The sequence below is a fragment of the Halichoerus grypus genome, chromosome 6 (assembly GCF_964656455.1).
Source record: "Halichoerus grypus chromosome 6, mHalGry1.hap1.1, whole genome shotgun sequence".
Taxonomy (NCBI): Eukaryota; Metazoa; Chordata; class Mammalia; order Carnivora; family Phocidae; genus Halichoerus; species Halichoerus grypus.
In genome coordinates, this window is record NC_135717.1 from 39779040 (window position 1) to 39846944 (window position 67905).

Here is a 67905-nt window from a genome sequence, read left to right on the forward strand (position 1 = left end):
CTGCAGGCCCATGGCATCCAGCTCCCCAGTCCTTGTGACCTGGGGGTCCTCCTGACCCCCAACTTTGTCCTTCCAGAGATGATCTCCTGGGCCACTGGGTCTCCAGAACCTTCCAAAGTGTTGGGGCTGAGCTGGGGGGTGGGGCAGATGGTGGGGACTGAGGTGGCGGCTGACCTGGCAGTGGCCCTGCTAAACCCTGCCTCTCCCTATTGATCTGGGGGCCATTACTTGATGGCAAACCCCATTAGGTCCTCATGCACCATTAAAGAGTTTAAAAATAACAATTTATCATCCACGTCACTGGCGGGCCAAAGTTCAGGGCAGGATGCTATGCGTCTGGTTGTATAAAGGCGTCTGCCCCTTTGATATGGGGCAGGGATGTTGTAAATCGGGTCCCCCCCCCCGGGGGGTGGGGACTTTGTCTCCCCAGGCAGCCTGGCCCCTCCTCACCCCCACTTCATGGGCATCCAGCACGCCCAGAAAGCGGGGCATGCCTGGGGGCAGGGGAAGAGACAAGGGCTCCGGCTTGGCCTCCGCCCCCTCACCCCCAGTCCCCAGGCCTGGTGAGCAATTCTCCACCAAGATCCGGAGACCCGTCGTCATAGAAACAGACCGCATTCCCAGAGTAAACCAGGGCCATCTGTGTCCCTCTCTGGCCAGGGCTGGGAGTGGGTAGGGACAGGCGGCCTCTCCCCTCCAGATCTGTTAACAGGACAAATGGGGTCCGGTCCCTGCTTGCACGCCCACTGGTGCTAGCTTCCCATCAAGCGGGAATCAAATCCCATAGGCCCCCTGCTCTACCCTTTCCCCCTAACGCACCGCGTGGGGCCCGGGCCCCAGCTGGCCGGCAGACACCCCGGGCCGGAGCCCATCCCGGCTTCAGGACCAGTATGAGCCACAAGCCAAGGGACCCCAGGAGCCACCAGAAGCCGGACAAGGCAGGAAGGATCCTTCCCTGGAGCCTCCAGAGGGACCACGGCCCCGTGACACCTTGATGTAGAACTTGCGGCCTCCAGACTGGGAAAAAATAAATTTCTGTGTCAAGCCATCCTGTTCCTGCTCCTTTGTTATGACAGCCCTTGCAAGCTAACGTGTCTCCTTAAATAATGGTTATCGTGGTAATCTTGAACATGGACAGCTAATACTTTATGTAGAATGTGAATAAATGCGTCTTTAAGTCTTTCGCTGCTTTTATTAATTTGTAATATACAAAGGAAACTCTGTGGACTCAGGACAGCCCCACCCTCCCTCTGCACTTATTCCAAGCAGACAGGCCCTCCCAGCTGCCCCCCAGGCCTCCCCCTGGACCTCCGTGCCAGCCCTCGGGGCAGCAGGAGATGCTCCAGTGCTTGGCCGGGGTCTCAGTCTGTGACCGTGAGCTGGCCGCTCAGCTGGGCTGGGGTGGCCAGGGCTCTGCCAGCCCCGACGCACCTCACACCTGCTCACCTCCCCTGGCCTCTCTCACTCAGCCAGCCGTGGCTCCTCCAGGGCTCTGGCAATGGTCACAGCGTGGAGGAGGGACACTGGCTCAGCTCAGGGGGGGCCGTAGCCTCTGGCCCCATGAGTCTTGTAGGTCTGTCTGCCTGTCAGGCCCTTGTGCTCATGGGACCACTTGCTGTGGGAGACAGGTGTGGGGGGCCCTGGAGGCCCAGCTGAGGACAGCCCAGAGAGCTTCCTGGAGGAGGAGACCCCAGGTTGGAGGGGCTGGAGATAGTGACCTGGGCCCTCTGGGCCCGCGAGGTCAGCCTGACCAGAGGAGGAGGCCAGGGAGCTGCGGGAGGTGGAAGCAGGAGCCGGGGGTTGGGGGGAGCTCACCAGGAAGGAGCTTCCAGTAAATACGAGCAAATGGTGTCTGTGAGGACGAGGCGGCCGCTTCCTCACAGAGGCAGGGTCCTCAGAGGGCCTCACTCTCCTCCAGGAAAGCAGGACCGGCAATAATGTGAAGTGCATTAGCTCGGCTGGAGGGCTGAGCCCACCCCACCGGCTGGCCGGCCCTGACCACCTTCGTGCGGGCAGCATGGCGGCTGGTCGATGGCTCACCGTCGACTGTTCAGAGCTGCCCAGGGGCAGTGAGGGGGGGGAGTCCCTAATGGGGGGCTGCCCCCCACGTACCCCTCCCACAAAGACCCCAATCCTTAGGAACCGGCCGGCCCTGCAGGGGTCCCGGAGGGTGGACGTTAGCTGGGTCTGTGGTCAAGCCAAGGGGCTCCGATGGGCAGAGAGCAGGTCTGCAGTGGGCCCGTGGGGTCAGGGCCTGGCACCAGGACCCGGGAGCCCCCATGGCCCCTGCTCGCCCTCAGGGATGGTCCTGCAGAGGTCCTGGCGTGCGGAGGGCAGCGACAGAGCCCCTGCCTCTTGGGCCCTGTCCCTCTGGGGACCACGCTTGTGTCTGCACTGACCCTTGGAGCTCCTCCAGCAGCCGGGCCAGGCGGAGGTGGGGGGTTCCGTGGACTCCGAGACCCAGCAATCCAGGGGTCCCGGCCTCACCTTGGGCGGCCTGCCTGTGGGGGGCATCCACGCCCAGGAGCTACGTCTACAGCTGAGGCCACTGCAAACAGCAACACACAGTCAGGATTGGAGAAATGTGAACGGGAGATGACCTGGGGGCTGAGCTCCTCCTCTGACCTCTGTGCTCAGGACTCCGGGCAGGGGAGGGGCCGGCAGGGCAGGAGGGCCCAGGCTGGGGTGAACGGGGAGGCCTTGTGGGTGGATGGCCCCTGCCCTGATCTCCCAGCACTTGGCCCACTGCTCCTTCTCCTGGTGGAGACACCGTGACTCCCGGCGGCCCGGGTTCCACCTGCTACGTGGCTCCGCGCCGCATCCATCGCTCCCACGAGGACTGTCTGGGCTCAGTGCCCCTGTCCAGCCGATGTCCTCTGCATCTATTTCCAGGGCCTCTTCGGGCTAAGCGCTGGGCGGAGCCCGGCCCCCACGGTCCCGAGAGGAACTGGAGCTCGGGGCTGTTTGCTTGTCTCTGGGGCCACGGGCACATGGCCTGGGCTCCTAGTGTCGCCACAGGCCTGCCGACCCCTCTGATGCCCTTGGGATGCCCTTGGGCTGGCGGTTCTAGGGAACACCGTGTCCTCTTTCCTGCTGGCCGAGCGTTATCTTAGAGAGAAGGTCTATGAACAGAGCACCTCTTTGTCGGGACCTCCCGCAGGAAAGAGCCGATGCGCCCCTCCTGGGGCAGGCTCGCCCCGCCCACCTCAGCACTGCTAGCTCTCTGGGTGGAGATCCCTCGTGGTGGGGCGGTCCCAGGCACTGGAGACGGCTGGGCAGCACCCCTTCCCCCACCACTGTGACAGCCAAAATGCCCCCAGACATGGCTAAACGTCCCCTGGGGGCAACGTTGCGTCCGAGCAGAACCCTGCTGCAGACGGTCAGGCTCCCAACCCCACCCCTGCCAGGAGGAGGGCCTCCACGGGGGTCCCCACAGCCCCTGACCCTCGCAGGCTGTGGGAGGGCCATGAGACTTCTCCCTCGAGCTCCCTAACGGGCCCCTGGGACCTGGAACTGAGAGGTCAGTGGTGGGGGGACAGGAACCGCTGGGCTTCCCATAGCCCTGCAGCCCGCCAGGCCGAGGGCTAGACACTCTGTCGTGGACACCCCGGCCAGGACACCACGGCTCCTGGTTTGCAGATAAGGCACAGAGAGGCCAGGGGTTTGCTGGAAGTCCCACAGCACATGGGTAGGATGTGGGGCCCGCGGGGCGGCCTGACTTCAGTGCAGCTCTGTGCCCTTGACCGACCAGCACCGCAGGGACAGGATGAGAGGGAGGGGCGGTCGGGAGCAGGGAGAAGGGGAGAGAACACATTCCCCGCCATCCTCTGTGTCTGCCCTCCAAGTGACCCACCCGGCTCTTATCTGGTGCCCACACACCCCTAATCGGCTCCATTACCCACAAAAGCATTTGCAGATGATGTTTCTGGAGCCTCTTAGCATCAGAAGCGGCTCAGAGCAGGGCTGCTCCCTCCCGACAACCGCCCCCCCCCCAGGGCGGCCCAAGGTCGCTGGGGCCACAACTGGCCTGGGGCTGCTGGAGAGCTGGGGGTGGGGTGCAGAGCCTCCCCGACGGCCCCCCACACGGACGTCTGAGGGCACGCGGTCAGGGTCAACCAGGGAAGGTCCCAAAGCCCAGGGGCCCAGGGTTCCCTTGGGGACGCTGTGCATTGTGCCTTCTTGGCAGCCCTCTGCTGTTCCCTAGGGCTGGGTCCCTGGGGTCGGGGCGCATTCAGGCCACCCTCCCTGGGCCCTGGGCATTTCTTTCATTTCATTAGCTGGTCTGAGTTCGCCTGTCGCCTGCCTGGGGTCTGAGGGCTGGGAGATGCCCTGACCTGGCCAGGCCTTGGGTTGGCTGCTGGGGAGCGAAGTGAAATCCTGGCCTGCCCGTGACAGGGTCGTGCATGCGTCCACCCCAACAGGGCCCGGGGCCCCGCCCACCCATCATCCTCGCTCAGGCCCCTGGAGACGGGCAGCTGGGCCAGGTGGGGGGCTGGGGCGCCCCATCCCCTGCCCACCCACAGCCCCAGCACCGGCGGCCTCGCCACGTCAGTCTGTTCCTGGCCCTGCTTGGGCAGACGCAAAAGCTCTCCTAAATCCTGTATTTAATTTTGTTCTCTGGGAAATTGTAGGAGGTTTTGGAGATAAAGCTGAGCTGATAAATCAGGGATTTGGCTGTTCTTGCAGAAACTCTTGGATGAGGGGTGGGCAGTGGGCCCGGGTTCCCCAGGTCAGCCGGGCCCTGCACAGGTACCCCCGCATAGTGCATCACAGGGCCCCCACCAGCACGCTAGGTCAGCAGGCTCCCTGGGGGTGATAGGTGTGAAGGACACCAGGGTGATGATGGTACACACGGGGGCAGACCACAAGGGACACCCCCTAGGTGCTGTTAGAATGTGGGTCCATGCATCACAAGACGTTGGGGAGCTGAACCACATGGTGGAGCTTGCTGATGCTCTCAGCCAGCCCTGAACCCTCCTCCCAGAGTTGTGCCTCCGTAGATCCTTCCCCAAGGGTGTGGTGTCAGTCCCTGCCCTTGCGGACTGCTCTGCCTTGTGCCTTGGGTATGCCCCACTTAGCCAACACCAACCTTCTGGAACATTCTCCTTCAATCTCCCAAGCATGTTCTGGCCAGTGTGGTGTGGAGTAGGGTTATCACCTCCCTCATCTGGGACACGATACCTCTTCTAATGTGACTCAGAGAACATTGGGTTTGTTAGCCTTGAAACCCATGGTCTCAAAAACCCCCAGGGGTAGGGAAGTTTCCGTCTGGTTTCCTCATTACTGTTGGGTTTGCCCTGGGCATTTCTTTCATTTCATTAGCTGGTCTGAGTTCCTTTTATTCCCAGCGAAGGCTTATAAATGCCAGGGTGCTCCTGTGTGCTTCCCACTGAAGGCAGAGGAGGAGGAGATATGATAGTAGGAGAGGCAATCAGGGCAGACTTCCTGGAGGAGAGGTGAACTCGCAGGAAGTGGGGCCGAGGGCATTCCAGGGTGGGGCCGGGAGGGTACGATTGTGGGGAGGGTGGGTGTGAGAAGCCGGGATGACCTGGATCCTGGCTGGGCCTGAGTCAGTTGGGATGGGCTGGGTTTCCTTGTGCTAACAGAGGTTGGGCAGACGCAAAAGCTCTCCTAAATCCTAAATCACCTCGAGGGCTTCCCACAGCAAAGGTTTATTTCTTGTCTTGCTCCAGGTCCCCCGTGGGCTGTCACAGGCCCCATGATGTCCTCATTCAGGGACGTGGTGTGTCACAGGTCCCCTGGCAGGGGCAGGGCAGAGGGAGAATCAGGACCGGCTCTTGAATGCTGTGTCCACGAGGGGCTTGGGTCCCTTCCCCCATGTCACCCACCCAAGCGGGGACACAGCCTCACCTAGCTGTAGAAGGCCATTGGGGGTTCCCCTGTGCCTACGGCAGAGGATGTGGGGCCACTTGGGGTCTGGCTCCAGCTCCCCGAGCACCAGGCTGGGTCCTCGGCCCCAGTGGAGGGGACAGGTGCCCCCCATCAGGTGCGTGGAGCCTGGGGTCCATCCGGGAACTTGGGGCCCGCAGGTTCCCCCCACTGGGGTTGAGCTCTGGCCTTGGCCCCTGGGGTCAATGAGGACAAGAAGCCTCGCAGCCGCAGGAGACTCACTTTCTAGAAAGAAACCTGATGGAAAAATCTGCCTTGAAACTCCTGATGGGAACATTCTGCTAAAACTGACTTTGGAGGCCAGTGAAGTGACGTGCTGTAGGGGGACATGGCCAGTCTGTGGCCGGCCCGCTGCTCCTGGGGAGCTCTGGCCCACGCCGGCCCCGGGGCTGGCCCTCGGCCCCCTCTCCCCTCAGCTCCTGAGCAGCGGCAGCCCCCCAGCCCCCAGAAGGTGGGAATTAAACACAGGGAGGGTATTGCCCCCCACAGCTGCGCCCAGAGTGGCCCCGGCCTCAGAACCGGGAGAAGGTTCTGGAGTCTTCCAGTCCTCTGGTCCCTGCTGTCTGACCTTGGAGTGACTTCACAGCTCCGTGTCTGTTTCCTCATCTGTGCTTGGGGACCCAAAGCACCCCCAGAGTGAGCGTCCAACAGATGTAGGTAGGTGCCAAAGGAGGCTTGGAGTGGGGGGTTGGTTGGGCAAAGGCTGGGTGCCGGCAGGAGTGGGGAGCACAGCTCCAGGCCCCCACGGGCTCCATGATTAGTTCCACCTACCGACATTCTCAGGGGACGTTCGTTGGAGCCCGAGGATGGGAGCCCCAGGTCTCAGCCCCTGTGTGCCCTGCACAGGCCATGGTGGAGTGGGCTGAAGGGACAGAGCCCGCGGCCCCTCAGGTCCAGGAGACCAGGCCAGGCACTGAGTGTGGACAGGCTGCAGTGTGGGCACCCAGCCTCGTGGAGCCGGTGGGCCCAGTGCAGCTGCTCTCGGCCGCGTCTGCACGCAGGTGTGTTTAAGCAGAGCGAGGCAGGTATGCTGCACCTGAGGCTCGTCCCCTTCTCCCCCCAGCTGCTTGGACTCTCCCAGAAGCCAGTGGGCACGTGCTTCACAGGAACAAGGAACACGTGTGTGTGGGGCGGCTGCAGGGGCCCAAGTCCTGTGGACATCGGAAACACCTGGCAGGGATGGTGGCTGTTCTGTGAGCTGCTTGGAGTCCCCCGAACTGTCCCTGATGCCTCGGCCACTCCTCGGGGCCGGCAGATGGAGCACAGCTTGGGGGGCGTCCCTGGGACTCGCCTCTGACACAGACTGGAGGGAGCCCTCCCTTTCTTTGTGTGGCGTCCTTGGAGTGGGGAGCTCGCGCTCTCAGGCAGCACGGACGGCCTGTCCTGTTCCAGGATTTTCCACCACATCCTGACAAGTGGTGGCTTGAACTCCTCCAAGGACGAGGAGCTCACTCCCTGTGGGAAGCAGAGCCTGTACTCATCACGGGGTAATTAGAGCCCCAGGCGGCTCTGTGCTCCACGTCTGAGGGAACGCTGTTTTGTGTTCACGTCTCAGGCATCTTCCGTCTGTGTCTAGACCCCAGATGCCCCGGGGCCATGGAGCAGAGCCTTCCCGGTGGCTCTCCTGCCCAATTGTAGGTTATGCGGCCTCTTTCGTCTTTGTTCTGACTATAAATCCCACTGCTGTGTGGCTTGGAACTGTGATATTTCCCTTTCCTTTGAAAAATGTCCCCAATTTGCCATCATGCTCTAGGGCGGGTATGAAGGGACTGGGATGGCTCATGTCTCTCAAGGCCACCTGACAAAGTGCTTCTAGAAAGCTCACAGATCGGCCAGGCCACAGGACAGACATGTGCGGCTTCCCCCATAGCCCGCCCACACTGGGCGTCCAGTGCTCTACTTTCCCCTGGGTGACAGGGTGTGGGCGGCAGCGCCGGGTCATTCGGGCCCCTCACCACATCGCCACGTTTTCAAAGTCCTGGGCTTCGGGAGTCTTCAAGCGGTGAATGTACCCCAAAGAATTGAAAACGATTGTTCAAACAAACCCGTGTGCCCAAGGTCACAAGAGCTCTGTCCAAGACAGCCAGAAGGTTGTCCTTGGAGGACGCGCGGATAAACAGGCCGCAGCGCGCTCACGCAGGGGAATACGACTCGGCCGCGAGAAGGAGCGCAGCCCGACACCCGCTGCCCCGTGGACGTGCCTGGAGGTGGCAGGGGCCAAACCTCGTGTGATCGCATCTCTATGACACGGGCAGAACGGGCACATCCTGAGATGGGGCAGGGGTGACTGATGATGCGGACCGTTTCCATCCAGGGGGCTGAGAAAGTTCTGGAACCAGACACAGGGGGATCGGTCTGTGTGCCGCCGCGTCCACATGGACTAACCGGTCTGCCTGGCCCACACCTGGAGCCTCTCCCGGGCCGCCCGCGCCACGATGTCATCTGCCTCCATAGCTCGGGTCCACACTCTGCAGCTTCGCCGAGTCTTCTAAAAACCCCTTAACGTGGACGTATCCATGTTCTGAATATTGTATCCACGTTCTGGGAGCTGGTTCTGCAGGATGGAGGGCTGGGGGGTGACGAAGGGTGAGGGGGCACGATATCCAGCTCCTAGCCCCCCGCGGCCCCTCTCTGGGTGGACGCCCAGGACAGACCACAGACTGCGCTCGGGAGGACCTCTTGGGAACTGAGGCTGACCAAGAGCCTTCCAGTGGGAACGAGGTCAGGGGTCAGGCCACACCAGGAGCTGCACACACACGGTGTCACTCCATCCTCAAACACCCACAAGGGAGGGACCGCCTTTATCCCCAGCTCACACATGGGGAAACTGAGGCACAGTCCATGCAGCCTCCGGTGCTGCAGTCTAGATCTGCCGCCCACGCCACAGACTACCAAAGCCTCACTTGGCAGAGCCAGGCCACGGAGCAGGGGACATCCTGGGTGACTGGGCCATGATGTCTCAAGGCTGCCAGGGGCTTGGCCGAGCCCTCAGGGGGACACAGCTGCCCAGAGCGGAGGCCACACATAGTGCCAGCTTCAGGCTGGGAACCCGGTCAGTGAGTGGTGTCCCCAGGTGCAGGGTGGACAGGGGAGCATTCGTGGTCCTGAGTGCCCACCTTCTGCCCAGGGAGGGGAGCCCCCAGCCTCTGTCAGCCTCCCTCCTGCCAAGTGCAGGGACGGACATGGAGCCTGGACTGGCGGGCAGCCAGGGGCTGTCGGCTGCAGCCGCGCTCCCCTCCAGCATGTTGGCCCCCACCCGCATCTCCTCATCCCCTCCTGTCATGGGGAAGGGGACCTCCACAGCGGCCCGGGGCCTCCCCCTCTGGGCCTCCCTTCCCGGAGCCCAGGTCTCGGGCCCCGTCCACGCTCTGCTGGACCAGGAGGAGGGAGTGTGCTCTTCCTCCCTCCTGCCCAGGGTGGGGAGCAGTCTTCCCTCTTCCCCGGTGGCACCTGCTGGGACTGGGACATGGGATCCGCCAGGCTCAGGGCTTTCCGAGACCCTTCAGCTCCTCCGGTGATTAAAATGTTCCGCGGCTCCGGGAGACGGGCGGGGAAGCTCCAGGAGCCTGAACACTTCCTTGAGTTGTTGCGGCGGGTGGGAGAGCAGAGGGCGCACTGTGGTCTGAGGGGCCGGATGGCTGAGTCTGCTCCCCTGGCTCCCCTCACGGCTGTGTGACCTGGGCCCCTCGGGGTGGCTGGAGTCTGTGAAGCTGGGCAACCTCGGGGGGCACAAAGCAGGCCTGAGGCGGGCTGGGCTCCTCGCCAGGCCCACCCAGTCCTGGTGCCCACAGGGGGCCTGGGAGATGGGCGTGGCATGGATCACACTCATTCTGGACTGGCCACTGTGTGCAAGCCCCATCTGGGGCTGTGGTCACAGGCCTTCCATGAAGACTGGTGGAGTGCTGGTGTGCCTCCCCTGGGCTGCCCAGTGTCCGGGGCACTCTTCTGCAGAGCTGGGGTCAGGGGCTCTGCAGCCACCACCAGGCTGGCCCGAGGCCAGGTGCCCGCGGGATGCCTGCTGAGAGCCCGAGGTGAGACCAGGTGCCCGCAGGATGCCTGCTGGGAGCCCGAGATGAGGGGCCAGGTGCCCGCAGGATGCCTGCTGAGAGCCCGAGGTGAGGCCAGGTGCCCGCGGGATGCCTGCTGAGAGCCCGAGGTGAGGGGCCAGGTGCCCGCGGGATGCCTGCTGAGAGCCCGAGGTGAGGGGCCAGGGCAGTGTCTGGCCATCCTCCAGGCCCCGCCAGTCCCCCTCCCTGTGGGTGGCTTCCCAGAAATGCCAGGGCCTGCAACCTTTCTGTGTCGCTCCTCCTGCTGGGGTCCTGGAGCTGAGGCTGAGCAGGCAGACTGCCCCCTCCCGCTGTGCTGGCCGTGACTCAGTGTCCCTCTGTGCAAAGGGAGAGTAGCAGCCTGGGGTCATGTACAGGTACAGGCCCCAGGGAACTCTTGGGGGGCATCGTTACTCAGCCATCCCCTCCCCTGCCTCCCCCTGCCTCAGCTCACTCTAGGGATCAGGGCCCCTGGCTACAGGCCCAGGCCAGGCCACCCACAGGGGGGATTCATGAGAGGGACCAACCCCAGAGACAGAGGCACTTGAGGATGTGTCCTCCAGAGCGGCCCTGGGAGGAAGGGAGCTCCCTGTCCCTGGGAATGTGCAAGCACAGTCTGGAGGGAGTGTTGGGGGGCCTCAGAGCCTCCCTGACCCCACGGCAGGTCCCAAGCCACTGTCTGAACACGGCAGGGGAAAGAGCAGTGGGCGAGTACCTCAGTGTGTCCCGAGACTCAATTTTCTCGTCCCAAATGCAATTTGGAAACAAATCCAATAAGCCTGCATATCACTCAGCTGCTGCTTTGAACCCCAACACTGGCAATCGGTCTGACTGAGGATTCAAGCCCAGACACCCCGCAAGGCTGGGGGGTGGGAAGGGGCCGGGGGGTGCTGGTCACTCCCAGCACTGGGCGCCGGGCCAGCCGTTTATCCACAGCAGCCCCACGCAGCGGATGGCATAACCCACCTGCGCAGACGAAGAAGGTGCGGGACCACCTGCCCAGCCACGGGGTAGACAAGGACAGGGCCGGACTCCAACCCAGCCATCTTCTGTGGCATGTTCACCTCTGTCTCTGGACTGTGGGCGGGGAGGCAGGGGATCTGCACTGTCCGGGGTGGGGGGCCCAGTGCCCCTGACAGGCACCCAGGCAAGTCCTGTGGACCAGCCTTGCTGTGGGGCCCGGTCATCCCGGAGCACCTGCCTCGGGGGCCATGTCCGGTCACGTCCCCAGGGTCTCCCGAGCTTGGCTCTGGCCCCGTGTTCAGCAAGCTCCCTGGGTCAGCAGGTTCTTGGGGGACACACCCCAGGCAGCTCTGGCCTCGGGGAAAAGACGCTGTGTGGACAGGTGGGGCCAGTGGTCTCCCCTTTGGCCCCATCCTGAGTGGGCCCTGTGTGTCCAATGCCATCAGGAGACACAAAGCAGAGAGGCCCCCCTGACCTCTTGCCCTTGAGGACAGGCTCAGGTTCAGTCTCGGTTGGGGAAATCTGGGGCGACTGTCCCTGAGGCCCACATTTATGAAGCACCTACTCTGTGCCACGGGGTGGAGATGCTGGGCCCCATGGCCCCTGCCATCAGGGCACAGAGGTCAGGACCCCAGGAGGGGGCACAGCCAGGCTGAGGGTGGTGTATCTGAGGTCTGGGGCTGGTGTGGCCCAAGTTGGATGGGACAGTGGGGGGAATGGAGGGGCAGGGGCTGTGGGACAGGGGCCGTGCATATCCTGCAGGTGGACTGTTGGGGGGCTCCCATGGGGCTAGTGAGGGGTGGGGGGGAAAGGCCAGCAGGCCACGGGAGGCAGGGGAGAGGCGGCAGGCCGTGGAGGGAGGAGGCACCCCCGCCCAAGCACAGCCGCTGTCCCGCCCCCTCCCCGTAACATTTTTGCAGCCAATGCTGCCCTCTGCTGGTCATGTTGGGCACTGCCCCTGGCGTTTGCCTCGCTGACCAGGATGGGGCCAGGATGAGCTGTGCCCTGGGGACCAGGCATACTTCCTGCTCCTGCGGCCTCCGCCGTGAGCCTGGAGCTGCGTGGCCTTGTGAACACTGTTGGGATATGCGTCCACCTGTGTGGGGAAGACCTGGGTGTCTGGCTCCAAGGTGTCCCCCGGAGGCTGAATTCAATCAACTCCCCCTCAAAGCCAAGTCCACCCCCCTGCGTGTCCAGGGGAACTTCCCACTGGGACAAGTAGGACAGCAGGGGACAACGGGGCCTGGCTTCAGGCCACAGTCCCAGGTGCAATTCTGGGCAGATGCCACATGTGGGCCAGCATGGGTGGGGTGGGGGCCTGCCTGGCCCTTTAAGAGAGCTGCTAGGGGAGGGGGCCTGTTGCCCAGCAACAGGACGGCTTGTATGTACCTGTCGCCGGGAGACCAGAAGTGTCCTGCTGGGCACAGAGTGGCCCAGAGCTGCCCTGCTGACCTCCTTCGTCCCTCGTCCCTCGCAGGGGAGCGGGTTTGGCTGGCACCATGGCGCACACGGACGTGCTCTTGACCCAGCAGCTGGCCCCGCAGACGGTACCAGCCTGCGAGCTGCCCCGCAAGCTCTACGACGTGGCCCGGAACACGGGCGCCTACACGTCCTCGGGCCTGGCCACCGCTGGCTTCCGCTCGGCCAGGTACCTGGTGGACGAGTGGTTCCAGAACTGCTATGCCCGCTACCACCAAGCCTTCGCCGACCGCGACCGGTCAGAGGGGCAGCGCCACGAGAGCCGGCAGCTGGTGGCCGCGACGGAGGCCCTGGCACAGTGCACGCAGGAGGATTCCACCGGGAAGGTGGGCGCGCGCCTGCAGGACACGCACTGCTGGAAGTCGGAGCTGCAGCACGAGGTGAGTGAGCTGGGTGCCGAGACCGACCTGCTGCTGGCCCAGAAGCAGCGGCTGGAGCGCACCCTGGACGCCACCGCCGTGCCCTTCTCCATCACCACCGACAACCTGCAGTGCCGTGAGCGCCGCCAGCACCCCGACCTCGTCCGCGACCACGTGGAGATGGAGCTGCTGAAGGTGCGTGGCCCCTTCCGCCCCGAGAGCCGCAGGCCCGGCCGCCCTCCCCACTCTCCAGGGAGCGAGGCCTGCCCAGGGCCGAGGGCCGCGGGTTCACATGTGCCCCCATGACGCGGGCTGACACCGGGTGGGCGCACGCGGGCGCGGGGAGCCCGTGCCCCCCTGCACACACAGGAATACGCAGAACATGTAACCCTTGGCGCGTGCAGACACGTGTAGAGCGCACGCCCAGGTCCACACCCAGGCACAGAGACGCTGGCTCTGTTTGTAGGTTGGGGACCAACAAGGTGCTAGGGCAGGGGGGTCAGTGCTCAGGCCATCCAGGACGGAGGTGCCATCCCTGACCCCAGAAGGGTGCCCGGTCTGACCTTCCTGGAGCCCGGTCCTCACAGTGGACCCTGGGTGAGGCTCAGCTCCTTGCAAGGTGGGCCCCAGCTTGGACCTGCTGGTTTGGGGACACTATGGCCTGGGGGCAGGTCCTAGTGTAAGGGTTTGAGAAGGTATGGGGGCTGGAGCTGGACCTCACATCAGCTCACCCCAATCCCATGTCCAGGGCCCCTGCAGGGCCCCCACCCCCATTATGGCTTATCCTGGGGTAAGGGTGACAGAAGTCACACCTGGACATGTGTTGGGGACATTTGCCTGAGGATGGGACACTCAGAGGCCACTGAGGCAGCGAGGGGTCTGGCCAGGTCCATCTGCAAGCCCTGATGCCCCTCCACACACACCCCAAGGATGGGGAGGGGCCTGAGTTGAGTCCTGTGGGCGGCTGCCTGAGGTCTGGGAGGCAGGCAGGGCCAGGGTCCTGGGTCCCTTGGGTCCTGGCACCTGCTGGGAAGCCCCTCAGGTCACCCTAGGTCATTCAGATTAAGCCTGACTCTGAGCTCTTGAAGGCCTTGCACACCATTGCGCTCCCTTCCCTGATGCCTGTGGTGGAAATCCAGGCCCAGCCCAGTATTTAAGTGTGGATGGGTGAGGGTGGGATGGAGGCCATGGTCATACTACAAGGAGTCTTTCCCATTCCACGCTCAGTGCACCTGTCCTTGAGGCAGCCCCACAAGGATCAGGTAGTTGCCCAGGCCAGTCCCCTGCTCCAGGCACCTCTCAGAGCCTGGGGGGGAGGTGCTTACCTGTGAACTGCAGGGTGTGGGCATTCCTGGGAGATGCAGGGCGCCCCCTGCACACTCCAAGCTCAGCCCAGAACCTTGAGTCCCTCCCCTCTCCCAGGCCCCAACCCCCTCCTTGGTCCCCCACCACCTCACCCCCACACTCAGCTGCTCAACAACCTCCCAGGGCTCTGGCTGCAACGCCCCTGCCCTGAGCCAAGAAACTTACCCCCTCCCCCCACCCCTCCCAATGTGAAAACACCAATGGTCCAGGGACAGGGAGACAGAGCCAGAGGACAGACCCTGACATACGTGGGTTTAGAGCCAGACGGAGGCCAAAATCCAAATGGGGGGAGGGGGACTGTGCACAGAAAACAGAGCCATTGTAGTAGCAGAAAGACACACAGGGTCCCCCTTGAATGCTCAGTGGAGGAGAGAGGGCCTCTCTGAGCCCAAGGCCCCGAGGGGCAGGCCGGGAGGGCCCCTCGTTCCCAGGGTGTTGTTGGCCACCAGTGCTCGGGGCGGGGGGGCTGCAGGGATGGCCCCTAGAGCCCAGGGGCTGCTGGGTGGGTGCCAGGCAAGCGGGAGCTGCCTCTGGTGGCAGTCCCAGCAGCTGGTAGAAGCCCCCAGGATAAAACCCCACGCTCTGCTACACCAAACAGAATGTTCAAAAGCCCAGAACAAACCCAATGAGAAAGAGCTGGGCTCATCCCTCGTCTTCCAGGAAAGAGACGGGAGGTCAACAAGCTGGCTTTCCAGCCCGAGGTTTCCCAGCCAGGGGTCAGGTGTTGGCCTGGGCATTTAAGGGGCTGACCATGGGCCCACACCAGCCTGGCCATCCTCAGATCCTCACCAGGGAGTGGGGTCTTCTCCCCCAGGAGGCCGAGCTTATCCGGAACATTCAGGAGCTCCTAAAAAGGACCATAATGCAGGCCGTGAACCAGATCCGGTGGGTCTCAGTGGTCCCACACCCGCCCCTGTCTCCTCACCCCTTGGGCTGGCTCTGGGCAGGAAGTTGGGGTGAGCAGGTCGGAGTCTCAGAGAGGTGGGGGCTTGTCCCAGGTCTCAGCCAGGAGTACAGAACAGGTAGGGGCAACTGGTGGGGGTGCAGACTCCTGCATGGCCTGGGGGCCTGGGCGTCCAGAACCCAGGTCAGCTTTCCAGGGCAGGGAGCAGGTGCTCCTGGACGCTGTTGGCCAGGCAGAGCCTGGGAGGCCTGAGGACCCCCGTACTGGGCAGATGAGGTGGCCTGGTTCTCAGTGGAGAATGGGGGGGTGTGCTTGCTCCTGGGGGTGGCACCCAGTGCCCCACCCCAAATGCAGACCCCGCCCACCCCAGGCTGAACCGTGAGCACAAGGAAACGTGTGAGATGGACTGGTCTGACAAGGTGGAGGCCTACAGCATCGACCAGACCTGCGCCCTCTACCACAACCAGAGCACGGAGGTGCAGTTCTACCCGCACACTGCCAAGTTCGAGGAGAGGTGGGCCACCTCAGCCCCAGCCCCTCCCAGGGACCCTCCCCCAAACACCTGTCTCCACTCCGGCGCCCTCTGCTGGGGACCCTCCCCCAGGTCCCCGGCCCCTGATGCCCTCACACGGAAGGCCCTCGGTGCAGCTCTTCTGCTCCTAGGCTGGGCCGGCCAGCAGGACCCCGCAAGCGCCCAGCCCCGCACAGGTCACCAGGGGCTTGGGGACTGCGGAGGGAGGCAGGACCTGGGGGCTTACCTGCAGCTCCTCGAGCGGCTGACAGGGGGCGCGCAGCCACCACACAACGCCGCGCAACCTCGGGGGCGCTGGGGGCGCGAGGGGGGCACCGGGACGCAGGGTCCGGTGTGTGCGGGGGCCGCGGAGCCGCGCTGGGGGTGGTGATTTGTGCTGGAGCGCAGTGGTCTCGGGGAGCGGGGAGCGCGGGAGGGCCGGGTGGGCTGGAGCCGTTGGCGAGTGCCCCCACCGACCGCGGCGCCCGCCGGTCCCTGCCCGCAGCGCCTCCACGCCGGAGACGTGGGCCCGGTTCACCCAGGAAAACCTGTACCGCGCGGAGCGCGAGCGCCTGGCCTCGGTCAACCTGCGGGTACTCATCGACTGCATCCTGCGGGACACGGCCGAGGACCTGCGGCTGCAGTGCGACGCTGTGAACCTGGCCTTCGGGCGCCGCTGTGAGGAGTTGGAGGACGCGTGCCACAAGCTGAAGAACCACCTGCACAAGGTGAAGCCCCGCCCCCGCGCCCCGGCCACGCCCCCATCTGCCCGGGCCCCGCCCCCGCGCCCAGGTCACATCCACCCGCGCCGGTCCCGCGCCGGCCCCGCCCCCGCTTGCCCGGGCCCCGCCCCCGCGCCCCGCCCTGGCCCGGCCCCACCCAGGCCACGTCCGGTCCCCTGCCCAGGCCAGTCCCTGGAGCTGAGCATCTGTAACTACAGAGCGACCAAACTCCTTGTGGCCCAGCCCCGCCCCTGGCTTGGTCACACCCTGGCCTGGTCCCGGCCCCTCCTCTGTCCTGTCCATCCTGAGGGACCCCAGGCTCAAGGCAGGCACTCCTCCTTGGGCCCTCACTAAGCCAATGAAAAACCAGGTGACATTGGGAGTGGCTGTCAGGCATGAGAAAGAGGGAAGGTGGCAGGCGGTGGCCGGGCCTGGTAGGGCTCTGACCCTGGGCTCTCAGGGTGCCCTTTGCTGCCGCCACGTCTCTTCGGTTCTTCACCAGGGTAGGGGGCCTGGTGACCAGCAGGGTGGGGTGGAGCACTCAGGCCAGAGCTGTGGACATCAGGCTTTGCTGTCCCACCCCGACCCTCTGGGTGCCCTTGGCAGGGCCGAGGTGGCTGTACACATCTTCCTGCCTCCATACGTCCCCCCCAGTCCGTGGACAGGGCCGGCGAGGAGGAGGGGTGGGGTGGGGGTCACGCCGGCACCCCCAGGGACTGTCCTGTGTGCAGACACTGCGGGAGGTCACGGACCAGGAGCACAACATTGCAGCACTGAAGCAGGCCATTAAGGACAAGGAGGCACCTCTGAAGGTGGCCCAGACCCGTCTGTATCAGCGATCACACAGGCCCAACGTGGAGCTGTGCCGGGACGCCGCCCAGTTTAGGTGCCGCCGTGGCTGTGGTCCCTGGGGCGGTCCTGAGCGGGACAGCTCACCACCCACCCTCCGTGCCGGTCCCCACCCCCCGCCCCCCTGCCAGCCGGGCCTCCCTTGGCCTCTGGGCCCCATGAACACCCCGCTCCTCGCAGCCTGCAGGCCTGTCGCAGAGACACACAGGCTTGCACACGGAGCTGTCCCCACGGCCCACCCCCGCCCAGCACGACTAGACACAGATGTGCCTTTCGGGCACTAAGTGTCAGGGACAGCGTAGCTCTTCCTGCTTCACCCCGTGCTGCACAATCGTCCCTGAAAGGGATCTCGGGGTCTGAGAGGCTGAGCCGCTGAGGCCCCCGGCTGCCCTGCCCACACCACCTTGGGCATGCCATCCAGACCCCCGACAGCACGAGTGGCCCCGGCCCTGGCTCAAAGCCAAGGTGGGATCGTGTCCCTAGTGTTCCTGACTTACCGAGTACCAGCTGTCCTCGTCAGCAGAATACCCCTGCCCAGCATTCTTCCCTCCTGCCCTCAGCACACCCCGGGGACTGGGGCCTTGTGCAGGGCCAGGGGTCCGTCCAGCCGGCCTCCAGGCCCCAGGAATAAAGGGAACCGGGAGCCTCAGCGCACCCCTGGCATTGCATAGAATTGCTGCATGGTGTCACTGCACTCAGCCCTGCAGAGCCCTGCCCATGCGGGCTTTCCCCTCCAGCCAGGGGGCGGGGCAGGCCAGGAGAAGTCCCAGCTCAGGCCCAGCGCCGTGGCCCTGCGGGCACGCTACACACCCTCTCCCACATGCCGTAGGGCCTGTGTGGCATCCTGGCCCAGCCCACTCCACGTGGCTGGCAGGTTTCCCTTTGGGACTTTTGGGTCCTCTTACGGCCCAGCAGCTTGGCCTGGACCCCTCATCAGGGCTCCTGGGCCTTGCCTGTCCCAGCCTGGAGGCCCCAGCTCACACCTCCCTCCCCCCGCCCCACAGGTTGGTGAGCGAGGTGGAGGAGCTGAACGTGTCCCTTGCGGCACTGAAGGAGAAGCTTCTAGAAGCAGAGCAGTCTCTGCGCAACCTGGAGGACACGCGCATGAACCTGGAGAAGGACCTGGCCGTCAAGACCAACAGCCTCTTCATCGACCGCCAGAAGTGCATGACCCACCGTGCCCGCTACCCCACCATCCTCCAGCTGGCTGGCTACCAGTGACCGGGGCTGGCACCACGGCGCGTGCCCCTCCAATAAAGAGCATGTTAACTTTCTACTTGTCCATGTGGTTCTGGGTGGAGTCCAGATGCTGCAGCCTGGGCAGGTGGGCTTGATCTACAGACCCACCCGGCCAGGCTGGTGGGAGGTGGGGGCTCAGAGCCTTTGCCAGGGCCATCCTTGCTGCCTGGGCGGCCCCGGTTACCACCTGGAGAGGATTGTAAGGCCCCTGCGTTGCGCACCTTGGACCAGTGGCCTGGCCCCCCAGGAGCTCTGAGCCCGCGGAGGCTCAGACGGGGGCCCTCTGCCCTCCTGAGCCGCCTGCAGGATCCTGCAGAGGAAGTGTCCCCTCCTGCCGCCACAGAAGCCACAGCACTTGTCACTCCAGCAATGACCAGAGCCCCAGCTTTTTCCTCCATGTGCCCTGGACACTGTCCCTGTGCGACTGGCCGGCTCTGCCCCGAGGGACTGGGCCCAGGGTTGCGGGCATCCATGCAGTGCCCCAAAGCTCCTGCAGGGCGCCAGGCAGGGCCTGGGACAGTGAGTGGGCAGAAGACCCGTGGGGCCTCTCCCTGCCAGCTCCACCTGGCCCTGGGTGGGCACCCAGGGGGACAGATGCCTGGGGACCCTGAGCCGGGGGGGCCCTCCACTCCTAGCCACCTTGGTCACCTTGGGTAGCCAGTGTCCTGTCCAGCCTCTTCTTAACCAGTGGGTGAGTCGGGCTGAGGTACAGTGGATAGAGGGTTCCCAATGCCCACCTGGCCACGCACCATTCCTCGCCCTGTGTCCAAGGCTCCGTGTCAGGGCTCCGTGCAAGGAGGCCTCTGTCACTGTCCCCACCCCGCCCTCGACAGACAGCTCCCGGTCACTGTCTGCCCGCCCAGGGCAGCTCATCAACAGGACTCAGGGGAGCATCCGTCCCGCCGCTGGGAGCTGTTAACTCCCTCTGCGTGCGCTCGGGCCACTTGGCCCCATCGTAGCCAGGGCGGAGGCAGCGTCCCCTGTGCAGAGGGCCTTCTCGTCCAGGCCCCGCCCCCGGTGGCGGCGGCTGGGATCTGAGGGGCGAGGTGGCGGCTGAGCACAGCTCATTGTCTCGGGTGGGCTGGGGGCCCCGGGCTGGGAGGGCACAGCACAGCTCCCGGGGGCTGCACGCTCACTGTCTGTGGCTGTCTCATGGCTGCCTGTGAGCTGGAAAGTTTGTCCTCCTGTGGAGACAGACCACCAGGCCGTGGAGCTGAGGGACGGCTTCCCGGAATCCCGACCCCCACCGCCTGGCCAGGCTCATGGGAAAGGTGAGGGCACGATGCAGCCCGGGGGTCTCCAGCAGCCTTGGACACCTTGACCCTGCTGGGCTCACGGTGGCGCAGCTGTGGACCCGGGGCCCTGAGGCCACCGGGGTCCTGGGGAGAGGGAGCAGGGTCACGTCAGGCCACCAGAGCGGTAGGAGGGGTGCCGTCAACCCTGGGCCCGCACTTCAGTCTCTGTCTGGGGGTGGATCCCAGGACTCTGGGGGGTGGGCTGGGGCGGGGCAAGCGTGGTGGGGGTGGGGGGAGAGGAATGTTCAGGGGCTGCAGTGTCGCCCCCTCCCCGCTCCCCCTGCAAGCCCCCGATGCCCCAGAGCTGCCCCAGCACAGCTGGGTTACCCCTGGCTTCCTTGGGTTTCCCTGTCTGTGGAGCCCTCCAGCCTGGCCCCACGGTCACTCTCACAGTGAGTGAGTGAGCCCGCATGGTGCCGGGTTCCGGAGCCTGCGTCCAGGCCTCCCAGGACCCCCTGCATTGCCCCCTTTGGTGAAGTCTGTGGTAACAGGCACCTGGCCTACTCCCCGGACCCCCATCTAGGACTGCTGCTGCACTGGAGGCTTTGGGGCATCTGGTCCCACCTGCCCAGGCTCGAGTCAACGGTCAGTGTGGCCTTCCTGGGCTGCAGCGGGCTGGAGACAGGGAGGGAGCCCAACCCCCCTGCGGCTGACGCTGTGGCCCTCTGTGGGCCGCGACCCGTGGGGCCGTGACGCTCAGCCACGCTCCTGTTGTCACGGAGATGTGAGGCGGCGTGTCTAAGGAAGGCTATTTCTGTCCAGGTCCTCCCGCCACCTGCTGAGTCACCCTCAGCCCCTGCTGACCACCTGCACCCAAGCAAACACTCTGCAGCCAGGGGCCCACCCACCCAGACCGCAGGGACCCCAGGGCCCCTTCCAGCCCCTTCATCCCACACCTGCCCCTCTTGAGGAGGCACACCCCACATACAGGGCAAATTTAGCTCACTGTCCCCCCTCCCCCAGGGAAGTACAGTGACGGCCCATCTCCCGGGGTGGGGGCAGCTCTGCTTGCTGGTGTCAGGAGAGGTGCAGAGCAAGGGACATTGGGGGCCTGCAGCATGGCCAGAGTCTGCCAAGACCCCCAGTGGCTAGGCTCTTCCTGCTTCCGTCCACCACAGGGGACGCCCCCAGCCCCTCTGAGCCCATCGATGTCCATTTTACAGGTGGGTAAACTGAGGCTTGGACCCAGGGAGCAGCAGAGCTCGGGCCGCAGAGGCCATAGGGGTACTTCCAGAGAGGCCCCCCCGACCTGCCCTGGGCCCACCGGCCCCCCCAGGGACGCCGTGCTGGGAAGTAGGCGCTGCCTCATGCGCCCCCCCGAGTGGCTCTGGCGAAGCCGCCTGGTCTCAGAGCCAAGCCCGCACCCGGCACGCGCTGACAAGGTGTGGGGACATGTGGGGCTGGTGAGTCAGGGCACAGGGCCTCGGGCTTCACCCCTCCTCCATCGGTGCCCCCTGCAGACGGGGGGCGGTGAAGACAGCCGTGCCCAAAGGGGGGGACCGGGCTGTCTGCTGTGGTGTGAGCTGGGAGCTCCAGGGCTCGGCTCCAGCTGGTGCGGCCCTGCCCACGGCCCTCACACCTCGTGCCCCCTCAGCCTGGCCAGGGAAGCCCCCACAGGCGGGGCCGCTCCTGTCTCCCTCTCTTCCGTCCGGGACCCTCCCTGGTCATCAGTCCCCCAGGCCATGACTGCTGCCTCCCCCACAGGCTGCGGGCTTGGGTGGGGGGGATGCTTACCAGGGAATCACGTGTTCCCACATCCAGAGGCCAAGGCGCCGGGCCCGGTCCCTCGGCCCAGTGTCTAGCTGTGCAGACCCAGAGCAGGGACAAGGCCAGGCTCTGGTGTGGGCTCGGCTTTGGCTCGCAGTGGGTGCAGCCAGCCCCTTCCTGCACTCCTGGGGGGGAGGGGGGCACTCACAGGGTCCGCCCTTTATCTTCCGAAAGGCTGGGCTAAGGCCGAGGAACCCCCATGGGAGGTCACGGCACATCTGCCCTGCTGGACACCGGAACCCTGGGATGGCACAGAGGGAGGTGGGGGCAGACATTGGCCAGAGACGGGAGGGTGTCCCTGTCACCGGCTGGGCCTGGTGCAGGCATGGTGGCCCTGGTCTGTGCCCCCCCACGTTGGCCTCCAGCCCCTCACCAGACTCCGCCCAGTCTCAGCTCCGGCCTGCCTCCCTGCCAAGTGTCTGCACCCCAGACGGAGGACAATGGCCAGCCCAAAGAGCTGTCCCCCGACTCACCAGTCCCAGACACCCCAGGCCCCCCGACCCCCAGACCCATGCCATGGCACAGAGGCTGGCAGGAAGACCCTGGGGCCCCCATGGCAGGGCCGCGCAGCTCCTGCGGCAGGTGCGGGCGGAGGGCAGGCTGGGGGGCGGGAGGCAAAGCCCCGCGCGGTGCCGGCCCAGGAGCTCTGAAGCTGGCTCAAGGCTTGTTGGTCTTGGATGGTCCAGGGGAAGCCGTGGGCGCCTGGGGTGGGCATGAAAGGGCTCTTTCACGGGCCTTCAGGGCAGTGACCCCGGAGACAGCCAGGCAGGCAGCGGCGCCCGACTGCGTAATGGTAACAAGGGGTATGGGGGTGGGTAGGGGGTCCTCACAGGCACCCCGGGCAGGCTGAGCTTGGAGGGGGTCGTCTGTGCTCCCCTCCAGGCCTCAGAAGGAGGGAGGCTCCAGCCCAGACCATCTGCTGGGCAGGCCCAGGGGGCCACAATGCTGGAGACCCCAGGCACAGGCCTGCCTTTGGAGTGAGATCCCCCAGAGGGTCCTGTCAGGTCCCTCCACGGGAGGAATCCAAGGGTCCAGCGCAGCCAGGAGGGCAGGTCAGGGTCTGCTGGGCTCCGGGGGGTGAGGTGGTAAACAGAAGGGATCTCCCCTCCAGGAAAGCTCAGCCTGAGAGTGGGTCACACCCCCACCATGCAAGAGGAAGAAACGCATCCTGGGCTGCAGTCCCTGAGGGCTTCCTGGAGGAAGGTCCTGTGTCTTTTCTCAGCAGGGCTGCATGACAGGGAAGAGCAAGGACCCCGAACTCACACTCCTGCCCTTATAGGAGATCTGCCCTGGCTGAGCGTCCCGGATGCATCCAGGGGAAGCACGGATGGGCCAGGTGTCAGGCAGGGTCTCCTGGGGGAGGGGAGGCAGAAGCAGGAGGCCTAGGCCTGGTGGGGATTAAAGACCATTTTTTCCACCCTGGGGAGACTCCCAAGTTGCTTTCCCTCCTCTGGCAGCTCAGGGGGGTACCACCCTCTGCCCAGCTAGGCAGCTGGGGAGAAACTGCCTCGTGGAGGGCGCCACCCAATCTGGGCCCGGAGCCCAGCCTCCCGGCGCTGGGGCCCTGCCCTTCCCTGAAGCAGCCCAGCTGCCCCTCCCTGAGGGCTCCGCCGGCCACTGGTGGGTGGGGGCCTTGGGGAGCTGAATCAGAGCCCATCCCCCCATGACGGCTCCCCCTGAATCTGCCAGGTGCGGGGTCCCCAGCTGTGGGGGCTGCAGGCTGTTAGGGTACCTGCTACAGCCCTGAGCCAAGGCTGCAGGGAGGGGTGGGGAGGGGTGAGAAGGAGCCTGGAAACTCCGGCTGGGACAGCATGGGGCTGCCTTGGTCACCTTGCGGGGGACTCCGGAGGGGCAGGTGCGAGCTGTCCCCCGTGCTGGCCCCTGCAGTGCTGCGTTGAGGAGGATTCGGAGGCCATGTCCAGGTGAAAGTGTGCAGGGATCCATTAATGATGTCTGTCAGGGGCAGGCGCTGAGGATCCAGGAGGCCCACAGCCAGGCACCCTGTCCGGGGCCCAGCGAGGCGCCTCCCCACACGGGCAGGTCCCTGGCCTTACCTGTCATCTGCCGCAGACAAGGGGGCACAGCCCAGGCAGCTGCGGGGCCTGGGGCTCCGTGGGGGCTCCTCCTTCTCAGACGCTGCCCCCCTCCGTTCCCCCCACCAGGCTCTGGCACGGATGGCAGCCTCCGGCCTCCTGCTCCTCCTGGGGCTGCCTGTGGGGGCCTGGCCCGGCCTGGGGCTGCCCCAACGGCCATGTGTGCAGTGCTGTCGCCCTGCCTGGCCCCTGGCCACCCCCGGCCCCTACGCCCCCCCGGAGCACTGGGGAGCAGTGGGTGCCCCGCGTGCGGCCTGCCACCGACATCTCCATCCTCAAAGGTGAGTGTCTGTGGAGAGGCAACCCCACCCCACCCCTGCTCCCACAAGGACACCCCCGCTGAGGAGGCAGGACAGCCCCGACTGAGGCACCTGGGCCCCCGTTGGTGGGACGCTAAGCACCTGCCTCTCGGGTCCCCGACAGCTGCGGAAAAGGGGAAGCGAGGCAGCCTGGGCAGGGGGCTGTGGCAGAAGGGGGCCCGAGGCCTCTCGTCCTGCTCAGCCGCCCCGCGGCGGACCCCCAGGCCCAGCCTCCATGGGAGGCTGGAGGGAGGCCCGGGACCCCCTGGAAGAAGGCCAGCTCCAGGAGCCCTCACCCGGGAAGACTGGGCCGTAGCCGTCCTTAGTTAGACCTGCCAACTTCCCAGCCTCTCGTCCTGCACAGCCCAGGGCAGACCCCTCCTCTGGCCCCTCCCGACTGTCCCCACGTCCCCATGTCCCCACGTCCCCGCGTGGCAGGCGGCTCAGGCCCCAGAACAGACACAGCCTGGGGGCGTGGCTTCTCCTGGCCCCCGTGACTCTGGGCCCCACACCCTAACCCACGGTTCCCATTTGCCCCCGCTCGTCCCCCTGCAGGCGAGAAGGGTGAACAGGGGGTCAGAGGTCCCTCTGGCAGGAGCGAAAAGGAGGGTCCGCCGGGCGCCGGGACCTCTGGGGCCGCAAGGGCCAGAAGGGGCAGGCGGGGCTGCCGGGCTCCCTGTGTCAGTGCATCTACGCGGCCTTCTCCGTGGCCGGCGGGAGGGCCTGCACCCACTGCTTCCAGGCCGTGCCCTTCCACACGGAGCTGGTGAACCTCGACGGGGCCTTCCACCCAGCGTCCGGCTGCTTCCTGTGTGCCATGCCCAGCGTCTACTTCCTGAGCCTCAACGTGCACACGTGGAACTACAAGGAGACGTACCTGCACATCGTGTGCAGCGGGCGGGCTGCCGCCATGCCCTACGCGCAGACTGGCGAGCGCAGCGTCATGCAGACCCAGAGCCTGCTGCTGCCCCTGGCCGCCGGAGACACCGTCTGGGTGTGCCTGTTCCAGTGGGACCGCAACAACGCCATCTACGGCGAGCACGGCGACCTCTATATCACCTTCAGCAGCCACCTGGTCAAGCCGGCCGCAGAGCTCTAGCCCCCCACAAAGCCCAGCCCCCCACGGCTCACCCACCCCAGACGCCGCCCCTCGCGACCTCACCCTGGAAGCTGGGGAGCTGCGGCAGCTCAGCCTGCGGTGTTTGAGCACTGACTGTGTGCAGTGATTGAGCGTCAGCTGCATGCAGGCACTGAGCAGAGCGCCAGGGACGCGGCCAGAGCAAGACAGACTAGGGGCCACCCCGGTGGGGGGTGGACACAGACCGGACGTCCACACCGAGACGTTCGGAGGGAGACCCGTGGTCATCGGCACGCGGTGGGCCGGGTGGGCCGTGGCGGGGCGGGCGGGGCAGCTCCATGGCCACGGGTTTGCCCTCAGGGTGGAGACATCTGTTCTGCTTATAAATAGCTGAGCCCAGAGACGTTTGTGGTGCTCCTGCTGGCCGGACGCTGGGGAGGCGGGTGGGGCGGTCCCCGTAGACACTGCCGCTCAGAGCCGATTCCAGCAAGAAACATGCAGAACCCCAGGGGTGTACGAGGGTGGCCAAGGCGCCGAGACAGGATGGCGTCAAGCGGAGCGGGGGTGTGGTCCTGGGCCAGGGACGAGAGTCTCGTCCTTGGGGTGAACACAGGGCCCAGCATCCCCTCGTCTGTCTGGATGGCGGAGGAAGATTGCACCTCGATGTGCGCCCCAGAGCCCGGGGGAGCCCCAGACACCCCAGTGTCACCACGTACTTAGATGTGGCAGAGACGGAGCCTCTCGCAGGCTGCACGCCACCCCTTGCAGGCAGGGGTGTAGTTGGAGGGTGGCCACGTTCACTCCACAGCAGGGCTCCATCCACCCCCTGGGGCCACTGTGAGTCTGTTCCTTTCCTGGCTTGTGCACCCTGGCCTGGGCCTTCTGCCCAGCCCCTCCTGGGGCCCCATCACTACCGCCCCCTCCCTGGGCCTCCCCCGCATCTCCTCCTGCAGCTGCTCCCTCCTGAGCAAGGATCCTGGGGCAATGAGGCCACGGAGGCCGTGGCAAGAGCAGTGTCTGGTCTCGGCGAGCCCCACGAGCTGGATGAGGTCCCGGGCTGCGGCGAGAGGCAGCTGGAGCGGCAGGCGGGCTGCCCTGGGCAGGATATGTTGGAGCCTTCCAGAAGGACGGTCCAGAGGCCGCCAGCCAGGGTGCGGGAGGAAGCAGAGGTGGCTGCTGGAAGCCCCAGAGCCCTCTCCCCTGTGGGTGCACCGGGAGCAGCCCCCTACAGGCCTGGCCGGGGGCCTCATGGGTACTGTCAGCACCAGATGTGGGGTTCCCTCTGTCCTCATTCACCCTGGGGCCCCCCCAAAGCACCCAGGCCAGCCTGAGATAAATTCCCCGTACCTACCTGGTCCTGGCAGACCCCCGGGAAAGTGGTGCTGAGCCTGGGGAAGGGGGGTCATCAGGGACCATTGTCCCAGACTTTCAGACAGGGGCTCCTCCTGTCCCAGGACAGAGGGCCATACCCTTGACAGGTGGAGAAACTGAGGCCCAGCAAGGGTGTATAGAAACCCTAAGTGTGTATAGCGCAGGGAGCTGGCCCTCCATGGGCTGGGCTATTCCTACCAAGTATGGCCCTGGACAGAGGAAGGGGGCCTCACTGGGAGGGGCTGCCGGGACCCCCTTTGTTGTCCACACGGGGCCTGGGGTACAGACCCCTGCTAGCAGCCCACCCTGTGGCCAGTTCCTGAAGTCTCTTGAGCAGTGGGCATGCCCCACGGGTACTCTGGGTCCTGCCCCGCGTGGGTCCTAGGGTCCCAGGTATGAGACCCTCACACGTGCAGGTCCCACAGCCCATCCCGGCCAGTGGGGTGTCCCATGAGGAAGCTGAGACCCATGGGCATGGGTTCTTGTCACTCCGAAGTGCCAGCCCAGGCCCCCACGCCGGGTCCGTGTTCACACCAAACAGGGCCCTGACCTGAGGAAGTCATTGACTAGGAGGTCGGCACCGGCAGGGATCTGCACCCCAGGATGCAGAGCATCAGGGGGCTCAGCAGGAACCCCTGTCCCCCAGGAACACGCCAGCCCAAGCAGGCGCTGCTGGCTTCCATGGCAGGCAGCAGCCCAGGACACAGGGTAGGGGGCCAGGATGGGAGTCACAGGCTGGTGAAGCTGTGGCCCGATTAGATGCAGGACGGGGGCAGAGAGGACTATGGGAAGCAGTGGTCCTGGGCCCCCTGACCTGCGATGCCAAGCTGGGCAGGCTCTCAGACTGCACTGTGCCCTTTTATGACTGTGACAGCTGGACACAGCCAGGGCAGCGGTAACGGGCAGGGAGCTCAGGAGCAGCCTCAGGGGGTGGGGGGCAGAGAGGGCTCAGCGGCAGGGACCAAGCTGCCCAAACAGGAAAGGGGCGGCGGTGAGAGGCCTGGAAGGAGCCGGCCTCCCTCCACCCTCCCTCCTGCAGGCGGGACCCCGGGGCCCCAGCAGGCCAGACGGGCCAGAGGGCAGCCTCTGTCTTCCCGGCTTGCCGTGTGGCCTCGACTCACAGCCAGCAGCAGGTGGGTGACGAGAGCCTCGGTTGGGCCCCCAGAGCAGCCGAGGCCGAGAGGTGCCCGGGTCCAGGGCGGTCTGCTGACCCGGTGGCCACTCCTTCTAACCTCACGGCATGAATCCAGCTATTGACGGAGCCCGGACAGGGCCGTGCTGGGACAGGGCCGTGCTGGGACAGCGCTGCAGGGCCTCTGGGGACGGGCCCTGCTGCCAGGTGCTGACCCAGGAGGCTGGGGTGGGTCGGGCCAAGAACTGCGTCTGATAGGCAGGTGCCGAAGCCAGCACGTGCTCTGAGAACCAGGGGTGGTATGGGGGGGCATGCTCAGGGCCCTCAGCGGGTGGGGGGCAGCCAGCGGACACTGCCGGTGGGTCCAGGACAAGATGCCAACATCTCCCCCCAAAACACACCCTCCAGGTTCATTTATTTTAAAAAAAGGAACAACCGAGACCCAGGGTAGAGTCAGCATCTGCAAAGTGACCAGGCCGAGAGGTGCAGCTGAGTGCCCAGGTAGGAGGCCGTGGGCTGCCCTGACCGCCGGGGCAGCCGGAGAGGGGATGAGCCGATAGGAGCAGCGAGTGCTCCGGCCACGTGCCCCCGGGGGGGGCCCTGTCGGGAGCCGGTTACCTGCAGAAGTCTGTCAGCTTAGTGGATTCCAATGAAACATCCCTTTAAAAAATCTAGGTGAAATTCATATAACATAAAATTGACCATTTTAAAGTGAACAGTTCACTGGCATATTCAGCACATTCACAGTGCAGTGCAACCACCACCTCCGTGCAGTTCCGGAACTTTCTCGTGCCACCAGAGAGACCCCAGCCCCTCCCCGGGCAACCCCTGATCTGCATTGTGTCCCTGGATCTGCCTCTTCAGGGCCTTTCCGAGAAACGGAATCGCACACCGCGTGGCTCTTTGCACGTGGCTTCCATCTCTGAGCGTCATGTTCTCCGGCTGGGGCCACGCCGTAGCACGTGTCAGGGCTTCGTTCCCCTTGGTGGCTGACCACCCACCCCCCCCGCCGTCCTGCTGTGTGGATGGACCACGGCACGTCCGTGCCAGCATTGGTGGGCTGTCATGGACTGTGCTATTATGAACGTTTGTGAACAAAACCCACTGTTTTAGTTTTGCAGACTAACGCTGGACACGGCCTGGAAAAGTGAATAGATAGGATTCTAGAACATTCTGACCCAGCCGAGGAGACACTGGAGCAGAGCCTGAAGACCCAGAAGAGCCTGAAGAGCCTGAAGTGAACACGGTGGCAGAGACCGAGGACGCCCCAGGGATGAGAGTGGCCGGTGTGTCCACGAGGCAAGAGGCTGTGCACCTCCACGCGACGTGCATCCCACGTGCTAACGCACATTCCAGTAAAAGTGTCGCCAGCAATACAGCCACTGAACACAAGTGGGACGCACGCCCTCCACGGGGGCACGATCCATAACAGCCAAAACAGGGGAGCCACGGACAAAACGTAATCCATCCACACAATGGAATGTTACTCAAGACAGGCCAACATGTGCTCCCACAGGGGTGGGCCCAGAGGGCATCGCGCTCGGGGAGATAAGCCTGTGGCAGGAAGACAAATACGGCGGGATTCCGCTTCTCGAGGCCCCTCGAGCCGTCAGATCCCTGGAGACAGAAGGTGGATGGAGGTCACCAGGGGCGGGGGCGGGTGGGGAGTCAGCGATTCATGGGGACAGAGCTTCAGTTTGGGAAGATGGAAAAGCTCTGTCAGGAATGAGCTGTACGCCTAAAGACGGTGTTATTTTACCACAGTTAAAAATATGTGAAAATATTTCGCGAGTCTGTGGATGGGGAAAGACTTCTCGATCTAAGGACCAAAATGGAAGCATTTCCCAAGTAGCCGAGCGACAGGCTGAGTCTAAAAATAGCAAATATCAAGGCTGAAACCCAAACGCAAGACACACGGACACATGAGACCAGAGGGGGTGGACAACTCCTCAGTGTGGGAAGGAGTGAGGACCATCCTGGCCCCAGGCAGGCTGCGTCCACACACATTCCTTCGCAAGCTGCCTGGTCACCACCATCATCTGCGCCCCTCAGGGGACCCAGGCAGACGCCGCAGCTTGGTTGGGCCCCAGCAGGGTGGCCACAGAGGACATGTGGACAGATCCTCCATCCAGAGGGCCAGTGAGGCCACAGCCAGGTGTCAGAAGTGGGAGGCCCTAGGCAATAGCAGCCTCTCTCCTGTGACCCCCGTCCCCTACCTCACTGCGCCACCAGCCACGGGGCAGACCCCTGCCTGCCTCCAGGGACCCCTCGGTATGACTGCTGGGTGCTGAGTTAGGAGGGAGAGAGAAGACCCAGTAGCATAGGCTGGGTACCACGTGGGCAGGGATTGGGGGCTCTGGAGGCTAACCCAGGGCAGCTCCCGGCATCCCGTCCAACCCAGGCCCGATGGCCCCCAGAACACAGATGTGGGTAGGGGGTGCTGGGCGTCTCCCATTCCCCCATGGCCACTCCCCAGCTTTATCCTCACCCCTTATGGACCACATTGCCACCTCCCAGGCTGTGTCTGGCAATGGGGAGCCCAGCAGGGTACGGGAGGCATGGAGGAGAGGGGGTCAGGTCCAGGGCACTTTACTGTCCACCCCTGCAGAAGGTCAGTTTATTGAAGTCTTCTCAAACTACCCAGTGGAGTGGGCTGCCTGTTTCCCATGGACAGGCTGGGCCCGGGCAACGTCAGGGAAGAAAGGAGACACAGCGGGGCGTTGAGCAGAAGAGAGCCTGGACAGGACAGTGTGACGGAGCCCGGATGGCACCGACCAGCCTGGACAGGACAGTGTGATGGAGCCCGGATGGCACCGACCAGCCTGGACAGGACAGTGTGACGGAGCCCGGATGACACCAGCCAGCCTGGACAGGACAGGACAGTGTGGTTGGCTGCAGGGAAGGGAGGTGGAAGTGCCCGGGATGGGGACCTCCCCTCACCGGCCAGGGTGAGTGAGAGGGTCCCAGGTATGATATCCGCGGTATGCAGATGCCCTGAGAAGTGACCACTGAAGACCCAATTCTCAATATCCGTCTCCCTGACACTCCCAAAGCACATCACAGCTCTCTGGGCCCCCCAGGTTCCTGTGGGAAGTCCTCCTTGGTGTCTACCGGTACTCTGCCCATTCTCCTGCCTTAGGACACCTGAGGGGGTTGGGCCCTTCCAGGCCCCACCAGGGCACCCCTACATCGATCCTGCTGCTAGGGACGGGCCTGGGAGGAGCTGTTGTTACCCGGGGCCGTGGTGGCCAGCCTCGGTTTCCCTCACTGTGGGGATACCTCTCCCACCCCCTGCCCCGCCCTGCCAGGCAAACAGACCCCTCCTGCCTCTGCCCTCCCAGCCCGGAGGCAGCCTCGCCCTGCCCCTGCAGGCCGGATTTCCTGAGCAAGGTCACTCTGGGAGCCACTGGAGCCCGGAGGCCAATAAAACGCATCGATGCAGAGAGAGAGCCCATAAAGCAGGTCACCCTGGCTAGAGCTTGTTTGCTCTGTGCCGCCCCCCCCCCCCAGCTCAGGGCCTGGGCACGCAGGGCTTCCCGCAGCGTGGTGGCCCCGTGGCCCCCGCAGCTGTCCCCAGCCCGTGCCAGGTGTGGGAAGGCTGTGTCCCCCGGCCTCCTGAACCCACCCCCAGCTCCTGTCCCCCCACAGACTTTTGGGGGTGTCTGGGTCCTCTTGCCTCCTGCTCAGGGCTCCACCCTCACCCAAGGCTTTAGGGACTGTCCACACTGGCCAAGCCTGGTTCTCAGCAACCACCCAGAGCCAGGGTCCCAGGGCTGACTGGGATCTCCAGGGACATCCCATGCACACATGCTCACGCACACACACTCAGACACACGTCCGGGCATATACACATGCACACTCACACACACACACACACACACACTCACACCCCACACGGCAGGATCCAGTCAGTACATGTGCGGGTGCACACACACCCATGCATATGCACATGCAGCTCACACACACTCACACATACACACATGCACGCTCACACACGTACACGCACACATGCACGCACACGCTCACACCCTGCACGGCAGGATCCAGCCAGGGCTCTGCGGACGTCTGTAGCACATGCGCGGGTGCACACACATGTGAGCGCGGGTGCTCTGGGCTGGCGTGGCCCTGGGGAGGCAGCTCACGATGTCAAATCAATTGGGAGAAATTGATTTGGGCAGAGATTTCCGAGCCATCTGCTCACTCCCCAAAGTCATTCTGAGTGGATTCACTTTGCATCCCAATGCCAGCCCTAAGCGGCAGGCTGAACGGGCCTCAGTTTCTCCCAGGGCACCCTCCCTCCCTGGGATGCTGGCCCCTGGGTGGTGGGAGGGGTGGGTCTGGTCACCAGCTAGGTTTCGTGGCCCCACGTGTGGGGGAGCCGCCCCAGCCCCCAGGAACTCAGCAGTGGAGACAGCCAGCTCCCACACACCCAGGGACAGGGGCCCCTAATGAGCCTCCTGCTGCCCACGCCCACGGGCCCAGAAGGATCAGATGCCCCCCCGCATCCTTTGAGGCCACATCCTGTTGCCACCTCCCAGAAAGCCCACCTGGCTGCCCCCAGGGAAATGCCTGGCCCTTCTTTAGACCCTGCTTGTTTGCGCTGTCGCTATTATTACCTGAGTGTCCTGGCTCCCACGTCCAGCGGGCACTTGCCCACCCCCATCCCAGCCTCCTGTGACCCACGAGCCCTGATCTGCACCAGCTTCGATTGGCTCCAGGGACAATATTTGCTTTGGGAGAGAGTCAAACATTTATTCTCTAATTTATTCGGAGATCGGGTTGTCAAACACAAGCGCCCTCGTTACGCTCTCGTGTTTCCAGGCCTTGGCCTCTGTCCAGGGTCTGTGCAGCCCAGGCCGTGCTGACCAGGCCTTTCCCCTGCCTGGCATGCACCTGCTCCCTGTCCCCTGCTGCAGGTTGGAGGTCCTGCTCCAGGCAGACCCAGGGAGCGTGAGCCGGGGTGGCACCAGGCATGGCTGTCTAGACGGGGGTGGGGTGGGGGGGCATGTAGGCCGAGTGAGCCCCCACATTCTGGTCCTTCTCCTTCCAGCCTTGGACAGAGGCCCAAGGCACATGGGACCCCAGCAAGTCAAGGGCCAGGGGCGGTGGGAGGGGTGGTGCTCCTGGGTGTGGCCGAGGCCGCTCTGGTCTGGGCATCGCAGAATTCCTCAGGGGCCCGGCATTTGCTGGCATTTGCTGGCATTTGCTGGCATTTGCACCCACACAGTGCTCCCTCCGAGTGACTGCTGCTTGCGTTGGGAGCCGCTCCCCCCTGTTATCACGATAGGTCTCCTCGTCTGCTCTTGTCCCCCGCCCTCTCAGGCCAGAGCCCCTGACAAAGCAGAGAGATGGCTGTGGGTGCCCGCCCCTCCCCGGGACGGCCTCTCCGATGCCCTAGAGACCCAGGAGCCTGCAGGGCCGACTCTGCACCCCCAATTCAGCCACCTTGAGAGCTGCTCCCCCAACCCCCTCCCACCATGGAACCAACCGTGACTGTGGGCAGCAGGCCGCGGGGGGGTTTCCACGGCAACGGAACTCCGCAGTCCCAGACGTCCCCTCTGGGGTCCCAGCCCGCCCTCGCTGCCCTGCGGGCTGTGCACCGCTGTGCCCCCTTTATCTGCCACCCCCCAGAGTCAACAGTTGCAGGTGCTGGGGAGCCCAGTGCGTCCAAGTGTCTTTAATTTCACAGACTCACACTTGACTCGGCCAGGTGACCCAGGGTTGATGTGAGGAGGCACAGGGGGCTGGAGGGCGGAGGCAAGCGGTCCCCAGCTCACACCGGTGGTCACTCCCCGGCCTGGCAGGCTGGCACAGGCCAGGGGCAGGATAAGAAGGTCGAGATGCCCCGAGCATCCAGCCTCTCCCGCCCACGCTCTCGCATCCCTGAGCCTCCCTGCAGGACCACCCACAGCCTTGCCCAGGACTGCCGGTCCTCACACCGTGCGGAGCATCCCGGCCATTGCAGGGGGCACCTCAGCAGGCGCTGGAATGTTGGGGGAGGCTCCGCCCGGCAGGGAATGCAGACGCCACCAGAAGCCCCCCGCCCGCAGCCCTCACAGCCGGCTGGTCTGCATGAGCCCGTTGGCCTCGGGGCCGCGCATGGGCAGCGTGGCCTCCTGTGGCCGGCTGGTCTTGTCGGGCTGTGGCTCCGTGGCGTCTGCATCCTCGGCACCGTAGCCCTTGCGGAGGCACAGAACCTTCCGGAAGCTCTGGCGGAAGTTGTCGGAGAGGAAGCCGTAGAGCACGGGGTTGGCACAGCTGTTGGCGTAGGACAAGATGACCACGAAGAAGTAGGCACCAGCGGAGGCCGGCTCCTCAGGCAGGACAAAGGCCAGGTTGACGATGTTGACGATGAAGAAGGGCAGCCAGCAGCCCACGAACACCACCACCACCACCACCACCATGCGGGTCACCTTGCGCTCCGAGCGCCGCCGCGTGGCGCCCACCCGCACGCCCGACGCCTTCACCTTGACCACGATGAGCAGGTAGCACAGGCAGATGACCAGCAGCGGCCCAAAGAAGCCCAGCACAGACGTGTAGATGATGAACACGGCACCCCACAGGCCCACGGGCTCCGGCCAGCTGAGGTTGCAGGTGTTCCAGCCCTCCTGGATGTCTGCGAAGACCACCAGCGGCAGGGACATGAGCAGTGAGAAGGCCCAGACCGCGGCGCTGGCCAGCTTGGCCACCCTGGGGCGGCGCCAGTGGGTGGAGCGGATGGGGTGCACCACGGCCAGGTAGCGGTCCACACTCATGACGGTCAGGCAGAAGATGCTGGTGAACTGGTTGATGCCGTCCAGCGTCATGACCAGGCGGCACAGGACGGGGCCGAAGGGCCAGTAGGAGACGGCGTTCTGCGTGGCCAGGAAGGGCAGCCCCAGCATGAGCAGCACGTCGGCCACAGCCAGGTTGAGGATGTAGATGTTGGTGACCGTCTTCATCTTGGCGTGGCGCAGCACCACATAGATGACCAGGGCATTGCCGCCCAGCCCCACCGCACACACCAGCAGGTACAGCACGGGCACCACCACCGCTCGGGCGCCCGGCGAGGGCGCCATCCCCGCCAGCGTCCCGTTCTCACCGCCTGTGCTGGCGGCCGCAGAGGAGGTGTTCCAGCTGGCTAGCGTGGGGGCCGGGAACAGAGGCTCCATCGCGGCCACCGCGGGCCGGGCAGGGCGAACGCGAGCACGGCGCGTCCTCTCTGCAGAGAAAAGGGAGGGCGGCAGAGCGATTAACGGGCCAGGGTGCTTCCTCCCCGCGGCCCCGCCTGCCCGGAGGCACGGGATCGCCCCACGGTAGGTAAACAGTATTACTCACGTCCAGCTCGGCCGGGAATCACATTAAGCAAATTGTTTGGAAAACCAGCCCAGAGAGGAAGGAGCAGAAGGACAGCGCTGTGACATCTGTTGGGACCCCGACGGCTTCCAGAGACCTGGCCGTCCCCACAGCCCCGTCTGCCCCAGGACAGCCCGCCGCGCGGCCTCCACCTCCCTCGTTTGCTCGGGCCTCAGGGAGCCTGGGGGTGGCCTCTCCACCCCCTGTCTCGCCAGCAGGGATGGAGGATGGTGCAGGATGGGTGTGGGGATAGGAAGACTGGAACAGCGGCCGGGCACGCCGAGCCCCTCATGCCCAGCCAATGCCGGCTGGAGGTACAGTTACACCTGCCGAGCCCCGCTCTCCTGGGTGACCTCCTGGAGCCATCGGGAGGGTGCCAGGCCTTCCGCACGGCCGAGGAGCCAGACCTCGGGCCGCAGAGGCTCTGCCAGAGTCCACCAGGCCTCAGGAACACCGTCCCCTTGAGAGCCCCCGCAGATCCCGCAGACTGGCCAGAGGAGTCGGTTTCCCCAGAGCCACCGCTGCGGCAGGATGTCTCTGGGCCAAGGAGATGACGCAGGAAACCACTTCGGGGGCCATCATCAGAGGGGCGAGGGACGCACTCCAGGCGTGCACCTCCACAGCCATGAACGGCAGCATCTCTTAAGGCCCGGGCAGAGGGCGTGGAGCGGGGACGGGCAGACGAGGTCCTCCACACATGCCATAAGCCAGCGAACACACAGAACCCACGGCATAACCCCAGCCTGTGCCACCGACCAGGAGGAAGTGCTCGTGTGTGAGTGGGGGCCGGCCACTGGGACGGGGTGTGCATGGGGTTTTGTAGAGAAAGAGCAGAAAACATTAACATCCTCGGTTCAAGGTCATGGGCACACATGTCTCCTTAGACAGTTTTTGTACTTCTCTGTATGTTTGAGGAGGTTCATAAAAACGATGATGTGCAAGAGAAGACAAGCATCTCCTCTGACAGGGGGAGAGGGGAGGGGGCACAGGCACCTGCCGCCCCAGTGGGCCACGTTGCACAGGGGGTGGGGGCCAGCAGGGAGCCCCAGCTCCCCTGGGGGCCCCAGCCAGGGCCACTCAGGGCCAAAGACCCCCCCAGAGCCCTGCCAGGCTGGCCCGCAGTGCCCCCAGGGACCGTCAGAGCAGGGCACGCCCCCAGACTAGCGAGACAAGCCAGGGAGCCCAGAATAAAGCACGGTGACCATATTAGAAAGAAACCCTCAGCTCCCGCTGGGAAGGCATGCTCGAACCTCCAAGTTCACTCGGCTAACCGCCGCTAGGACGTGTGCCCTAGAAAATCAACAGTGGGGAGATGGGTCAGTGGATTCATTTCCGACAGAATAAAAGTAATAGGAGTCTACAAGTATGTTTAAGATCTATTTAAATAAATATGTGTAGGATCCTCAATAAGGCAGGCATAAAAATATTATGAAACAAATTTGGCTTCTGTCTAAGAAGTAAAATGAACAAGTGTATATTTTTGAAAGTTACAACTCTTGGGTGTAAAAAATCATTTGGACTTAAAAAAAAAAAATCCACAAAAGTCAGAATCCACTCAGGTCTGGATGTGGCTGAAGAGAGAATTGGGGAATGGGAGTGGAGCTGAGGGGACCCCCTGGGAGCACAGCCGGCTGACGAGGGGGTACAGGCAGCGGCGGGTGCTGGGTGCTGCCGGAGAGCACAGAGCTGCCCCAGGGACGAGCACAGATAAAATAGCATCAGGGTCCACCCACAGAACATCAAGGATGCTGAGAAAATCCTACAGAATGGCAGCCGGGAGACAAGGCAGAAACCCAGGCAGAACTTGGAACAGGACGGCAGGAACCAGTGGTGTCTGGACGCCAAGCACCGGGGAGAAACGCTGTCACGCTGGGGTCCCCACCGGGAGGGGACTTACCGGGAGGGGGAAGGAGAGGCTGCCCGTGTCGGGCTGGATTTGCTGCTCCCGGTGCCGAGCGCCCCGGTGTGACATGGTGACCAGAGGTGAGGTGAGGGACAATAACTCAAACAGGGCAAGGTGTGATCTCCAGGGACAACTGCATTTCCAGACAAAGCCAGGGGTCCCTCGGTCGGAAGGGGCATTTCTGGGTTTGGGGGGCCCACCCTTCCCCGGGTGCCCAGCTGGGAGGAGGGCCTTCTGGGGACCTTTAGGCAAGGGCCGGCCGCAGGCTCGCTCCCACAGGTAGAGATCAGCCTGCTCGTCTCTGCCCCAGACCCCTGCTCACATTTTGGAAAAAAAAAAATACTCAAGAAGGGACTGTCAGCTCACTCTGAGTGGGAACCCGGGGTGCTGGGTGGGGAAGAAGCAGCAGCCCCCCAAAGGTGTTCAGTTCACCCGTGGAGGAAGGGGCGACTCAGCTCAGATGCATCCCTGGTGCAGGGCCTGGGTCCCCCGCATGTGGCAGCTGAACATGAATTTGACTCTAAAGAGGCCACTCAGGGTTCCTCTGAGATTTGCTTCCAGGTGCTCTGCCAACCCCCCAAGCCCCCCAGTTCCTCAGACTGCACAGCAGTAAAGAACAAAATTAGGCCGCTATGGTGGCGTCTGCCTCTGGGAACATAATTCTACAGGAGCCATTATTTAGAAGCGGCAATCTTCTTAGTCACAGAAATTACACTCGTGGAAAATTGTCCCTGGGGCCTTTCTCCCTCGGTGGGGGGTTTAGCGGAGGGGGGAGATGTGGAATCAGCCATGGGCCAGCACCGGGGCTCTCTGACCCAGAGGCATGCTGTCCCAGGCCTGCAAGCTGACCTGGGGTCCTGAGGAAGGGCCAGGAGCTGACGCAGCCCAGGGAGCAGACCCCCTACCCCACCCCACACCCTGGCCCACTTCTCTGAGCCCCGGCGGAGGTAAAGTTGCGGATCGCGTGAAATAACTCAGGTGAGCAAGCTGTTTTGTGCAGTGCCTGCCACGCAGTGGGCGCCAAATAACGGCTCCCACCCCCCTGCCCCAGACAGCCCAGCATCTCCTCCCTAGTGTCCGAAAAGGGGCCTGCCCTGGGCTCCAAGGAGAAGGGCGCTGGAGGCTTCCCAGGGGCTTGGGGATGGGGATGGGGCCTCAGTGCTGCGTGCTGCCCAGTCTCTTCCGGACTGGCCCCCCAGGAGGCCGGCAGGAGAGTGCCTGCCTCCTCCACCCAGGGTGAGCGACAGCCTGGATTGGCTCAATGCCCCTGGGGTCCGCACCTCACCTGGGAGTCCCCCCACCTGAGTGGGGCAGGGGCAAACACTGGGCGAGGTGGGGGCCTGCCTCCCCCACGGAGGGCCGCAGCGGGAGACTAAGGTGGGCGTGGGCTGGCATGGTGCAGCAAACAGGAGGCTGGCCAGGGCAGCCCCCTCCTCAGTCCCAGCTGGGACTCCGCACCCTGCGAGATGTTTCCAAGGCCATATTCCGCCTCCAGCACACTTTCTGGGAAATCTGGGTCATTTTACCAGGAACCCACGGAGGGTCATTGTGTTGATGCTATCAACCTCCATCCACTGTCCACTTGAGGCTCCCCAGTCCTCCCCCACAGGAAACTGTTTGTAGAACGGCCTCACTCTCTGGCCTGCTGGGGCTCCTGGCCCTTCCTCAGGACCCCAGGTCAGCTTGCAGGCCTGGGACAGTGTGCCAGGCAGGTGGGCAGGCGAGGGCCCCCCCTGGACCCTGGGTGGGGAGACAGCGCACAGGCGAACTTTCAGGGCGTGCACTCCCTTCTGGGTAAGGACTACGAGGACTCCAGAGCACTGTTGCCAAGCCCTGGACATGCGGGGGCTCCCTTCCCAGGACCCCCAGAAGTTGGGCCGACTCTTCCCGCCGCGGTCCCACAGCTCGCCGTCCGCCTCCCCCTGGTGCGCCATGGCGGACCCCACCTCGGCTGGCCCGCGCCCCGGCCCCCGCACGCACGCGCCCTCGGACCTGCTTCCCCGCGCGCCCCACGCCTCCCGCTCCCTCTGTTTCCGCTTCCCACCCCCACCCCCCCAAGCCACAGTCTCCTAACGAACCCACCCCAGGCGCGCCGCCCACCCTCCGCCAGCCTGGGGCGAGCCCCGCGGCGGCGCCCACCGCGAGGAGGTCGGGCCCGCAGAGCGGCTGTCCGAGTCTCCCTGCTGCTTCGGCCCTGACCCCCGCGCACGTCCAGCAAGGGTGAGGGAAGGGTCCAGCAAGGGTCCAGCAAGGGTGAGGGAAGCCAGGGAGCGGGAGGGAATGGAGCGACCGGGACTGGGGAGCGGATGGAAGGGCAGGGGAGGCCCCCGGGGTGGTGTTAGGTGAGCCCCGGGGAAACGCAGGGAAAGCGCGTGGGACTGGGGCGCCTCAGGCGGGGGACGCGCGGCAGGACCCGGGACCAGGGCCGCGCGGGGCTTCGTGCAGGGTAGTGAGACCCGCCCCCCCCACCAGAGGATAACCGGGATCTGCGCAGGGCCCCGGCGAGAGCGGAGGGCAGGGGCGCGCGGCACTCACCCGGCGGCGGGAGCCAAGTGCCGGCGCTGCGCTCGCTTCGGCTCCGCGTTCCTGGCTTGGGGCGCCGGCTGGGAGGCGGGGCGAGCGCGGGGGGGGGCGGGGCGGGGCGGGGCGGACAGTAGGCTCCCCTCGCCCCGCGGGTCTCTTCCCCATCCTTCCCCGAAGCCCACGCACGTTCATCCGCAGCGCTTGCCCCATTCACTCCTAGAACAGCGGCGCCCCTCTTCTGTCTGCCCTGGCCACAAAGCTGAGCTTGGAGGGTCCTGCCTCCAGCAGGGCAGGAGGGGCCCCGGGTAGCGCCCTCCTGAAAGTCTAAGGATGGGGAAGTGATCCTCCCTCAGGAGAAGCGCTGGAGGCCTATGTCTGACGGATGGAATGAACCGGGCCAGAGATGGCAGTCAGGACGATGGAGGGGCAGCAGATGGCCCCAGCTGGCTGAATGGTTTGGGGATTCCCAGGATGCTGTCTTCACTCTGTAGGGTCTCCCCTTCGCAGGGATCACAGTCACCTGATCAAAACACAGATGCAGGGTCTCACACCTAGGGTCTGTTTTCATGCAGGCTCCACTTGGGGAGGCTAGGCTGCTCCCTGGAGCACACAGTACCCCCTTCCCAGCCAGACTCAGACCCCATGCTCAGGAGGTGGCTTCCCTCCCCCACCCCAGGCCATCTCCTGTGTCCTTCAGCTCCCTAAGGGGACCACACAGACCTCACCCCTGTAGATGCAAAGCCAGACACCCACCCAAGGAAACATGGAGCCTGGGAGAGGGACGTCGCCCTCGCCCACAGTCCCCACAGGCCCGTCCGCCCACTGCGGATTCCTGCTGGCCTTCCGACAGAGGCACAGCCGCCCACACGGAGGCTGCTCTTTCCTGATGTCCTGCGGGAACCCATGGCCATGGGAGGTAACGTGGTCCTGGCCACTCAGGACCTGCCTGATGCCTGCCCCGAAGCTGAGGTCCATATGTACCCCTGGGCCGGTGCGGGGGCCCCGTGGGTGGCCGGGGGTGGTGAGCTAGGGCTGGGCTACATGTCCTGAGGGGTTCACCAGCTAGGAAGGGGACCACATGAGCACATGTGTGTGGCTTGTTGCAAACTCAGCAGCTTCGCACAAACCCTCTGGGATTGTTTCAGTCTTGGCACTCCTGGGTGCCCAGCCTGCCCTGGATGATGCAGAGGTCGCTGTGGACAAAACAGGCAAGGCCTATCCCACGAGCTCCCAGAGTGGCAAAGAGAGGTATTTAACGGGGGTGCTTTTAAATCATTATAAATACCGTGTGCAAAGAACCAGGGTGCAGAGGAAGAGACAGTGGTGGGGACAGGAAGGCTAGGGACAGCCTCTGTAAGGAGGGGCCTGACTCCAGTGAGTGAGGAACAGACTCAGACAGAGGGAACAGCAGATGCAAAGGCCCTGTGGCAGGAGTGAACTTGGCATGTTTGTGTGGCTGGACAGGTGATCAATGGGGCTAGTGTGGGAAAGGGTCCAAAATGTTAGGGCCAGGCCCCAGCAAGGGGTGTGATCTGATGCTGAGAATGACTGAAGGAAGGGCCTTGGGTGGGGGGGTTCTAAGCGTGGTGGAGACCGCTGGGTTCGTGACCTGGAAAACATACTCAGGGGCCACTCCAGCCTGAATGGTCAGCTCTGTCCTCCATGTGCATGGAGCTCAGGGAGTCTGGGTCACAGCCCATGGAGGTCGGTGGCAGTGCCCTGGGGTAAGGTTGTGGTCCCCTTGTGGTCACCTGTGAGCCATGTCCTGTGAACCCTGGCTCCTAGAGCTCAAGCCATCTTGCCCCATGCAGAGTCTATTCCTGGTGGGTACAGGAGTTGGAGGCCAGGTCCCGGGCTCCTCCCCAGAATCTGCCCCATGTAAGCCCTTTGCCTTTCCACCTTCTCTGGAGATACCTGGGCTCCTTTTGCCCAGCCTGCAGTAGCGGCTTCTCCAGGCAGATCCCCCGAGAACCCCTCCGAGGCCCCCCAAAACCCTCCATCTGCCTGACCCCTCCCTTCAGCCTCTTCCCAGTATCCTCGTGGCTCACATCTCAGCCGTGGGCTGCATCCAGCTCCTGGCAGCCAGATCCCAAGTTCAAGAGGCCCCCAAAAGTTCTGGGGTTCCCCAAGGAGCTTCCTCGATCTCACTGTCCTGGGGGTGCAGGGTCCCGTGGGCGAGTCAGTGCCTGGCGCACAACAGAGACACAGCCTTGTGGGTGGGCGGGTGCTTGGCGTCAGGCTGGGAGGCCTCGGCAGCCCCCCACCTGGGTGGTCTCACCCGGGTGCTGCTGAGGGCTGCAATGAGAAAGAATAAAGGGCCCCAGAGAGGTGGCCTGTCCACCTTCCTTCTCCCCTGTTGCCCATGCTCCTGGCATGTGTCCCCAGGAGGAGCAAGTGAGGGGACAGCTGGGTACACTCTGCAGAGGTCAGGCCCAGCACTGGCGAGAAGGGTGAGGATTAGTGGCAGCTAGGAGCCATGGCAACAGGGCAATGGCCCGATGGTCTCCCCAGGGACAGTCCCGGCCCCCCCCTGCATGGAGACCCCTGTCCTGGCTGTGGGCTCCGCCATGGCCTGTGATCCCCCCTGTGCAGGGGCCGAGGCTGCAGCCACAGACACAGAGTCTGCCTCCCCTCCCCTCACAGCCGCGCTGGCCCCCACCTGGGCCACCGGTTCTGAGGCTCCCTGTGATTATTCACCAGCCACGGAGGCTGACTCCAGTTCACCTGGAGATACCCTGGAGGCCCCCGTGTGTGTCCCCAGGAAAGTCCCTGGGCTGGGGCGGGCCCTGGGGAGGCGGGCGTGAGGCATTCTCTGTCCTCTGGCCAGGCGGGCCCTCTCTCCACCCCTTGGAGGCCATGCTGCCTCCACCACTGAATCTTTGTCCTAGCCGTATCCCTGCTCAGCACACCCCAGTTAATTAACCTGTTTACTCAAATGCCCCTTCCTCCAGGAAGACCCCCTGGCTGCTCCACCTGGGTTCTTTGTGGCTCTGTCGCCTGCTGCTCCCAAACCACATCCCCTTGGTATTGTCTGTCCTGGATGCAGAGGTTGTGAGTGTTGGTGAGCGAGTCTCTGCCCCCCACCACCCTGCGGGCTCACGGGAGGCACCAGGCCTTCTGCAGGGGCCTGAGGTTGGCTGCCCTTTCTGGCCACAGTCTCGGGCTTCAGTGGGCACCATGTGACAAGGCACTTGGAATGCAGCTTCCCAGGCTACCCCAGCCTTCAGAAGGGGAGGCTTCACCCCATGGGCACTTACTGGGCATCACGCTGTGCCCGGCACCATCCAGGGGTGGGTACAGAGTGGGGAGCAGAGACCCAGCCCTTGGTAAAGGGGCCACAGCCTGGCTCGGCTCAGGGGAAGAGGAAGATGAGGTGTTTGGGTGGAATGCACCCCAGAGACTTGGCATCCGGTGCTGGTGAGAACCCCCTGTGCCCCCACCTGGCCCCACCCCCACCAAGATAGCTCTTCCCTCCCAGGGGGCTGCACTGGCCAGGTGAGGCCTCGGGCCGGCCCTACACCCTGATGGGCTTAGCTGGGGCCCTAGCCCCTGGTGGCAAGGAGTTGGAGCCTGTCGAGTCGGGACCAGCCGGGCTTTGCTCTGCCACAGCCTCCCCGGACACTGCAGAGTCACGTTGGGGCCCCATGCCTGGACCCCCCGATGGAGGGCACATGCCAGGGCCCATGAGAGAAGGCGACCAGACACCAGGTGGGCCCAGCCGCCCAGCACACGCGGAACCCGCTCCATCCTGTGGGCTGGAAGCGGGAGGCAGAGCCCTGTGCTTCTTCCTTAGAAAGCGGGGAAACGGAGAGGGCAAGGGGCTTGGCTGGGCACAGAGCAAAGGCGAGCTTGGGTCCGAGTCTCTGGACACAGCCTGGGGCTTGCTCAGGCCAGCCTGCTGTCCCTCGCGTGGAGGGCCTCTGCAGGAGCGAGGAGGAGCTGGACTTACCCTGTCCCGCCGTGCGTGTGGCTGCTGTAGCCCCCTGGACCCACTGCATCCTACAGGCCGAATCCCCGAGAGCCCAGGCCTGGCCTCAGCTCTGGCAGGGCCTGGATTTCCTGGGAGCAGCCTCTCAGGATGACTCGGCAGCCCCACTCTTGCCAGAGACTCCCCATAAGGCGGGACTGGTTTCCCCCACCTCCCCACCGGCTGTGCCGAGTCCGTGGGCTGTGGGCTCAGCCTGGGCGGGGGAGTGATGCCGCCATCTCCAGGGCCACCTGGCCTGGGTGCCGGACGCCAGATCCTGGGGCAGGGCCAAGCCTGGCACTGGGCATGGCTGTCAGCTCTGACTCAGTGGTGGGGTGTGAAGGCGCGCCATGACAGGGAGGAGGAAGGGGGTGAGCTTCCAGAATTAGCCATGACATGAAGTGGGGAGTATTACTGCCCGCTTAACCGACAGCAGCATGGATCCAGCAGAGACTAGCCAAGTGTCTGCCCCGAGCCCAGAGGTGCTCCGGGGGCTGGGGCTTCAGGAACAAACAGGTGAACACTGCTCTCCTGGGCACACGGACAATGACCACCAGGCACCGGGAGAAGGTGGCAGAGCCAGCATCCAGCCCTGCCCGATGGCAAAGACCAGGGCCTTTCCTACCGACTGGCCGAGGGGGTACAGGGAGATGGAGGGGGGTGACCTGACCTTGGAACCCAGGTGACAAGGAGAGGGATAGATGACACACCCCATTGGGGAAGAGGCCAAGAGGCAGCTGGCTCCAGAACATTCCATGTGGCCAGGCAGAACTGTGGCTCTCCCTCCCCACCCACAGGCTGCATAGAGCAGCCTGCTCTGGAGTCGGGGTGGGTCTCCGGGCTCCGAGGGGGTTTGGACCGGGGTCCACCTCCACCACCCTGAACTCCCGGGGGTCAGGGACAGGAAACACCCGAAGGAAATGGGCACAGGGCAAGCTCCAGGCCCAGGGAGGAGCTTGCCGGCAGGGCCCCTCTTCCAGGGGTCTGGGGGTGGCCCGCTGGGGATGAGAGACTGAAGGCCGATGTTCAGCCAGCCACATGTGATAAGAGAACTCTGACCCGCAAGCTGCCCACACCAGCCCAAACCACAGCCTCTGCGCACAATGGTGCTGTCAGTCACCTTGGAGATGCGATGCTGTCCCTACTCTGCCAACCCCACATGTCCCCAAACCCATCACGCCAGAGGCCTGAGCCACCCCGCCCTCAAGAGAACGCACCTGCAGTTGCCCGCTCTCCCCCCGCAACGCTGTCCGCTCCCCAGCGCACCTTGGAGTCTCTGCCGGACGGACACGGATGCGGTGACGGGGGCTGGCTCCTCGGCGGGGCAGCTCTGAATAAACGGCCTCTCCGTTCCCCTGTGGGTCTAGAGCTGGTCAGGCAGAAGCCTGGACTGGCATCTGCAGTGGGGGCGCTCTGGTGGGGCTAGGCCCTGAGCCCGCGGGATCCCTGCGATCAGCGGCTGCGCAGCGTCAGAGCTGAGCTGGGGCCCGGGGATGCTGCGCGTGCGGGTACATCCGGGTCAGAGGGGAAGTGCTGGGGGCCCTGGGAGTGGAATGTTGGAGCAGAGACAGGGGGCTGGTCCTTCCTAATTTGATCTTTGAACCAGTGTTTTCTAAGTGACATCTGACAGCACAGCGGTGCCGGGGGGCTGACCTGGGGCGTTCCCCTCGCCCCACGTGCGGGTGGCACCCTGATGCCCCTGGGCACACAGGCAGACCGGTGGCTGCCGGCACAAAGGGCCACCGACGGGGGCTTAACACAAGAGAGACGTGTGCTCTTGCTTCCGGAGGCCAGAAGTCCGAAATCAGCAGTCAGCAGGGCTGTGCTCCCCCAGGGCTCTCGGGCAGGCTCCGGTCCTTGCCTCTCCCCGCTAAACCTGGGATGACTTCACCTGAAGACCCTTAATGACACCAGCACAGGTGCTGTCTCCAAGTGAGGTCACGTCCTGAGGTCCCAGCTGGACTTACACCTGCGGGGATACTTTCCCCCCACCCCCCACGGTGAGCATGGGATGCGTGCGACGGAGCGAGCCCGGCCCCCCCTCCGTGGGGCGCGGGAAGCAGGTTGCGGTGCTCTGAGGCAGCAAGGGGCTGGGGACCCCGTGGCCTCCCTTCTCACTCGGGTGCCAGCCGCAGTGACCCAGGGACGCAGAGCAGAGGGAGATACAGCGCCCGCAGCCCCCGGGCTGCCGGGCCCTTAATGCCCACGAAGGTCGGAGCGGGCACGTGGGAGCCACGGGCTAACAACAATGCAGGTGTGTGCGGGGCGAGCCAGGTGATGTCGCTGACCGGGGCACGGCTCCTGCAGCCGCGTTTACAAGGATAGAGATGAATGGCACAATTCACGCTAATAATTTAAATCCTTAATGTGTCCTGACTTAGAGCAGCATTAAGTAACCGATGAAAACACCAGGACGGGGCTGCAGCTTGGCCGGAACCCAGCGAGACATGGGCTCTGTGTCTGCGACGGCTGGCGTGGGCTGGCCAGCGTCTGCAGCGGGGATGACCTGGCCCTGCTCTGTCCCTGTCCCCACCCGGAGCCCCCTCCAGCGGCCTCCGACCCAGCCCTGTCCCCGAGGACCCCGCGGAGGCACTTCAGTAAGCGGGTGGCGGGCCACCAGAACAGGAGCCACTCAGGAGACTGCCAGGGGGCCGTGCTGGCCCTGGGCGGGGCAGGGAGAGGCGCACCTGCACCTCCTCACCCCCTCCCCCTGCCCCGACGCTGCCCCGGGGCGCACACTGCCGGTTTCCACAATATCCGGGTTTTGGCGTTGACACATGCGAAGCCTGTTGGAGTTGCTTGATTTCCCACCCGGGGCAAATCAAAAGGAGCGTGCCATCTTTGATTTGTCCACAGCAGTCAACTTTTACATCCACAAAAAAGTTCATTTTGCTCATCGGATGCCAGCGGAACGCTCTCTTTTCTAACATGTTCGAACCGAGTGACTCATCGACGTACCTCGTCCATTTACATCTGGAAGTCACACGGCCCTCGGAGACAGAGTTCCTCAGCCGAGGAGTCGTTAATCAGCACAAACACAGGACTGCACGCTGCTCTAGCTGAGGGGCCAAGCATGGGGTCCGACAGTCTCAGGGACGGTGGCGGGGCCGCCACACGCCCTCGGCTCCCCTCAGCCAGGTGGCCACGTCTCCAGCGGAGGAACGCAAATGCAGGCTCGCACGTGCCTCGTGCAGGGGGCCGGGCAGGGGACAAGGTGAGGGACCAGCTCCTTGGCACCCAGACAGCAGAGGCGTGGGGCCGGGCCACCTGCACCCCACGAAGTGGGGGGCCCCTGAGCTCCAGCCTGTGGCTGCCCTTTGAGAACACAGGCCCCACAAAAACCTCCTGATTTTCTCAGGAGAGAAGCTCTTCATGTGCACTGCGCGGTTCACACGTGCTGTCGGCAAGCTCCAGGGACAAACGCCCCGGGCCTGGGCCACATGGAACCGCTGTGAGCCTCCCGGTGTGTCCGGGGCCTCGCATTGTCCTTGCAGCTGCCCTTCCTCCGAGGCAGCCGGCCTGCAGCAGGTCCGGGCCAGTGGGCTGTGTCTCTGCGGGCACCTACTCCCTGCCCAGCAGCCCGGTCTCCTCAGGGACGCCCAGGGACAGGCACAGCTGGGGGGCCCTGGCGGGACATCACTTCCATCTGTGAAGCGGAAATCATAAATGTCATGAGAACGAACAGCCGTACCAGCCGTGGTGGTGAGTTGTCTGCGTCCACCCGGGAGGCTCTGGTCTCCGGCTACTCTGTCCCATGCTGGTATAGGCGTCACTGGGCTAACATCTCCAGCCGGGGGCTGTACATAAAGGAGAGGACCCTCTGTGCTGCGGGTGGGTCTCATCTGGCTGGTTGGGGGCCTTGAGAGCAGAACAGGCTTCCTGAAGAAGGAATTCCCACCTCAAGAAAGCACCGCATCAGACACCGCCACGCGGGGATGCTGCCCTCAGGACTCAGGCTCACATCGCAGAGACCTGGGACCCCCATGGAGGCCCTGAGCATGTCCCCTCAGCTCCTCACTCCAGGCTGCATGATGGGTGACCGGGGTCCAGGCCACATGATGGGTGACTGGGGTCCAGAGCCTGATGGGTAACCGGGGTCCAGGCCGCATGATGGGTGACCGGGGTCCAGAGCATGATGGGTGACTGGGGTCCAGGTGGCATGATGGGTGACCGGAGTCCAGGCCACATGATGGGTGACTGGGGTCCAGAGCATGATGGGTGACTGGGGTCCAGGCTGCATGATGGGTGACCGGGGTCCACAGCCTGGAGGGGACAGGAGAACGTGGGGCCCTGGGAGCAGACAGCATGCAGCCAGGAATTCCGGGCGGCCAGTGGAAGCTGCTCTGTGTCCCTGACAGGTCCATGCACGGAGACTGCAGGCTTTCAGAGCCACTGACGTTCGGCCTGATTCCGGAGGAGCCCAAGCTGAGCTGCTGATGGCGGGAGTTGGAGGGGGATGCCCTGGGCTTCACTGTGAGATGCAGCAGGACGGGAGTCTCGGCCGGCCTGGTGGCAAGGGGGCTAGAGGGGCTCCCCTGGGTTACACCCCTGTGGTTGCTGTAACCGAGGACTGCAAACCAGGGGGCCGTTTATTCTCTCGGTTCTGGAGAGTGAAAGTCCAAATCAAGGTGTCAGCAGGCTATGCCCCCTCTGGGGGCTCCAGGGGAGGACCCTTGCTGCCTCACCCCTGTTTCTGGCCATCTCTGGCTTGTACCTGCTCCCCCCAGCCCCGACTTCCACCTCTGTCACTACAGGGCCCCATCCCTGCGAGTCTGTGTCCAGGGCTCTCTCTTCCTCCAGGAGCACTGGTCACTGGGCAGGGCCCACCCTGATCCAGGGAGACCCTGATGTACCCTGATAGCATCTGCAAAGACCTGACATGCTCTCAGTCACAGGGGAGGGGACTCAGATGTATCTTTTGGGGAACACCCCCCCCCCAGCTTCTGCGTACCAGAGCCTCTGGCTGCAGTGGCCACTGGGCTGGGCTGCTCATTGGCAAGCTCCTCCCTGGGGCTCAGAGCTGCTCCCTGCATCCACCTCTGCCAAGGGATCACGTGGGATGCCGGGAGGTGGGGTGGGGGCATCAGCCCATCCCCCAGTGGAAATAAAGCCCTGGGGAGGGGCTATGCCCACCACCCCCACCTGCCAGGCTGCTGGGCTCCCTGGGGAACTGCTTGGAGGGTGTCCCAAGAGGAGGGGGCACCCCTGAGATGCCCCAACTCCAAGGGCCAGACTAGCTGTGCTATCCACTCCGCAAGAGCCAAGCCCTGGGCTGGTGGCCGACAGTGACTGGGCACCGGGAAGACTCCTCTGGGTGGCTGGGCAGCGTGCCCAGAGGCTGACGGACAGTCCATTCGCACATTAGCTCTGTGAGCCCTTCAGTGGCTTCCTGGAGGCATGGAGGAGCCGCAGTCTCTCACTTCATTAGGAATGGCTAGACCAGAGGTGGCCTGAGCTCTGAGTCTGGCTGCCCACTGCCCACCCCACCCCTATCTGCCTCAGCTTTGGAACCCTCCCCCATCTCGGCACTCAGGCTGCACAGGGGTCTTGTCCATTGAGAAGAGGCCACCGGTGTCACCAGGCAAGGGTCACCCCACAGTACTGGATGTGCTTGTCTGAGACAGGGTGCTGGGGACTGGCTCTTCAAGGTCTGCCTCATTCAGCTCTGCCCTGGTGTCTCAGGTCCTTCTCGACCTGCCTGTGGGGGTTGTGGGGGTGGGAGGGGCTGCTGGCCGCAGTAACCAGCAACAAGAAGAACCAGTATTTACTCTGAGCCCCCAGCTCCACGCTGAGACTTTCACATCCATTATCCCACGAGGGAGGTGCCCGGACCATCTACAGGTGGTAGAGGGGCTACAGGTGAGGAGATGGGCCTTAAAGGCGCACGGGCCTTGCCCACTGCCCCAGGTGATAAGCAACAGGCTTGAATTCTGACTGGGATGCTGAGCTCGATACCTGTACCAGAGTGCCACCGCCTCTCTCCCTGGGGGCTTGGCCTCGGGGCACCCCCAGCAGCTCCGTGAGTGGGGACAGGGGATACAGAGCCCCTAGGCTCCAGCAAAGGCAGATGTGTCCACCCCAGAAGAAACGATCCCTGATGAAGATGAGCTCACACTGTGGGGGCACTTTAAGAACTAGAAATAATGATAGCAGAACACTCAGAAGAGATCATCCAACCAGCACAGAACGATTAACAAGATAAACGTAGAAATCAAACCCACTGTAATAGCACGAACAAAGACCCAGATGTGAGAAACAACCAAATAGAACCTTTAGGATGAGAAGCACAGTTAACTGGCTTACACAGTAGCTTAGATGTGGGGGAGTTAAACGAGGAAGGGAGTTGAGAGACAGGCCTGAGCAGATCACCCAGACAACCCCTCACCACCCCCCGAAAAGCGGGTGAGAAGCAGAGGAGGAGGTGCAGAACGAAGCCTTTGCATGCTGAACATACAGGCGGAGCCCCCGCAGGATGGAATATTAGCAATGAGCCAAGACCTAGACCCAACCAGCAGAGTGAGGGGCATCAGGAAATACGTGGTGGGGGCTCCTGAAATCCCCCGCGCTGAGTGCTCATATCTGCAACCCTTAGGAGAGCTGCAGGTGTAAAGGCCCCAGCCCAGCATGGCCCCTCCCCAGTGCCCCCTGATGGATGCAGGTGGCCTGGCAGGGTTTCTGGCTGGAGGAATAGCCTGTAGTCCAAGGCGGCAAGTCTGGGAACCACCCTCCAGGGTCTGGCTGGACAGGGCAGGCAGAAGGGGGCATCCAGAGTCAGCAGCCCGCTTTCCTGGGGCTCAGCCTTGACCCTTCACACCAGGCATTTGAGGGGAGGGTGTGGGCCCGGATGCAGGAGGGGGTTGCTCAGGCGTCCCTAGGAAATGTTCAAAACCATCAAAAACCTCCCCAGCCCTGCCCATCAAGCCGACATTGTGAGAACTGACTGAAAAGCAAATTAAGGCAATTAGCCAAGGACCAATTAGAAGCTCTTGACACGGCTGGGGGAGGGCGGCACAGTCACACGGGTCCAGCCCCCACCTTCACCTTGTCTCCCAATGCCTCTCTCAGTGGGTTCCTGAGGGTGTTCCCAGACCATCGGCCCCTCCTCTGACACCCTCCCCTTGTGAGGGTCCTCTTTCTGGGACCCCCGTGTCCTCTACTGCATTCCCTCCACCTGTCCTGGACCCGGGGGTGGAGGATGCCCCAGCCCTCCCTGTCCTCCCAACACCTCCCTCCCTGCCAGGACCCCCACCTGGGCACTGGGGGGAGCAGAAGGCACAGCAGTAGGGCATTCAGGACCCACCGCCCCTCCCCTGGGGTTTTTGGGAGCAGGCTGACCCCATTCTACCCTCCCCGAGGAGAACTGACCACCGACTGGCAGCCTGGGGTGCCAGAGCCAGGGTCTGAAGCCCACACTGCCGGTCCCCAGGCAGGGGCTGCCCCCTAACTGTCCCCGCTCCGCTGCCCTGGCCGCATCCCATCCCTCCCCTGCCAAGCCCCGACCCTGGGGGACACCTGGGGGGCAGGCAGGCTCAGCCCCCAGCCCGCTGATCTTGGAGTCAGCAGAGGCCCAGCATTGGCCGGCCTCTGGCACCATCTGGTGGTCACTGCGGGAGCCGGGCCTGCGGGCGGTGGAGGAGCCAGGCGGCCCCCAGCCACAGGGCCCCCACGGGGAGGGCGGGGCCGAGGGCGGAACCTCGAGAGCTCAGGGTCGGGGTGGGGGGGGCCCCACGGCCCCCGCCCCTGCTCTCTACCTCCCGCCCCGCCCCAAGCTCAACCCAGTGCGTCGCGACCCTGCCCACTGACTCCAGCCCCGCCCACGGCTCAGCCCACCGCCACGCTGCCACGCCCACGGCCTGGCAGCTCCTGTGTGCCCTCAGCTGCTGGCTCAACCTCTCTGAGCGTCAGTGTCCTCCTCGGCCACATCGGGTCACGGTCACCTGTCCACTCCGCCCCAAGTTTCCAGGACAGCCCTGCCCTGATTCTGCCCCTGGGCCCAAGTCTGTCCGTCCCCAGACCTCCGAGAGCCTGTGCGTCCCTCCCCACCGCCCCCCACAGCGCCTCCCCCTGCCCCAAGAGGTCGGTGGACAAGCCCTTCCCTTGGGGGTCAGTGCCATGGGCATCAGGAGCCCTGGCTGTGGGTGGTACGGACACACCAGGAGAGGAGGGGAACCTGGCTGAAGGTCTGCGTCCACTAGTCCACGGCCAGGCCCCAGCCCCTCCCGAAGGTGCTCCCGTTTCTGCATGGGGCACAGCTGGGGCCTGTCACCTGGGGCGGGCTGGGCGCACCTGACGACAGGAGGAGGGCTGCTAACGCCTGGCAAGCTGCCCAAGGCCCAAGTGCTTCTAAGTCCTCTACCCTTCCCAGGCTTGCTTTCTGCCACTGAGACCCTCTTCTGGGGCCAGATTTGGGGACCCCAATCAGAGGCAGCCTCCTTTTTGTCCCCTCCTCCTCCTCAGTCCCCCCAACTGCCCCCACCAAGCACCTGCTCTGCCTGGGACTCTTGATAACCACCATAAGTGTCCCCTGAGGGCAAGTGCAGTATCCCCTGTGATTCTGTGCTCTCAGTGGACCGCAGCACAGTGCTACCAGCCCCAGGCCCAGGCTCCCTGATCTCTGGGCCCCCAGCCGCAGAATCCCTCAGAACAAAGCGGGCACTTGCCACCGGGGGGCGCAAGCCGTTCACAAACGCTTTCACACACTCAGGCCACCATCTAGTCCGGGCTAAGATCTGAAGACTGGGGAGGGCGGGTGTCCTTCCTGCTTTTTGGTTAGGATTTCCCACGTCATCCAGATTGAGAACCTGGGGTTTCAGGCCAAGACCCGGGACCCAGAGGAGCTGGGTTGCCATCCCTGCTCCAGTGCGGAGGGGTGGGGAACCACCTGGGGTGCGAGGCCCTCCTGGAGCCCCCAGCCCCGTCCACCCTCTGCTGGCTTTGCTGCCTGGGCGAGTGGCCAGCCTGGCCGCCCCACACCCTCCAGCAGCTGGCTGGCGACCCTCCCGGTGGCTGGTGGACTCTGCTTAGCCGGGCTGGCCACACCTGCCACAGCAGCTGGTTCAAAATCCCCAAATCCCAAAAACCGGCCGCTCGGCCCCATTTGGCCTGGCCAGGGAGTCCTTGGCCCCGACCGTCAGCCTGTCCCTCACTGAACTGGCCATCAGGGACTGTGGCCAGGTAGGCAGGTGGACAGGACCCAGCATCCCAGGATGCCAGGGGCTGCTAGCAGGCCAGACTGTGCAGACCCCGGCCCTTGGGAGGATGGGCATGCCCCCACTGCTGGAGTGGGTCTGGAGGGTCTGCTGACTCACTCCTCAGCAGAGAGAGGAGTAGAGATGTTCATGCAAGAGTCTGACCACCCAACTGCCTCAGGCCTGAAGGAGGGGAGCTGGGGTGTTGACCTCCTGTGGTCAGGTGGCCACTGGGGAGGCTCTGGCCTGTGGTCATGATGGGGACCCCCAAACCTCGGGCTGCAGGAAGCAAGACAGGAGTAAGTTTACAAGGCTGCGCGGTCAGTGCTCACTGCGCTGACCCTTGCTTACTCAGAGCATTTGCTGAGCACCTGCGGGATGCTGGTGTGGCCCCGGCCAAGGGATCCCCAGTGACCACGCCACGCCACACAGGGGCAGCCTCCTCCTGGCCCCCTGACCCGCCTGGGCACTGACAACAACTGTCAGCATCCCCCACTTTGCCCAGGCACCCCCCTCCCTGCAGTGCCCTTCCCTGAGGCCGCCCCGTCTCTGCCCTGCCCCCAGACCTGCCCCAGCGCTGCTCAGCCCCAGAACACAGGTCAGCCCATGTCAGCCTCGGGAAGATGCTGGGGGGCAGTTGCTGGGTGTGGATGCGCACTGCCCCGGGGAGGGGTTTTTCCAGCACCAGGGGTGGGGTCAGCCATGCTGTCCGAGCAGAGATTCAGGCCCAAACATCATCAGGAGTAAACGGCCCCAAGGGGACAGCTTTCTGTGAGCCCTGGGGGTCGGGGGCAGCCCCAGGAACTGTGTCCATGCGGCCTCTCATCCAGGGCGAGTGCTGGTGTCACACGTTGGGGGGTGGGGGCCATGGGCAGGGTTCAGCCCTGTGCTCTCCCCCATGCTGGCCCTCCCCCTAGCTCCTTCTGCCTCCTTCCCTCTTCACCCCCTCGGCCCTCGCCCCCCAAGCATCTGCAACCACTGTAACTGATCCCCCAGGCGGGGCGGCCTGGGTTCTGGGCTCTGGGCTCTCCTGGCCCTCTCGTCTCCGGCCCAGCTGTTGCTGGGGAGGCCGTGTCTGTCCTGGGGACCAACAGCTGCAGGCCCGGAAGCCTCCACCTACCCCGGAGCAGGTGTGCCCTCCATGGCCCAGCCCCGTCTGCCAAGGGCCAGTCCCAGGGGTCCAGGGACCCCTTGCCCTCCTCTGCTAGGCCCTGGGGGCCCTGGGCTGTGATGGCATCACGGGTCCTCAGGCCTGTGGCAGCAGGAGCCAGGGCCCCTTTGGCCAGCCTGTGGGCAAGGCCGTGGAGCACTCACGAGCCACAGAGCTAGGAAGGGCCTCTGCCGCCTGCCACACCCCCCAACCCTTTCAGGCTAGTGGTGCAAACCCAGATAGAGTGCCTTGTTCAAGATCTGCAGGGCAGGGAGGTCAGCTTCCTCCAAGGAACATGGAGTAAGCGGACAGCAGCGAGCAGCCTGGGGAGCTCACCCCCCATGCAGACCTGGCTGCTCCCCTCCCTCCAGGCCTGGTACCGAGCGTCCTCCCTGATCCATTAGCCTGTCTGTGCCATCCATTCCGTTTTTCCCAGCCACAGCAGGAGAGGGTCCCTATGCTGTCGGGCCACTTGTGAACATTGATCAAGGGGGCCCCCTCCATCTTGGGGTGCCTCTGACGGGTGCTGGACTGTAAGAGAATGAACTCGTGTTGTTTTCAAGCCCAACCCCCCCCCCCCCCCCCCGCCGCTTGTGAGCACTGCTTACACTGGCCCCAGGACCCTAGCACATGCCCTGTCCATCCCTGGATGCAGCAGGAAACTGCTCAGTGGCTTCCTGGCCCTTGGGGCCCAATGCCCAGGAGGTGCCCGGCAGGCCTGCCTCTGAGCCCTCCACTGGCTGTCCTGTGCCCCCGACACTGGCATGCGGTGACCGCAGCCTCGTCCCTGACACTGGTGAGTGCTGACCCAGCTCAGAGGGCCTCGGTGGTCCTCGAGCTGAGCAGCGTCACCAGGCAGGGCTGGTGCTTCTCTGAGGGCTCAAACCTACACTGTTGACCAGATGGCTTGTCCTGGGAGCAGAGACTCCTGCTCAGGGGCGGCGCTGCCGTGGACATCTGGGGCTCCAAGGCCAGAGAATCACCTGCATTCTTCCAGCCAGGCCTGCTGGGCCTTCACTCATTCAAGAGCCCATGCCTCCCTTCCAGCGTCTCACTTATGAGCGGGAAGGAGTTAACCTGCACCCCGACCAACCCCAGGGGTGGTGGTCCTCAGGGATGGGGGGTGGGTGGCGGACGGGAGCCACAGGCTCAGGATGGGCCTGGGGGCCCAGAGAGAAGGCTCTGTGGGGACATGGGGAGGGCTGGGCAGCATGGGCCCCGGGGGGGTGAGCCCTGGTCAGCTTCACTCACCCCCCAGTGGGAGAGGCTGACATGGAGCCACCGGGCACCCCTGACATCCAGCTCCCCACCGCAGATGGGGCCCGGACAGGGCTGACCTTCAGGAACGGAGTGGGAGCTTTCAGGGGATGGCACGCAGCGGGGGGCAGCTGGGGCCTGAGGTGGATGCAGGGTCAGAGCAGGGCTTGTGGGCAGAGGGAAGACCCATCGTTCCTCCCGAGCAGGTCCAGACAGGGGGTCAGATTAGTGCACCTCTCAGGCTCCCACCGTTCTGCAAGAGCACGGGGCTTGATTAGTGATATCTGCCCTGGGGCTGCGCTGAGTGGTGTCGTGGGGGCGGTGTTTGCCATCCTGGCTGAGAGGGAGCGAAAGATCTTCCCAAAGAGCACCCAGCCTGGGGCTGCTCGGGCTCAAAGCAAGGCTCCAGGCCACTACTGGGAGCACTTGTTGCAGGTCAGACATGCCGACTGCAGTGGGCCACCCAGCAGCCCGGGTCTGGGACCTCGGGTCTCCAGCTGACTCCCTGGCTGCCTGGCACACGGAGGAGGGCCCGGGCCTTCTGACTGCCTCAGCCTGGTCCTCTCCTGACCCCCCCACGACAGGAGGCCACCCCCCACAACAGGAGGCCACCCCCCACAACAGGAGGCCCGGGCCAGACGCAACAGGCAGACAGGTCCGGCCCCTTCGGAGCCCCTGGCATGTGCAACATCAGTCACTGCGTGCGGCACCCAATCCATCAGCCGCCCCTCCAGCCCAGGGCCCAGCGGCGAGGTGGCTAGCTGGCTTCAAACAGGTGATTTATCTGGGCTTTGCTGCTCCCCAGCATCTTCAAACAAATATCTGATGGTTTTATTTGGACGGAGCGTCTCTCCGCACGGTCTGGATTTCCCATCTCCGGGAACCCCTCACTTCTGAGAGGGACTGGAGTGGTGGATGTTTATGTTATCACTTTTCCCCGCTCAGGAGTTCAATAATTCAGCAGCAGGTCTGAGGCGGCTCCGCACGGAGTCATTTCTTTCTCGGGATTTCATTCCTTTCCAGACCCCCGTGTGTACGCGCCCACTGGCCGCGGATCATGTTTTCCCTCGAAAGAAGTGGTTTTCCTATTAAGATCTTCATTTCAGCTAGATTGCTCTACCATCCGTCGTCTCGGACACAGCTGCCCGGGACCAGCGGCAGCTCCACGGGGCTTGACCGGCACCCGCGGCGGGTGGGCCCCCCAGGCCTGCCCCTCAGGTGCCCTGGCCAGACGCGCGGGCGGGGCGCTTTGGGCACAAAGCCCAGGCCTTACGTCGCCGCTTGGGCGTCTCACCTCGCGGAGGGCAGACTCTGAGCGTCTTGGCTCTGGGCCGGGCTGCACCCACCACGGTCCTCCAGAGAACAAGCACTGGGTCAGCCCCTACTGGGTGCTGCTGGCTCCGCTTCCCTTATCTCCAAATTGGGCGGTAAGGCGCTCCCCTCGCAGAGAGCACGCCAGGCTCGGAGAGGCAACGTTTACGAACAAGCTCGGGGCATCCACACCACACACGGTTCAGGCGGCCGCACCAGTGTGCGCTCTGCTCTCCACGCCGGAATCCGACATAGATCGTCCCGTTCCCTAGGCGGTGAGACCGAGGCCCAGGGAGGCGGAGCTCCTCCACCCCTGGGCCCAGCACACGTGCGCCTCGGGCGGGCGGGGCGGGGCCTCGACGAAGTGGGAGGGGTTCAGGAGGGAGCAGGCTCGGAGCCGCCTGCGCGGCCAGGTCTGCTCCTCCCGGGTGTGGGCCAAGATGTCGGGGCGGCAAGGGCTGCAGGACCATCCCCCTCCTGCCCGCGTCCCCCACCTGCCGGCCCCGCCCTGTCTTGTGACATCTTGGCTAATCTCCACCAAAACTAGATCAAGTTCAGAGCCGCAGGGCTCTGGGCTCCCTGACTTCTCAGGGAGGGCTCCTTAATTTAAACAACCCTGCAGTGACCGCGCTCCCTGGCCCCACCCAGCCCCCACCCCGGACAGAACCGAGCGGCCCGGGCCTGGCCTCGCCTCCCACGGGGGTCCTGGCAGAGTGGACGGCTGGGCTCAGGGGGTGCGGGGGCGGGAGGCGCAGGGGACCAGCTGAGGAGGGCGGGGCTGGGCCTGCCTCTCAGGTGCTGTCAGCTCTTCTAGAGGCTGGCGTCCGGCCGGCCGGGTTATCGGGGTGACAGGATGGGGCCCCATGGAGACAGCAGCGGCTGCATCCTGTCTCTGGCACCCCTGACGGCACCAGGCACCGCGCTGCACGGTCGCAGGGTGGCGGCCCTGGGGAGGAGCCCTCGGGGGGCCGTGACCACCCCAGGACTCAGCGCTGCTGGCGGGGGTGCTTCCTGACCCTGTGACCCCCATATCCAGGAAAGAACGCAGCCCTGAGGAGCCCAGTGCAAAATGAAATGTTCACAGACGATTAGGGACTGGAGTCCCCCAGTCACTGAACACCAGGCTCTGTGTCAGATGACGGCACGTGTCCCCAGACCCAGGGGCTCTCTGGCCACTGGGGTTTGGGACCTGTGTCGGCAGCCCCCAGCCTGCCTCTCCGTGCCCAGTCGGCTGGGGAGGGGCTCCAGTGCGCAGCCCTCACCTCGCCCCGCCCCTCAGCCCCTCACACCTGTGAGCGCAGCTGTGGACCCTGGGCAGGAGGAAATCCTCCGCTTTACCAAGGCCCCAGGGGATGCAGAGCTGCCTGGAACAGCTGGGAAGGGGCTGGCTGATGGGGCGGGGGATGGTCCTGGGCGGCTCCCCCACTCAGGCAGGGCCAGGCTGGGGGCATGGTTATTGAAGTGGGAGGCAGGGCAGGGGCTGCTCCCTAAAGACCCCCACCAGGGAACCCCTGAGTTCAGGGATCGCCCCCAATCCATCAAGGAGAGCTGGGTTGTGAGGTGTCCCCTAGGGGGGCCACTATCCTCACAGAGCTCCCCACCAGTGATGAGCCAGGGCCCCGGCCACCCCCTACCTCCGAGTCGGGGCAATCCCCCTGAGAGGCCACAAGGGCCCCCAGAGTAGGACCCAGGCCCATAATCTTCCCTTGCCAGGAAATGACCCTAGGAATTTGGGTTCACCCAGGGGCCGAGGGAAGAAGGGGCGGGAGGGGGCACTGAGCCCAGGGAGAGTTGTGACCCCTTCTCCCAGCTGCCCCTGGAGTTGTCCTGGGGGGCCGTGAGGCTGTGGTCAGGTGTGACCAGGAGACACTGGACTGCCTCCCCCAGGGGGGGCAGTGGCCTTGGGGGTCAGACATGGGGGTTAGCGACCATGTGTCGGCTGAAGGAGAAGCATGCCCCTGCTCAGAGCCCCCTCCCGGCAGGCCCAGCTCAATGGAGGACCTCCATGGAGCCCCCCAAGCCACAACATCTGCCTGCTCAGGACATGCTGTCTCTAGACCCCCAAGGAGGAGGGGGCTGCTTGGTGGTCCTACAGTAGGTGGGGGAATACAGCCTGCGATGCCTGCTAGGCCGGAGTCGGTTGGTGATTCTTCTCAGAGCTGCACATGGCCACAGCCACAGGCAGCCGAGGCTTGGTTCACCTGGAGGAGGGAAGGGAATCAGGCTCACCCATCACGGGCCCTGAGCTCGTCCCCAGGGCTCCTCCCGCTCCTAGGATCTGCTCAACATCCTGAAGTCCTCTGAGGCAAATAACAGAAACATCAGTCTCCCTGACTTCAGTGAAAAGCACAGGTTTCTGGATCGTGAAGTTGGGTATGGCTTCAGGCATGGCTGGATCCAGGCACTCAGCTTTCCTGCCTGTTCCACTGCTCAGCTCAGCTTCTCTGTGCTTTCACTCTCCCAGGGAAGATGGCCTCCACACACTGAGCTCCAGGGATGAGAGTTCTCATCTCTCCTTGGTGTCAGGTTGGCTCTGTGGTCACATGCCTTATCCCATAGTTGGGAAGAGGACCCTGTGATAAACCCCCTTGCCCACCACAGAGCCCAGATGGCCAGGGGCCTGTGTCCCCTCTGAGGACCTGTGGGGTCTAAGCTTCCAAGAACCTCAGTGTTGAAAGGCTCTTTGCCTAAAGGAGCTGCCTGGTCTTTCTGAGTGACCACCGTGGGATGGTCAGCAGGATCGCAGGACAGCCACACCCCCACCCCCGGGTGTAGCAACACCACTCTGAGCCTCTGAACCCTGTGTCCTAGGCCAGATGCACCCAGGCCTCCCAATGGGGACACAGCCAGCCCCCCTCAGCTTGGTACCTGTACCCAGAGTAGCACCCAGCAGGCTCTTTGGAGACCCCTTCCTGCACAGCAGGACGATGCCTGGCGCAGCTCTCGCATCCACACCACACCTCTCGGCTGTCAGGAGCCTGAGGTCTGCGGAGCAGAGGGAAGCCAGGGATGGACAGTGGCCCGAGACGCCGCAGGAAGGGGCCCTCGGCATGGAGCTCTCCTCCTGGATATGCCCCCCACCTCAGTGGGGCGCTGGCACCCGAGCCATACGGGGCTGGGGGCACAGGGCCCGGCTTTGCTGTGGCCCAGGACGGGTGGGGCCTGCCTGTCCCGCTCCGTGCTGCCCGACCCGGGCAGCCCCCCCACCGCACAACGGGGCTCTGAGCCCGGGGTGGGCCGGGAGGCGCTGCCCGCTGGCTGCCCGCTCACAAGGGCCCCATTGTGTGGCTGCGGCTGTGGGCAGCAGGTGGCTGCCTGGTCCCACACGGGGAGGCCCTGCGGCCAGCCGCGCGAGCGGAGGAGGGCACCGCGGGTACTGGCGGGGAGGGGGCACGGGTGGGCCGGGCTGGGCCAGCGCACAGCACACACAGAGCGGGGCCTGCAGCATGAAGGCACCATTCTCCTGACCCCAGCCCCGCCCGCTTGGCCTGGACAGCATGTGGTGGGGCGGCCCTCACCCCGCTGTGGGCCCCGGGCCAGTGCCCAGCCGCACCCAGGACTTGGATGCTGACACTGCGGCCTGGGCAGTGCCTGGGGCTGCAGACGGTGGGCTGGCTCCGAGCAGAGCAGTCCTGGCAGCTTCCTGGAGGTGGCAAGAGGCAGAAGGGGCAGGACATGGGCCCAGCATGAGAGGGAGGGCCCCCAGGAGCCAAGCACGGCTGAGGGCGGCCCCTGGGCCAGAACAGGCCTGAGATTCACACCCCCATTTGGCTTTGGATGGTGGTAACCCCTCTCTGTGCCTCAGTCTCTCCATCCGTAGAAGGGACAGAGCACCCAAACCGCCCCAGAGTGGCTCAGGGCCTGGCATAAGCTAACCCATAGGCAGGCCGGTCTGGGGTCAGGGCCCCGGCAGGACTGACCAGCCCTTCCTCTTGGAGCACAACCAGAAAGACCTCCTGCGCCCTTGGGGCCCACCCCCCAGCCCCCCAGCTCTCACTGGGATGCCCCCTCCCCAGCCAGTGGGGGGGTCGGGGGCTCAGGAGGGCCTTGGGTGGCCCCCTCCGTGGCCCCCGCCTCCACGCGCAGCCCTGCTCCCACCACTAGGCCTCTCATATGGGGCAGTGAGCCAGCGCCCAGCTGCCCGGGGCTGGACCCTGGGCTGGCCGCTCCAGCGAAGTTGCGAGGCTGGGGCTTGGCTCCCCGCCTGGCCCCCTGCGCCCCTGCACCGGCGGGGAGCTCATGTGGGGGTGACGCCGGCCTCCAGCCCCCAGCGGTGGCATTAGGACGGCTGCAGCCAGGCTGACAGTCAGGCAGGCCTCCGGCAACCTGCGGCCGGACCAGTTCCAGCACGGCTCCCCGGCCAGACCGGGGGTCCGGGGTCAGGTTGCCCTCCAGACCCGCCCTGTGCGCAGAGCAGCCGGCAGGCGGCCCGCCCTCCAGAGCCCCCAGGGCCTCCCGGCTGCTGTGGGTGCTGTTGTTGCTGCAAACAAGGGGTTCGAGCGAACGCTGTTTACTGTACGGCATGTGACAGAGGCGAGAGGTGGGAATAGTCAGCCCCAACTGCAGGATCTGACTCAAAATAAAACCTGGCCATGGGCCTGGGCTCCCCTGGGGCTGCAGGGGCAGGGACAGGAACTCATGGCTGCCTGAGGCCCAGCCCCTGCCGTGGACACAAAGCCACCTGCCCATGGCAGCTCTGCACAGTGGCCTTGGGAAGCTGACCAGAACTCGTACGGCCCCATTTCACAGATGAGAACCCAAGGCCCAGATCCGCCCGTGTCTCAGGGCGGCACTGCAGGGTCGGTGTGGGATGGCCCGTCCTCGGCGAAGTCCCGCTTGGGCCTCCTCCTGAGGAGGACAGTCCTGGGGACTCCTGTGCTGCCCCCCGAGCTGCCTAAGCGGGGCTGACTCCGTGCAGAGCACCCCTCGCCCGCCAGCCCAGAAAGGCACCAAGCTGCTTGGCTCTGAAGCCAAACCCCTCGGGTGCCTCTCCCTGCCCGGCCTCTCAGCCGGGCCTCCCGCTGGCTCCGCCGGCCCCTGGGCCTGGGCCTGGGCCTGGCCGAGAGGGACCCCCTGGGGCTGGCAGCCTGGAAGGGCTCCGTGCACAATGCCAGCCTGTTGGGCTGACTGGCACACTCAGGGAAGCCAGGGTGTCCGGGAGAGAGGTCCCAGGCGATGGAGAGAGCTTGGCTGGGCGTGGGGCGGCGTGGACGGCGTGGATGCCGCGGGGCTGTGGGAAGAGCACGTTTATTCACTGACGCTGGAGCCAGGCTCCCGAGCCGGCTGAGGGCTGCCCACCCAGGGCCTGGCCCACAGAACCACCGCCTCCCCACAGCCCAGCCCAACGTCCTGTGGCCCTGGCCGGGGCCCTGCAGGCCTCACTCCTGCCAGGCATCCTTCCTTCCTCCTCGCCCTGCTCACCCAGCCCTGCCTGCCCCATGGGCACCAGCTCCGGGCTGCCTCCTCCCAGGAAGCCTGCCTGAGACTACCCTCTCTTCCCTGTGGCCAGTCTAGGCAGGTGGTGAGAGTCCAAGGAAGGGCAGTGGAGCCTGGAGCCGTGGCATCCTTCCATCCCCCCCTCGGCTGCCTGGGCTCTAGGAAGGGGCGTCTTCAACATGCTCCCACCACGCATGTCCCCGTCCTTGGGGTGCCCAGGCCAGGGTGTGAGCGTTGTCTCTGGTGCTGGCTGGCAGATGGAGCCCCCATGTGATGAGTGTCACCCCCAGGAGACCCTGCTGGTCTCCTGCCTCTGAGGGGCAACCGGGACCCCCCATGGTCAGGCCCCAACCGCCATTCCTGGCCCCACCTTTCTTGGCGCCAGCAGGCTGGCCAGGGGCGTGCGGGGAGGGCGAAGAGAGGGGTGGGCGGGGGGATGGGGCGGGCGCTCCCCACCCGTGGTCGCCTGGATGTGGCACAAATCAATTCTCCCCCAATTTCTTCCTGGGCCAATCTGGAGACAGATCAGACAGGGAATTCCACAGCCGGCGGAGCGGAGCCAGGCCTAATGCTGAGCAAACCCGCTCCCCCACCGCCAGCCTCCCCCCACGGAGCCCGAATCACAGCCAGAGCCCAATTACCCGCACTCCCGTCATGCCCTGCGGCTCCACGAGGGCTGGGGGGGACAGCCTGACGCCCCCCAAGGCCCAAGGGTGCCCCACCCTGACTGGACCACAGCTTGGGGGCTGGAGGCCCACTGCCCTGTCCCCGGCACAGGCAGAAGCCGGACCCCCAGGCAGGGCCTCACTGTTCCTCCGGCGGGTGTGCGGACAGCGGCCCAGGGCTGCCCTGAGCTGCCCCGGGGGCTGGCTCTGGGGCCACAGAGGGTGCCGTGCCATCTTCAGCTCCCGGTGCCTGGGGTGCCTCTGTCCAGACACTGTGAGCCCCTGGACACGGGGGCTCCATGCTGCACAGTGACCGCAGCTCTGGGTAAAGGGTAGACGTGGGGTTTGGCTTTTGAGTGAGAGGTTTAGGCAGATGTGCTCGGGGCCAGACGGCAGCCTCAGAAAGCCCCTCATCATGTTGGGGTGCACATGCAGCCCATGTGCCGGGCTGGGGTGGGCTGGGGTCCAACCGTGGGGACAGGGCTCAGGTGTTAGGGCTTTACTGGACAGCTGAAGGAGGGGGGCACCGGAGGCGTCAGGAAGGGACAGGCCTCCTGGGGAGGCTGTGACAAGGACCCCCAGACTTGGGTCAGTGGAATCCTGGGGCAGGAGATCCACCTTTCTCTCACCTGGGGTTTCCCACCATGAAGAAGGAGCTCTGGGGTCATTGCAGCCACACCTGGGATGTTACGTGGTGAGCAGGATGGTGCAGCAACCTTGCTGCCCTCCCAGATCTTCTGCTCCACGGAGTCAATGCTTCTCGCCTCCCCAAAACACTCACCCTGCCTCCCTCCCTCCAGCCCCACCTACCATGAAGCCTATCCCTGCCGCAGGACCTTTGCACTTGCCCTTCCTGGAATTCCTCTACTCTAGATCTTTTCACGTGAGCTCTGTCTTATCCATCAAATCCAGTCAAAAAGGCCACCTCCTCTGACCTAGTCCGTTCGGGCTGGCATGACAAACTGCCATACTCAGGGGGCTTAATAAACATTTTACACAGTTCTGGAGGCTGGAAGTCAAGGTGCTGGCAGGTTCAGTGTCTGGTGGGAACCTGCTTGGTGACCTCTTGCTGTGTCCTCTTCATGGGAGGCGGCTCTTGTAGAAGGACACTAATCCCGTTCATGAGGCTCACGACCCCATCACCTCCCCGAGTCCCCACCTCCTGACACATGACCTTGGGAGTTAGGATGTAACATCAGAGTCTGGGGGGAGCGTGAACATTCCGTCCGTCGCATCCTCTGAGGAGCCTCCCTGATCACCGCGCACACCCATACCGTGTCATCTTGCCCCTCGGGGACCTCGTGCATGCATTTGCCTTCCTGCTTGTCCCCACAGCCTAGTCCAGTGCCCAACACTTGGAGGCGTTCAGCTGGTGCCGCCGAGTAAATCGGTAAACAAGTGGCCATGAACATCCCCGGCTGAAACTGGAACTAGAGACCCGGCCATTTGGTTACATGATCTGCCAACATCTGGTGTGCGATTCTTTTCACTGAATTAACCAGCTGTTTTGGAGTCGTGCATAACCAGGCTGATTAAATTCATTCTTGTGGGTTGATTGGAATTGACGGAACAGAGCAGTGAACTCAAGTGTGGGGTAACATGGCGTACTGGGCATCAGTGAGGTGAAGGCATGGATCCCACAACTGGTGGGACACTGTCCCCCCCGGAAAAACGTGTGCCGTTAGATCCCTACCTCACACCATGCACAAAGACAAGTTCCAAGTGAGGGCCGCTGAGAGACAGTAAAAACACAGAAATGCCCCAAGAAAATGAGAGATACCATAGTGGTAAAATTGTGCTCAGATTCTCTTATAAGCCTGAGGCCACGGCCAGAAATCATGGACGCAGCTCACTCGTCCGTGCGGGGACACCTGAGGACGCTGAGATGTGGGGGCAGGTGGTCCTTGTGGGTTGACCGTTGGTCGACACATGAATGGGTGGGTTTATTAACTATCATGGTTTTCTGGGAGCTTGGGGCTCGGAGAGCTCAGCAGACCGCCAAGTTCCTGGTGCTCTGGACCCCAGACGCGAGCACTCTTGGTGAAGTGTGCGGCACGTTCCCTCTGCCTGCAGAGCACGCGTGACTCCCCAGGAGCCAGCGGCGTGTGTCGGGGAGAACCTGGCTTCACATCACAGGCCCGGGGCAGGGGACCTTGGTGGTCAGGTTCTAGCGCAGGGTGACACAGTGTGATCGGGAGGGAGGAAAACCTGATATGTGTGTGGGACGATCGTAGCCACCCAGTGAAGAGAGCAGGGAGCATCGAAAATGTATGAGGATGGACAGTCTGACCAAGGCTACGGGATCCCGTCTGGTTTACACGTAGGCACCGCCACTGGGTGCCAGACAACAGAGAAGCCGGCGAACACACCCTCTGTTCCTAGGGCTTACAGAGATGGGGGCGGGGGGGTCGGGGGGAGAAAGGGAGGGAGGGAGAGACAGACAGACAGGGAGGGAGGGAGGGAGAGACAGACAGACAGGGAGGGAGGGACAGAGGGACAGAGAGACAGGGAGGGAGGGAGGGTGGGAGAGACAGAGACACAGACAGGGAGGGACAGACAGACAGGCAGGGAGGGAGGGACGGAGAGACAGGGAGACAGACAGGGAGGGAGGGAGGGTGGGAGAGACAGACAAACAGGGAGGGAGGGAGGGAGACAGGGACAGACAGGAAGGGACAGACGGGCAGGGAGGGAGGGACGGAGAGACAGGGTGGGACAGACAGACAGACAAGGAGGGAGGGAGGGAGAGACAGACAGACAGGCAGGGAGGGAGGGACGGAGAGACAGACAGACAGGGTGGGACAGAGAGACAGACAGACAAGGAGGGAGGGAGAGACAGACAGACAGACAGGAAGGGAGGAAGGGACAGAGAGACAGACAGGGGGCCAGACAGGGAGAGAGGGAGGGAGACACAGACAGAGACAGAGAGACAGGGAGGGAGGGAGGGACAGACAGACAGACAGACGGACAGGGAGGGACAGGGCACAGAGCAGGGCACAACCAGGCGGGGCCCACCGGGAAGGGCTCTGGCTGTCCACGGATGTGCAGCGTCTCCCTGGGCCAGCCCATGATTTCAGTGAGGTTCTCATACTCTCTGAGTCTCGATTTCCTTGTATTGGTTTGGGAATAAACTGTCCCCCTTGGATCGGTGCATTCTGAGGACTGAATGGGATTTTACTTGTAAAGCTGGTGTGTGGCCCCCCGGATGCCCAGCAGTGGCTGGGAGGATACACACCCTGTGGTCCATCCGATGGGGACTACGGTTCAGCCCCGAAAAGGGAAGAGAGTCTGACGCCTGCTCTGGCAGGATGAACCTTGAGGCCATGACACTGAGGAAGTCAGTCACAGAAAGACAAATACCGCATGATTTCACTCACGTCAGGTCCCTCAACAGTCCAGTGCATAAACACAGACAACAGAACAGGCGTCCTCCGGGCTGGGGACAGGAACGCAGAGTGAGTTTGTAATGGGGACAGAGCTTCCGCTGGGAAGAGGAACACATTCTGGAGAGATGTAGCCAGAGCTAAGGACACCTGCTTATGTCCCCTGCCTGGTGGATGGGTCACCACTCCTCTACCTAGGGGCTGGGGGCAAGGAGAGCCCAGAAAAGGAGGCCTCAGAGGATGAAGGAGCCAGTGATGGGGGAAGGGGGCCCAGGGAGAAGGTGGGGGCTGAGGAGGAGTCCTCAGGGCAGGAGGTGGGGGCTAGTGGTTCTCAAGGCAGAAGGTGGGGCTGGGGGTTCTCAGGGGGGAGGTGGGAGTTGGCAGTTCTCGGGGGGGAGCTGGGGGCTGGGGGTTCTCAGGGGGAAGGTGGGAGCTGGGGGTGTTCAGGGCAGGAGGTAGGGGCTGGGGGTGCTCAGGGCAGGAGGTGGGGGCTGGGGGTCCTCAGGGCAGGAGGTGGGAGCTGGGGCTGCTCAGGGCAGGAGGGGGGGGCTGGGGGTCCTCAGGGCAGGAGGTGGGAGCTAGGGCTGCTCAGGGCAGGAGGTAGGGGCTGGGGTGCTCAAGGCAGAAGGTGGGGGCTGGGGGCGCTCAGGGCAGGAGATGGGGGCTGAGGGGGGTCCTCAGGGAGGAGGTGGGAGCTGGGGGTGCTCAGGGCAGGAGGTAGGGGCTGGGGGTGCTCAGGGCAGGAGGTGGGAGCTGGGGCTGCTCAGGGCAGGAGGTAGGGGCTGGGGGTGCTCAGGGCAGATGGGGGCTGAGGGGGGTCCTCAGGGAGGAGGTGGGAGCTGGGGGTGCTCAGGGAAGGAGGTGGGGGCTGGGGGTCCTCAGGGCAGGAGGTGGGGACTGGGGGTCCTCAGGGCAGGAGGTGGGGGCTGGGGGTCCTCAGGGAGGAGGTGGGGGCTGGGGGTCCTCAGAGCAGAAGGTAGGGGCTGGGGGTGCTCAGGGCAGAAGGTAGGGGCTAGGGGTGCTCAGGGCAGGAGATGGGGGCTGAGGGGCATCCTCAGGGAGGAGATAGGGGCTGGGGGTCCTCAGGGCAGGAGGTGGGGGCTGGGGGGTTTTCAGGGCAGGAGGTAGGAGTTGGGAGTTCTCAGGGGGAGGTGGGAGCTGGGGGTGCTCAGGGGGGAGGTGGGGGTTGGGGTTCTCAGGGCAGGAGATGGGGGCTGAGGGGGGTGTTTAGGGCAGGAGGTAGGAGTTGGGAGTTCTCAGGGGGAGGTGGGAGCTGGGGGTGCTCAGGGCAGGAGGTGGGGGCTGAGGGTCCTCAGGGCAGGAGGTGGGGGCTGAGGGGGGTTTTCAGGGCAGGAGGTAGGAGTTGGGAGTTCTCAGGGGGAGGTGGGAGCTGGGGGTGCTCAGGGGGAGGTGGGCGCTGGGGGTGCTCAGGGCAGGAGGTGGGGGCTGGGGGTCCTCAGGGCAGGAGGTGGGAGCTGGGGGTCCTCAGGGTAGGAGGTGGGGGCTGGGGATACTCAGGGCAGGAGGTAGGGGCTGGGGGTGCTCAGGGCAGGAGGTGGGGGCTGGGGGTGCTCAGGGCAGGAGGTAGGGGCTGGGGGTGCTCAGGGTAGGAGGTGGGGGCTGAGGGGGGTTTTCAGGGCAGGAGGTAGGAGTTGGGAGTTCTCAGGGGGAGGTGGGAGCTGGGGGTGCTCAGGGGGGAGGTGGGGGTTGGGGTTCTCAGGGCAGGAAGTGGAGGCTGGGGGTGCTCAGGGCAGGAGGGGTTGCCAGAGCTCAGGGTGGGGCCCCATAAGCACAGGGCTGGCCGCTGGCTGGCACCCCAGGTCCCAGGCCCCAGAGCCCTGAGCCTGGAGCCCGCACACTCAGCCCTCAGCCCGGGTGTCGGGGGGAACACCCTCTGGGTTGGCAGGGCGCCTGGCTGACGTCGTCTTCAGCTTACAACACCATGGCTTGCGGTCCCCCAGCCGCGAGCCCACTTCCCTAATTACACGTTGGGACTGTGGTGGGGCCAGCCTGGCTGTGGTCTCAGAAGGAAGTTTCCAGCCTCCGGGCCCCAGGAGACCCGGGACCCTCCGGGCTCCAGAGCATCCGTGGAGCTGTGCACGTACGTGGCCCTTGGTCTGCAACCCGTGAGGTCCCCCCACCAGGCTCCCACGGAGCAGGCCACATCTCCTCTCACGCGGGGTTCCGCTTCCTTAGGACCCAAGAAGGTCCAGCTTTGCCACCAGCTCTGTGGCTTTGGCCAGGTGGCCTCACGTCTCTGAGCCCTGCCCGCGGCCGTCCTGCCCCCCACGGCACGGGGAGGAGCCTTCCTCTCGACCTCTTGACTCAAAGAAAGTCTCAGGGGGTGGGCTGTCCCACCCTCGGGGAGCCGGTTCTCTGGAGGCAGAGCAGGATTCGGGCCCAAGCCC

At 64.5% G+C, this 67905-nt stretch overlaps 3 protein-coding genes across 6 annotated transcripts; 2 read left to right on the plus strand and 1 right to left on the minus strand.

Annotated features, from left to right (window-relative positions):
• The first annotated feature begins 12244 nt into the window (after positions 1-12244).
• TEKT4 (tektin 4) lies at positions 12245-18367 on the plus strand. 2 transcript variants are annotated; one of them, XM_036083386.2, is made up of 6 exons: positions 12245-12952; positions 14937-15007; positions 15397-15540; positions 16043-16265; positions 16991-17145; positions 18113-18367. In XM_036083386.2, exons 1-6 carry the CDS (start codon positions 12419-12421, stop codon positions 18327-18329), a joined length of 1344 nt encoding a protein of 447 aa, XP_035939279.1. In that variant the 5' UTR covers positions 12245-12418; the 3' UTR covers positions 18330-18367. The 2 variants fall into 2 exon arrangements, 1 of the variants encoding a protein (XP_035939279.1); XR_013448479.1 differs by lacking the exons at positions 12245-12952; positions 14937-15007; positions 15397-15540; positions 16991-17145 and having other exon boundaries at positions 16134-16265; positions 18113-18251.
• Positions 18368-23583: 5216 nt separating this feature from the next.
• On the plus strand, positions 23584-24900 carry C1QTNF8 (C1q and TNF related 8). Its single transcript, XM_036083166.2, is given in 4 exon segments — positions 23584-23723; positions 23725-23783; positions 24357-24419; positions 24422-24900. Coding segments are annotated over 4 exon segments (741 nt in total).
• Positions 24901-33039: 8139 nt separating this feature from the next.
• SSTR5 (somatostatin receptor 5) lies at positions 33040-39222 on the minus strand. 3 transcript variants are annotated; one of them, XM_036083387.2, is made up of 3 exons: positions 39156-39214; positions 36615-36753; positions 33040-34583 (listed from the first exon to the last, which is right to left on the minus strand). In XM_036083387.2, exon 3 carries the CDS (start codon positions 34531-34533, stop codon positions 33436-33438), a length of 1098 nt encoding a protein of 365 aa, XP_035939280.2. In that variant the 5' UTR covers positions 34534-34583; positions 36615-36753; positions 39156-39214; the 3' UTR covers positions 33040-33435. The 3 variants fall into 3 exon arrangements, with proteins under 3 accessions (XP_035939280.2, XP_077931136.1, XP_035939283.2); XM_078075010.1 differs by lacking the exon at positions 39156-39214 and adding an exon at positions 34700-36007 and having other exon boundaries at positions 36615-37474; XM_036083390.2 differs by lacking the exon at positions 36615-36753 and having other exon boundaries at positions 39156-39222.
• Positions 39223-67905: the final 28683 nt, after the last annotated feature.

Bases quoted from the DNA above. Each gene is read 5' to 3' on its own strand.
- TEKT4 (XM_036083386.2), top strand. From the start codon at position 12,419: ATGGCGCACACGGACGTGCTCTTGACCCAGCAGCTGGCCCCGCAGACG. The intron at 15,008-15,396 runs GTGGGTCTCAGT...CGCCCACCCCAG, and splicing joins CAGGCCGTGAACCAGATCCG to GCTGAACCGTGAGCACAAGG. The intron at 16,266-16,990 runs GTGAAGCCCCGC...TCCTGTGTGCAG, and splicing joins TGAAGAACCACCTGCACAAG to ACACTGCGGGAGGTCACGGA.
- SSTR5 (XM_036083390.2), bottom strand. From the start codon at position 34,533: ATGGAGCCTCTGTTCCCGGCCCCCACGCTAGCCAGCTGGAACACCTCC.